A 72,089-nucleotide genomic window follows, 5' to 3' on the forward strand; every position below is an offset into this window, starting at 1 on the left:
AGATAAAGATCCTACATGACAAGAAAGACAAGATAGAAGACGAGCTAGAAACGGCCAAGGATGAGGTAGTGGAGCTAAAAGACAAATTAGCACTCCAAGATTTCACCATCCAAATACTTAGAGCAACCCAAGGGTTACAAGAGCAACCAAAAAGAGCTAAAGTTGGAACAACGACAAAGAGTGCACATGGCAGAAGGATCTTTGGTAGCAGAAGAAAGATTAAGAAAATAACAGCTTGAGCTCCAGAATGAGAATGATGAGCTAAAGAAGCAACTAGAGATAATGCACGAGCTATTGGTCAATCAAGCAGAAGAGGCTACGAGAAGAGATGAGCTGGTACAACAACAACTATTGAAGCTCTGGCAAGAAGTAGAGAAAGCAAGGTTACAGGAGACGGAGCTAGGGCTTAGTGACCTGGGTGTCAATGCACAAAATGAGCCCATGGAAATCCCTAAAGGTGCAAAAGATCCACAACACCTCGAGGAATAGGTACACATGCAAGAAGAGAAGGAACAAACCTTAACAGCAAAGGACAAGGCACTCCCTCCAAACTCTGATTGAACATGCCACAATAGAAGTACATAAGGCAGCCTTGGAGTGAGAAAAGCGGATGATCCACTCAGTTGAAGTCCAACGGCTAGCCTCATATGTTCTTTGGGAAGAGTGGATGCAACCGTCACTCTCCTACCCTCTCTTATAGTACGAAGTCCTTATAATAAAGAAAAGAATTGAAGTTGAAGGAACGGAGCCAATGCACAAGGGGGATGTCAAAGACCCAAAGCTACAAAGAAGATTGTGGACTCCCAGCCAAAATGGAGAAAAGGGTGGCTCCTCAAGTACCTCATATTCTGATGTACTTGGTGGAAGCCCCCAAAAACATAAGGGATGACACTTTGTTTTGTCTAGTCCTTGAGTACGCTCATGGGCAAACCACGACAGGCTTCTGAAGCGGCATCCTACCTGGCTCTATTACCCATCAATGCCACCTTGGAATGGATCCCAAGGAGGGAGAGAGAATAAGTGTCTCTTATATGGGGAAAACCCTAAAGGGCATCATTAAGATTTTCACTGGCTCTTCTGATCTGACGTGTGTGATGATAAAAAAATATGCAGAACCCCCTAGCTTGCCTTGAAGTGTTTTCACCGTCCAAAGACACAGACTCAAGGCTACTATCAACAGGCGACACCGTCACCAAAATGATATATGATCTGTCAAAGCAACCATCCTCGGAGGTGTTACGTCTACTCTATCAAAGACTAATGTTCTTGCCGAGCTACCACGTGCATGATTTTGAAGAAGCATTTTACACTGGATTCTTCACTTACAACAACAGGATTTTTGGCCCAATGGTGAGCATCGACAACATAAGATATGAGTCATATCTAAAGCTGTTTAAGCCACCAATTCCATTGGGCAAGGGATCATCCTGAAGACCCAACAAAGACAAAGACCCGTCATGTCAAGGACGACATGGACGTGGAGGGGGTGGAGTGTTGATTGCACAACACAAGAAAACCCATTTTTGTATCATTTAATTTGACAAAATCAATGTAATTATTTTTTGAGAGTCAATCAAATTTCTAGATTGTAACTTAGTAAATATGAAGATCAGTCAAAGACAGTAGGAGGTAATTTTGATAATTTAGAACCTCCAAGGCTGAGGTTTAAAAGGCCATTTTTCAAACCCTAAGAACAAAGTTTGAATTAATCATCTTTTGAGCTCAGCTAAGTGTTCCATGGCTGTGTGTTTTGGGTCAGAGAGTGAGTGAGGTCTTCTTCTACTCTTTATGTGCACTACGGAAGCTACATTGTGAAGGTGACTACAATATCACATTAGCAACAGCAAGAGCTATGCTTCAATGCCAAGCTTGCACGATTTTGGTGCATTCACGACGAGTCAAACTACTTTTTAGGCCTAAACACACTGATAATTGGTGACCTATAATTTTTGGCATGTCTTCATATGCGTTTTCCGCACCAAGTGTTTGAAGGTAGTAGGTTGGCTTAGAGACTTTAGGCTCTAGGGGTGTAGAGGCTACTCCTTGAGTTTCGTGACAATTTGACAACGTTAGGTCATGTTTCGGAGAGTGTAGCCATCGAAGGTAAGGTAGTGGTTGTGCATACATATTGTGCTTTGAGTTGATTTCCCTTGGTAGTGATTGTCTCTAAAAGGTCAAGTAGGTGATTTACACCCATCTATTTGTTTCCTTGTGCCTACTGGTCAAGCTCCATCCTTGGTTGACATCTTGTTTGTTGGCCTAGTTCTCACTTTGCTAGCAATTGCGAGCAGTGTATCTGCCCGAAAACAGGGGGAACAAATATGAGTTGGAGCTTCTCAAATACAAACTTCATTAAAGTTTCTGTGAACTGGTAATAATGATTCGGAGGTGAAGGGTTTAGGTAGTGACAAAGCTCGGCCTCTGACATGTGGTGAAAGTGGCACACTATAACCTCAAAGATGAACTTTTGCTGATGTTTTTCCACTTTGGTGTCCGCCATATTTGCAAGACATAATTTCAAAGTATAAACATTATTGTATGAATGAAAACTATCAAAATCATATCATGATTGTGAACCATAAACACTACGACATAATTTGTAGCGAAAAACACTATGTTATGATTGCAAACCATACATTATTTTAAGGATTGACAAAGCGCGCGCACACACACACACACACACACACACACACACACACACACACACACACACACACAGGTGAACATAATGCCAAGGGCAACCCTGAGAGGTCACAAACCTAGGCCAAGGGCCGACTCCCTAGGTGGATAGGGAATTGTAGAAGACCAAAGACTTATAAATAGGGCGGTAGGAAGGAGGATTCTCATGGAAATTCCCAGGGTCCTTTCATCGGTATTAGAGAATTGGATATTTTTGGGGCAAAGGCATGATCTTCCACTGCATGTTTATGCATTCATGCACTTCTTGGAATAGCCAAAGAAGGAGAACATGAAGGCGGCCGTGTGCCCGACCGCTAGTGCCGAGGAGCCAAGCAAGGTCAAGCCGTTTAGAATCGGGCAAGGTTGGGGCTTGCTGAGATTGCATGGGGGAGAGCAGTAGATCACGTCATTGGAGCCAACATCGGGGAGCATTGTAGTGGGCTCCACCTCCCTCTCTCTCTTTTGCTATGCTGCCTACTCATCTGTAGCCCTTTACAACTTCTTTTTCACACCAACCAACACCCAAGGCCTTGTGACCTTAGGGCATTTCAATTAATCCCTAGGGAGGGTACTCACATGCCAACCCCCCCTTCAACCTCTCTTCCTGGTGAGCACCCATTACCGGGGTGAGCAGACAAAGTTCCTCCAAGTTGATGAATTTTCTTATATTTCAAAAATTTACAAAAATTTCCGAGAAAGTGAGTATTCAATAATTCAAGTTAATGAACCTTGACATAGCCAATAATTCTAAGCAAGCTCTACACAATGGGAAGGCTTTCAAAGAAAATTTAAGCTGTAGCATCCGCTCCATCAGTAGCAAGCTCGAAGGGAGGTTTAACGGCAACAGAATTTTACAAGTTTTCCAGTTTTAAATGCTCAAAATTGACACGGTCTTTTTTGACAAGCGTTTACGAATTGATGAAGTATTTAGCAAGGATAATTAGTGGCAACTACCATGTTTTTTGAGAATATGATTGAATTTCATCGGACATCTGTAAATAAGGTATTCTTTCTTTTCTTGCTAGCACATCACAGTCGCCATGGATTTAGATGTCAACATGAATCACACCTTTATTTTTTAGCAGAACACACCTAAACCTCCCAGTGATGCCCACGATCAAATACTCTCATGGAGGGTACATGCATGGCTACAAGAGTGGACGATAGTTATGAATTGTTTGATATTCAAGAATTTAGAGCACTTCAATCATGCATGTTTGTCATAGAGAATAATTTTGCACAATTTAATGCAAACGTCACAAAGTTGTCTGATATGTTTGTGCAATTTATGCAACACCTTTGCCAAGGGCTCAGACCATGGATAGGCTAGGGTTACTACCACCCCTGTTGGGGGTGGACCTGCTCTGTCAGAGCAAAGCTCCAATTTGGAGAGGGTACCCCTTCTCTCCCAAAAAGAGATGGATGATTTGATGAAAAATACTAAGCCATCGATTTTAAGGGGGAGGAGAGGGAGCACAATAAAGATTCAGTGAATATATTCCTTAGTAAGTGGGATGGGATTCACAATCTTAAGCACACTCTAAATGTAGTCAAGGCACTGCAAACGAGTCTGACACTAGAGGGAAAGGCGTACAAGTGGTGGGTGTCACTCAAGGAGAAGGGCAGAATACCACACTCATGGGAAACCTTCCAAAAAGTGTTCAAAAAGGACTTTCTATCCACTAATGAAAAGGACAAAAATTGGTCTGCTTGGGATAAGTGTTCTATGCGTTTGCATAAAACATTGTTAGGATATATCTCTCACTATTGGGATGTCATCCTCAAGCTGAATAGTTTAGATGATTCCAGCAAGTGCGTGGGTTTATTCTTGAGCTTCAAAAGCATCTCAAAACCTAGGATCCCACGACGCTTGAGGAGGCCATAGTGCAAGATCATATTCACAATGATCCTAATCATAAAGCACAGTACTCATGTGCCTTGCATTGCACATGGTAATACACACACACACACACACACACACACACACACACAACATGGGCACAATAAAAGAAAGTTTATAGTAGTCAATTCAGAGGCATCGAAGAAACCCAAGGGGTCTAGAGGGCCTCTCTTTATAGAAGAGTTTGAGAAGGGAAAATAAAAATTATAATTATGCTATCAATGTTTAGGAAGCGGCCATGGCAAAAAGGATTGTCCCAAGGGGACATATGCTACCCAAGGCAAAGAGAGAGTGGTGCACATGGTGTACGTATTGCCTCTTGAGTCTTCCTCTTGTTTCTCCATTGTGGAGGTAACACACACCGAGGTGGTGCATGCATGAATGCTGTATAATGGCTTCCATGTGGTAGTAGACCTTCGGTTCATATGAGCTAGTGCATATGCACAGGTCTATCCAAGGGCACATGTGTGTATCTTGATAGAAGATGGTGCTTCACACAATTTCATTAACTAAATGTTAGTGAAATTGCTCAAGTTGCCTCCAATTTCTGAGTTCCCATTGTTACAAGGTAGCAATGATGAATGGCTATGATGCCAAGGTGTGGGACACTCAAGTAAGAGATGTACCATTGGAAATTCAAGAGTATAACATGTCCTTGGATTTCCAAATCATGAATATGGAACAGTCAGATGTGGTACTTGGTCGACAATGGTTCCATCTCCTAGGATCATCACTTAAATGTAGCTATGAGCACAACAGTCTGAAGTTTGAATCCCATGGTTCACAAGTGATGCTATTGCGAGAGAAGGATGTGCCTTCCTCCCCACTCATATGTATACCATAGCTTATGAAGCTCACTTCTGTCACTCATTTCTTGTGTTACTCGTTGTGTCATTTTCTTTTGAATGTTGATTTTGTTTCTGTTGACAATTCATCAACGCCGCATGCTTCTCTCTCTTCTCTCCCAGCAATGGCTACTACTCTCTCTCCTTAACAAGTAAATTTTTCTAATAAATTAAAAAATTTGTTAATGGAATATCAAGATGTATTTCCCAATGATTTACCACCAGGGTTACCACTGACACGGGCTGTGCAACATGGCATAGACGTGGTTGTAGGCAGTAAAACCGATTAGTAAACCACCCTATAGAACTCGGGGGGGGGGGGGGGGGGGGGGGGGGGGGGGGGTTCACTATGTGTAAATTGCGTATATCATGTGCGCTCAAGGACTATTTGTTAAACTCCTTATCTATGAATTTTTGACAAATAAAATATACCCTTTTCCTATTCAATCTGTAAAAAAAATTCCAATTACATTTTATGGTAACCTTCTGTATGTGAAAATGTGAGAAAAAATAAAAATTAATAACCCCTTTTGCGGCACTCACGTGATAGTCACATAATTATTAAGTGACCCCCCCTCCCAACCTTATAGAATGAGCTACTCTGAGGCTGTTAAGGTGGAGCATCAACTTGCTGACTACTTAGTAGAGGTCTCATTCAACCCAGTTCTTCATCATGGGCTTCTCCCATCTTATTCATGAAGAAAAAGGACGGTAGTGAGAGGCGGAGGTGCAAAACAGATCCGGTGGCCGCTACACCAAGACTATGCACGATGGCCTCATCATGGGAGGTCCACAATAGGGGCACCACTTGACTTGGAATGCGGCTAGGATGCATGGTAAGGGGTTGGCACATAACACAACAAAAATGTGAGAGAAGAAGAGAGAGGGAGAGGAAGAGATCATTAGAGCTTCATTAACGTAGGCTTTATAAACACCATACAAACATTCACGAGGGGAATTTCACATAATCCACATTTCACAAACTCATGTGTGCATGGTAACTCAAACCTCTTAGCCATTAAGAAACATATACACACACAAACACCAAAATAAATAACCATAGCCAATACTATGCCATAGTAGAATTATTTGTGCCTAGAGGTGCATACACAAGGATATACATATGAGAGTGTGAGTTCTAGAGATTGATTGTGTGTGTTTACAAAAGAGGAGGCATCTTTTTATAGGGTAAGAGAGTGATTAGAGGAGAGATTATGAGCAAGAGGGTTATTATAAAGTAGCCTCAATTAGGGGCATTCCCCCAATGAGAAAGCTCCATGTACCCTACTTATTGACCAATTTCCTCCTAATCACCTTCATCATGATGAGCTTTGTCTCCGTGCCACCTTCCATAGCTTGACTCCAAGAGATTCCTTATAATATTTGAGAGAATCTTGATAAAATAAGAGAAAATCTAGCAATAATGGAGAGAAAACTACAAGAAATTACGAATTTTGATGGGAATTAAGCATAGATAAGGAGTGACTATGAGAGAGGTCTTAGGGTTTTTTATGAGCTTGGGAGAGAGGAGATAGAAGAAGAGAAAATGCAGAGGCTAATGGCATTAGGGGCATTCCCCCAATGAGAAAGATCCATGTACCCTGCTTATTGACCAATTTCCTCCTAATCGCCTTCATCATGACGAGCTTTGTCTCTGTGCCACTTTCCATAGCTTGACTCCAAGAGATTCCTTATAATATTTGAGAGAATCTTGATAAAATAAGAGAAAATCTAGCAATAATATAGAGAAACCTATAAGAAATTACGAACTTTGATGGGAATTAAGCATAGATAAGGAGTGATTATGAGAGAGGTCTTAGGGTTTTTTAAGAGCTTGGGAGAGAGGAGATAGAAGAAGAGAAAATGCAGAGGTTAATGGCTGATTTGATATGGATGATCAATGTGAAAGGGTGTGTGCGTGTGTGTGTGGAGTTGGATAATCATGACTTCTTCCACATGTGGATATATAGACTCCACCATTTCAGCCATATCTCCCAAACAGTAGCTCCAAAAATTATTTAAAAAAATAAGAAAAAATTCTAGCTTGACGCCTACAACTTTACTGTTGAAAACTTTTTTAAAATTCAAAAATAAAAAAAATAGAGAAAAAACCCACAAAAATATGTGTTTGTCTTTTCCTTCCCAAAGATCTTCCTGGTGGTTCCCTCTTGACCCCATGTGCAAGCCTTGTGTTTACAAGTGAAGTATGCTTTTGTTTGATAATATTATGTTGACTCCAACTCCATGATGCATAAGATTCTCCTCCCTTTCACTATTGAATCTTATTCTTCACCTGTAGTGATGGTCAGGTAGAATCAACATCGAGTGGAATTTTTTTTGTTTTCATAGGGTTTGTTCATACCTCTCCTTATTTCCAAGATCCAAATGTGTCAAAACCATAGATATGTATAAAATATATACATATATTTTTTGTGATTTTCATGCATCAGGTCCCTCCTCCTTCGTGAAGCCTTACCATCAAGTGCATACCAAGGGAGAGGTGGACCAAAATTTGAAAAGCGGCCCTCATTAGCCCTCCCCTTGAAGTTAGAGGCATTTATGCCTCTAGCTCTATACTTGATTCTTCTTCATTTGAGGTAGAGGAGTCTCCCTCAGGAATATCCATCATAGGTGCTTGATCAAACCCTCATGAAACCTCAAAAAGTAATGCTCTAGCCCCCAAACATTGACATGTGTTTTGGGAAGCCTACCATCTACATCCATGAGTCAGTAACCACAATTGTTGTAGCGCTTCATAAATGACGAACGGCCCCTCCATTTGGGTGAAAACTTCTTATCCTTCCTAGGGTTGAACCTGTTATCATACCTTAGAGCCAACATACCTTTCTTGAGACCTTTTTCCTTCAGCCCCTTGTTGAAGGTAAGTCGACGTTGCTCTACCTGTGCTGCATAATAGTTGATAACATCTTCTCTGTCTAGTTGAAGCCTCTCTAGATCAAGAATATATCTGTGAAGATGAGCATTAGAGCGTTCCATCTGCCTAGCTAGCATAACTGACTTTGATAGGTAAAATGGCCTCTTTATTATACACCAAGTGATATGGGGTGAATCCAAAAGATGTGAAAATTGAAGTGCAATCAGCCCAAAGTGCAACCATAATATGCTTGTCCCAATCAATTTTGTGATTGTTTACCTATTTAGTGATGATCTTGTAGATCATACCATTTACCTTTTCCACCAAACCGTTGCATTGTGGGTAGTAAGGAATTGAGTGTCATCGCTAGATGCCTAGATTCTCCATCAACTCTCCTACTAGATCTCCTCTATAACTTGGTACCCTATCAAAAAATATTTCAAGAGGAGTGCAAAAACGAAAAATGTTTTCAAATACAAACTTAGCCACTTCCTTAGCTATAATACAGGTGGTAGCAACTGCTTCGGTCCACCTGGTCATGTAGTCCACACCCATGATGATATACAATTTACTTGATTGGGTCCTTGGCAAAGACCCAATGGCATTAATTACCCATTTTTCAAATGGTCCATAAGAGATAATAGGAGTTTGTGGCTGGTATGTGAGTCTCCTATCACCATCCTTCTTACACTCTTTGCATGTTTTGCACCAGTGATGCACATCTCTCTGTAAACTAGGCCACACAAACCCAGCTTGTAGACTCTTCCTACTGGTGATGTCAAGTGCAAGTGCCCTCCACAAACACCATCATGGCAACTTGAAAGTATTTTTGTGATCACTCTAGAGAGAGGTACTTGCCTAAGGATTTGATCCTTACCCTTGTAGTATAGGTCGTCATTTATAAGGTGGTATTTTGTTGCCTTGCGCACAAGCCACTACTTTTGGCACTTGGTAAGATCTTTAGGAAACTCTCTTGTGTCCAAGAAACTCATGATGTCAGGCATAGCATCGCTAAGGCTTGGAAGAGAGGTAGCTATAACTTGATAGCTCCCGCTGGAACATCTTGTAGCCTTTCTTTAGCTAAAGCATCTGCCTCTTCATTTTTTGCTCTAAGTACATGATATGATCGCACAGATTGAAATTTTCCTAGAAGCTATGATTTTTACAAGACCAAATTCCTTGTATTTATTCTATTAAAAGCATGGTACTACCTAATACATTTAACCATTGAATACCTTGTGTCACACACCACTCTAACCCAAGAGTTAGGGCTGCATATTCTGCTTCATTGTTGGAGTGGAAATCCAAGAGATGCCCAATGGAGAATACCTTTTCCCTTCGCTCATTGAAGATGACAATGCCCACTACAGCTTTGTCCAGTCCTCTTATAGGCTACTTCAAAGAAAAGAGAGTGAGATCTCTCTATCTTAGGGACTTCCAACATAGGTGTTACTTCTTTGTCACTTGTCTCGATCTTTAGCTTCTTTTCATAGTGGCAATGAGGGAGAATGCCACCTAGACTGGCTCTTGTGGAGCTCTCCACTTGCATAGTGTAGTCAAACTCTTGCAACCTTGTGAGCCATTTGGAAATAGTAAAATAAACATTCATATGTTGCATTACATAAGGAAATATTTCTTCCACGGTTAAAATTATGAATGGTCTAGATAGTAAATAAGAGTGAAACTTGGTAGTAGCAAACATTAATGCAAGCACCATGTGCTCTACTATGTGTATCCCTTTTCTGATGGAGGCATCATGCGACTAGGGAAGTAGATAGGATACATGAAAGAAGTTTGAGGATCCTTTTGCATCAATACCACCCCAAGTGTGTCATTTCCCACACTAGGGTTTACATGAAATGGCTCTTCCCACTTTGGAGGTGCAATGGTGGGAAGTGAGGCTAGAATTTGTTTTACCTCATTGAGCTGTTGTTCATTTTCTTCACTCCAAGTGAAGATCTCTTGATGGGTAACTTGTTGTTTGTATAGGGAGAAGCACTTGAGAGAGCATGTGAATGAACCTACTCAAATACCTCACATTTTGAATAAAAGAGACCATTTGCTTTGTTGTGGTGGGAGAGGGCAAAGCCACCAAGGCTCGAACCTTGCTTGGGTCAGCTTCAATGCCCTTGGCAGAGATCACATGGCCAAGAAGAGTAACCTTGCTTTCACCAATGTGGAATTTCTCCACGTTGAGTGTTTGAGGATTGATCGAACGGGCGCCCACCTGGATGGACACGTAGCCGGACACCACATTTGTAATCTATTATTTTGCTGAGCTAGAGTAGTGATACTCTATGTAAATCCTGATTCTAAAGTAGCAGGTCAATTCCCTGAGTTGTAATTCTATCATGACAATTGAAAAGATCCATGTGAATTGGCCACTAGCCATTTAGAAAGATCAAGTCCAAAAGTGGGGGTCCATGGATCGCAATCCATGTACCCCAGAGAATTTTTTGGATAGAAACTTTTCCAGCCTATACTGTGTGCCAAGTTTCATTACTGTCTGACATAGAAGTACATGGATCACGATCCATGTTCCTTTGTCACAGACTGATACTAAACTTGTACCATAGCTAGAGCACATCATAGGGAGTCTAGTGGTCTTTTCAAAACTGAACTTGGATATAAAAAACCAACACAAGATCCCAGAACTGCCAAGTACTCTGAGAAAGTGTGATAATTGACCTAGTTTTCAATCCAAAGGTCCAGTTTCAAGAATTTTGATACCATAGGACCTACTAGTCATGCTGATTCTAATGGTACCAAGAGAAGTCAATTTGGGCTTCAAACATGGATCGGGATCCATGTACCCATAGTGACAGCTTAACCTAAAACTTTCCAGATCAGTAGTCCATACACAAGGAAACATATCTCCAAGCTTAGTTGTGAAAAATAAAATAAAAATAATAGAGTAAAATTTGGGTCAAAAGGGAGAAAAACAGGTGATAGATAGAAAACTACATTGCAAACCAAGTAATGAGCATTTGACCTATCAAAACAAGTCCAAATTCAAAAAGATTTAAAATTTAGCTTGTAGATATATTCAGGAACAAACTCCTAAGAGATCAAGTCTAGATGTGGTTGAACATGGATCGCAATCTATGTATCTCAACCTCAGAATTTGATGAAAATTGGTATAGAGCCTGCATATGACCTTGTCTACATGTATACTGTCAAAATTTGGAGAAAAAATTTGATAGAGGAACATCTAAGTTGCATTGTACATTATACGGTGTACGTATGATAGGCTTTAAATGACACCTATCTTTATTCGGCCGTATTATACGGTGCCGCATCAACAAAACCACCGTATCCTATATTTTCTTAGAATTTTGATTGAAATATTATTTCAATCGAAATATTATTTTGATCAAAATAAAGCTCTTTATATACCGTGAAAATGGACTGCTTGGCTCATTCTATTGATCTCTCTTCCCTTATCTCATCTATAGGTGAGCTTTACAACATCAAGAAAAATATAAAAAAATTAGTTAAAATTTAGTCATATATAGCTTTTAGTAAAAATTTAGAGCTTTGGATTAAAAAAAAAGGCTTTGGAGTTTTGAGTTATCTGCTCTGTGTGAAGTATATCTTACACTGGAGGTCAATTAAGTAAGATAGTTAATGATTACTTGCCTTGTGTAGAGGAAACTCACACTTGGAGGTGATTTAAGATAGTTAAAGTTAGCAGTTATTTGCTTTGTGTTGAACTATGTTCACACTTAGAAGTAACTTTTGTTACATAGTTAAAGTTAAGAGTTACTTGTTGTGTGTGGAACTATGTTTACACTTGGAAGTAACTTAGGTTAGATTTATCTAATAATTGTCTGTCATGTGCAGAGTAATGCTCACACTAAATTTTTTTTAGGTAGATTAACTAATAGGTATTCTCACACCTAGAGCAGATTTAGAGAAGTAGTGAATTTTGATTTCTTGCCATGTGTAGAGTTACACTCACACTTGGAGGTAATTTAGATAGGTTTTTAAAGATATCTTGCTTTGTGTAGAGTTTACTCACACTTGGAAGTTATTGAGATAGATTAAACGATTTATTTATCATGATTTAGGTGTAAAGTGAAAGCTCACACTTGAAAAAATTTATTTTTGGTATTTATAATTTAAAGAGTTTGAAAACATTGACAAATAAAGTAATGTAAATGGTATTAGAGTTCAGTTTTAGATGTGTATTTAGTAACTAGTTCTGTTTGAGTTTGCAGATCTTAAGAAGATGGTGAAAGGATACGAGTGGAACTACGTAGATGAATTGGTCAATGGGAAGACTACATCAAAGTTGATGTGTAAGACCTGCGGCCATAATTTTAGTGGAAATGTTCACAGGATAAAAGAACATGTGTTCAAAATTTTTGGAAACAGTTTAGCTTGCAAATACCCCCCAAGAGGTATTGAAGAAAAATTTCCCGAGTGGGCGCTCAAGGCAAAGAGATCACATCTTGAGGGCAAAAAAAAGGGAGGTCCCAAAATGATGGCTCCATCTATGGCTAGGAACATTGAGATGTCACTTGAGAATCATCAAAACCCTCACTCAACCCCTGCTTCAGGTCAAGGAGGGTGTCATTCATCTTTGCTGGGGATTTTAGCTCTAATCCTACCGGAAGCTCTGCTAACATAAGCCAAAGTGAAGCATGGACTGGAGGAGAACCTGCACCAAGTGATCCTACTTTGCAACAGGCATTTGGGAAACAATGGCTGCTTGAAGTCCATCTTAAGTGGACGCAAGCATTTGTTGCATGTGGAATTCCTTTTAATGTCATTCAAAATCCTGTCTTCAAAGATGCTTTAATGAGCACAATGAAGAAGGGTTTTGTGGTTCTTGATTATAATAAGATGCGTACATAATATTTAGATAAAGTGAAAACTATATCAGAGAATATTTTGAAGCACGCAACTCTTAATTATGTGCCGGCGTATGGATGCACAATTTCTCTAGATGGTTGGAAAAATTATCAAAAGAAACCATTGATTAATGTGATGTTGATTTGTCCAAGAGGTTCCATCTTTCTTGAAGCAATTGATACATCCTTGAAAGAGAAAACTAGTGGATATCTTGCTGGTGTATATGAGCGTTCGATCAAAAGATTAGGGGGACCTAAAATGGTGACTACCATTGTCACAGATAATGCATCTAACTACAAAGCAGCTGGAAAAGCAATGGAAGCAAAGTATCCAGAGATTACATGGGTTCCATGTGCTACTCACACTTTGAATTTTCTCTTAAAGGACTTTGGGAAAGTTCCTTCTATTAAGCAAAATCTTCTAGATGCAAACCACTTGGTGAAGTTTATAAGAGAGCATTCATTTTCTTACACTTTGTTTAGAACAAAGTCCCCAACCAAAAATTTACAGATTTTTTGTGTGACCCGTTTTGCGACAGTATATTACGTTCTCTCTACAGCAGGTAAAAGCAGCCCTTGTTGAAACAATGGTAGATAGAAGATGGGACATTTGGCTTGATAAATATCCCAACTATGAACCTGCTACTACCAAATGCTATCAGCTTGTAAACTCTCCTCTTTTTTGGAGAAATGTAGATAAAATTGTTACTATCACAGAACCCTTTACTCATTTGATACGATTAGTGGACAAAGAAGCCTCTATCTTTGGACGGGTTTACTGGTACATGCATAAAGCCACTTGCAAGTTAAAAGACTGTACATCTTATGCAGGAAAAGAGAAAGCCATGATGATGTCATTTGTCAAAAGACGATGGGAGCAGCTACATACTCCTTTACATGGAGCAGGTTTTGTCTTGGATGCCAAGTTCCAGATGCACAAGCAATCTTCAAACAATGAAGTGATCAATGATCAAGAAAGTGTGTGCTCAACTATTAGGCAATGTGGATGGATAGGGGGTATACACACAGAAGACGGCATATACTAGCAGTGAAGGAATGTTTGGAAATCCTTGGCATATAGATGCTATCAAGACGATGAGCGCACCAGTTTGGTGGAAAGAGTACGATGGAGAAAAAGTGGAACTTCAACATGTGGCTGTGAGAGTATTATCTGTTGCCGCCTCAAGTGGTAGTTGTGAAAGAAATTGCTCTTCGTTTGCTTTTGTGCATACTAAAAAAACAAAATTGATTAAGTTCTAAACGAGCTATGGACTTGGTGTATGTCTTTTGTAACATGCGACTTATGCATAAGCCAACAAAGTTAGCCACATCAGCCACAGAAGAAAGCTTCGAGCACTTTCAAACACATGAAGTAATTGCAAATGAGCTCAACTCTGATGATGGAATGGAACTCGAAAGATATTGATCCAAAATGTTCAGATGTCGAAGAAATTGATGACGTGGTGCCTATGATTGAGGGGATGGATGAGCTATAAATTTTGTAATATTTTCTCAATTAATTTTGCAATGGAAAATTTATGTGGATTTTAGCTTAACAATCCATACCTTGTCTCTCTCTCTCTCTCTCTCTCATTGTCTATCTCTGCATCTGCTCTCTATCATTGTCAAAAAGAGGTAAGAAGAGAGAACATAACTTACACAATTGCAACAACATTTGTCACGTCCATTTGTTCTAACAAATAGATATTTACATACCAAAAATATCTTTTAGTTACAAATCTTGAGATTTAAGATATAAAAAGAGCTTAGTATTTTTTGGGAGTTTTAATTTAAATCATGGGCTTGTTCACCAAAGAGATTAGATACACAAAATTTTGAATTGCCAACTGAATCACTTGGACCCGCATTGCCTATTTCTTCTTTGTTAACAGGTCCATACCTTGCCTTGTACCATGCCAACTTCCTTTCTAGCTTTGCTATACGAGTGTGCAACATGGCTGGGGTCTCTCCTTGACTTGCCAAATCCACACCTTGGGTTGCAAGTTGATCAATGACTGTGGTTTCTTTGGGCAAATATGTGTAGCCTCTCTTGCAAGGAGGATCTTCTTGATTAGCTTCCTGTGCATGATCTTCTCAGTTGGGCAGCCTTTGCCAACGCCTCCTGTAGTGGGACAATCGTTCCAATCTACTTTGAGCTGCAATACATAATAACAATAGCATTGTTGCACAAATTAAATTGTCACTTGATTATTATTTGGTGGTGATCTGTACATGTGGATAAATCTTGAAAGGATATTTCTTGCGAGGATAGTGTGTTGCAAATCTGAAGCCTTCAAGGGAGCAGAAGCCTTAGCATTAATTTCCACTGACTCAAAATAGGGTATTGTGCAGTAAGTGATTTTGGCATAGCTGTCTGCATTGCCTGTAATTCAGTGGCTCCCCTTGAAGTTCTGATTTGTCTTCTTGGGACGTAGCCAAAGCCCTGAAATCTCCTTGAGCCACCCGAATCTCTTCCTCTTTGTAAATTTGTTGAGCCAATGCATGATTAAGCAAAGAATCATTAGGACGGGGTGCATTCTGATCGAGAGCAATATCTTCCATACCTAAAATGAAAAATAATAAACTTTAATGAGACAGTCTTAGCACTTAGAAAAGACAGATGATTTAGAGGATTTCAATGATCCAACTTGAAATACTTTAAAACCTTAACTTGAAGAACTTTATAAAAGACGTAACTGAAAATACGATTAAAGATGTAGTTTGAAATATCACCACACATTGCACACCATTAATAACAAAAAATTTTGTTTGCTCTAATCATCAACATGCTTCAAGCTAGATTTGGTTACGATATGATAGCCAACATTATGGGCTCCATTCAAACAAAGGCTTAAATCCCATATTTTAGGTCTATCTAAGGGTTTGAAGAATTTTCCACTCGCAAGATGTTTGTTTACATTTTGCAAAAAAATTGTCCTTGAGAACCTCGGATGGCTCTGGAATACACGCAACCAAGCGTTAAAGAATATGTGAGAGACTATATATATCAGATGCTTTGGTGAAAGGAGGAGGATTGGTGCTAATATTTTTAGGAGGAGTCCATGGATAATCTCGCTCAAATTGAGCTCTAGTTTGAGGAGTGAGATTTGGCAACTTGGAAAATGTTTCCAAAGTGTTTGCTGGTGTACTTTGTCTCCAGTCCACAATGCCGCCATACACTCCTCGCTCGCCAAAATGTAGTAGAATATTTCTAGTGTGTAAATCATTGTGAATGAAGTCATGACTATGGCACGAGCTTCATTGTCTACAAAAGAGCATTGGAGATGGGCAAAATGTTGTTTGTGACTGCTGTACAATTCCAGATATGTGTTGAAACTCTCCGATTGCAAGCTTGCTTCCATCATGATGAGATGCATGAATCCACTACTCAAGGTGACCTCCATTCCAAAGCTTGAAGATCAACATAGGCCTTTTGCTATTACAAACAAAAGCACGGGGAAATATCATGCCACAATGCTGAACAGTTGTAGCGGTTGCCTCCTCTAGCACAATTTGTAATGTCGACTTGCTTCCTACGTGGTCCTTGTAGATCTTTGCCGCATAGAGAAGATCTTTAAAGAGAGCATGGGCCACTAAAACTTGTTTCACATTTGCAAAACGTCCCTCACCTAATTGAGGTGCTTGCAAGAGAAAGATATAATGCTCCCCAAGTAAGTGTAAGGACAGGAGGACATGTAGCATCATCTAGGTGTACAGCTAAGGGCTCAGCACCTGAAGGAGGAGGTACATCCTATTCTTTCCTAGGACGTTTTGAAGAGCCTTCGATCTTATCCTTGCTCTTTGATTCTGAATGTAGCTATGCCACAAGCTGCATTCACTCTTTGATTCTAGGTTTGGTTTTGATTTCTGTGTGAACCATACTCTCAAAGCTTCTTGTCACCTGACCTAATAATTGCTTTACTGTGTTATGCATCACTCCATTAGTGCACAGAGCTGGATCAAATGAAACAGGAAATACACTACACAGCTTCAGCCAACACTGTTTCACAAATTCAATCACAATATCATCGAACTTCGCCTGTAGTGGATCAAATGCCCGTCGCAAATGATCGTTTGAAGCTCCATATAGGGACAAAACTAGAGCATCACAAATGATTTTGCGATGCTGACGTGTTAACTTTGTTTGTACCATGACTGAGCCTAAAAATACATGAAACAAATATAAGTAAGGTAAATCTAGAATAGATATATATTTGACATATATGATTATAAATAGTTCTAAACAAAAACATTTCATAGACAATAATAACAACCAGTAACAAAGATCTAAACAGTTGTCAAGGACAAAGGATTAATACTATCTAACCTCTCTCTATAGAGTGCGACACGATGGTCAACAACAACTAGAGACGAGAAATTTATTAAATCCAATTAACCTGTAGTGCGATGCAATGGTCAAAGCATCAAAGATTGAATGATGTAAAATATATATTCCCTCCCTGCAGTGCGACACAGTGGTCAACAACAACCAGAGACGAAGAACCCATTAAATCCAATCTCCCTACAGTGCGACGTGATGGTCAACAAAAACCAAGAACGATGGATTTAAAAACCCTAAACCCCTCCCTGCAGTGCGACACGGTGGTCAGCAACAATCAAAGATGAGGAATCTATTAAATCCAATATTCTAGCACTACGACATGATGGTCAACAACATGCAAGAATGAAGGATTTGACAACCCTAAACCCCTCCATGCAATGCGACACGATGGTCAACAACAATCCGAGACGAGGAATCTATTAAATCCAATCTTCTTGCGGTGCAACACGACGGTCAGCAATATGCAAGAACGAAGGATTTGAAAATCTTAAACCCCTCCTTGCAGTGCGACACGGGGGTCAACAACAAACAGAGACAAAGAATCTATTAAATCCAATCTTCTTGCGGTGTGACGCGATGGTCAGCAATAGTCAAGAACAAAGGATTAGGCAATCCTAAACTCTTCTCTGTAGTGCGACACAATGGTCAGCAACAACAGACAAAGATGACGAAACTATTTTTTTAAATCCGATCTTCTAGCAGTGCGACGCAATGGTCAGGAACACCTAGGAAGAAAAGATATAAGATAGCTAACTTCTCCCTGCAGCGCTGTCAAGAAGTAGGCGGTCTTGCCAGGAAGGCATCGGGCCTCTTGCTGTGAGATTTTGTGAGGAAGCTCAAGGGTTATGAGAAGGAGCTAAGATGTAGATAACATAGCTTCTAGAGCTAAAGAAGAAATGTAGCCAAAGAAGCCACTCACTTTCCCTTACAAACACATATGTGATGGAGAGAACTCATGAAAGATAGTCAAAACAAAACAAAAATGAAAACATCGAGATTACGATCATATCGTATCATGGGTAGGATAAAAGGGTTAATGGAGGAGTTAATGATATTTAATCTTTGTTGTCCAAATAAGGTACGGATTGCTCTTTGGAACTGTAGCTTTGTGCTTACTATAATGTATACGTTTTGTCTAGCGATGGGGATTAGTTGTGAGTACAAATCCTCTTGATTCATAATAAAATAACCACACTCACATCAAAAGAGAAGTTATAGTCAATAATAGGTAGTATGATGGGATCTGGTGAGAGAAGTATTTCGTTGAGCCTTTCAGGACCAAATAGAAACACTATGCGTTGCTGAAAGTGAATCTTTCGACTAATCCAAATGTTGACCCTAATAGATTTCACAGAATGGAAATGAAAGAAATCGCCTCTATGTGGATTATGGTTATTCATCGATGATATACTTAGTATGTTCAAAGATAAAGGTGTGAAAGAAGTGAAAGGAGAAGAAGAAGAGAGTTTCTCTCCCAAGCCCTATTGTTGCCCTTAAGCAATAAGGATACTGCGGGGAGAGAAGTACCTGTAGCAAGGAGATTCTAGAGTTTGTGGAAGAGAATGAGAACCTTAAGAGAGAGAGATGCTTGTGGAAGATGAAGATATGGTTGCTAACCTTGTGCACATAATTGTTTCTCGCAAGAAGGTTGTACCCATTACATTGACAAGGTTGCTGCTTGAATACCTTCCAATGAAACAATTAGGACACAACAAGAGAGATCAAAGGGGAAGTAAGATAGAATTAGAGATAGATCTAAGTGTGGTGGTGGTATTAAAGATAGATAATGAGAGATAGAGATAGAGTTAGACACAAGTATTGGACTAGATATGAAAATGAAAGTAAAACTAGCAACATATATCTTACGTGAGAGCAATCGCCACCACCTTAATGGAGAGAGAAGATGAGGCAAGACTTTAGCCTTTCTTCAAGAGAAAGTGTGGCACTAAGATGAGTGTGTCACTATGGAATGGAGCTATTCTCACTCACTCATAACTTGCCCCAATGAAGAGAAGGTTGCCCTTTTTATAGGTGAGGGAGCCATGTTTTACATAATCACTTGATTAAGCTAAAGAGTTAGCCCAAATCAAATGTTCTTTGGATATTTCTAAAAATGGGCAATATTAGGACTCAAAATATCATGAAATTCAGCATTTTTGGTCATTGAGGCTCCATGTGGGTGCATGATGTATGTGGGCCCCATTTAGGAATCTTCTGTGTGGCTCCAGCAGGGGGTCCCAACTTGTGTGTCTTGTCCTTCAAGGCATCTTTGAGGTGTCACATTCACATGCTTATGTCTTTTATCCTCCAAATATCTTATTTTATGGAAAAAGACCAAGATTACCTCTTTTCACTTGATTCACCTGTTTACCATCTCTTCTTGCAGTGTAGTTGTGAGAGGATTTTTCATTGGTTTCCCTGTAACTTTTGACCTGTAGCTCGGATTGACATGCTTAAAAAGGCAAAATTGGCCTACTAAAAGAGCTTGACTTGGTTTTGGCCTTTTCTCCACGCCCTTAGGTTGGAATTTTCAAATTGGGATGGTCCAAGAAGCTTTGGATCTTCCTTTTCATAATGTCTTCTAGTAGGTCCTTCCCTCTTGTATGTATCCAAGAAGGTATGCATTATAGAAGGGTTATATTATTAGATAAATGTGAAAAGAAGAAAATAATTTATATATGGTAGGGTATAGCTGAGATATTAGAAGAAATATACAAATTCATTTCCCCCAGAAAAAAAGAGGCACAATCATTGATAGTTTTCTTGCAGTACTTTCTAATAGTAATGTACATTTATATTACTTCAAAGGTAAATACTAAGGTATGGTAGAAATATTTTATTTATGCATATGAGTATTATATGAAGTATACTTATGCGTCAAAAAGTCACAAGATAAATCGTTTAATGCCCGCTCCCACTATATACGTGCCACAACACGACATCCACCCCCTCTAAACCTGCACATCCTCCAGTATGTGCCATATTGTCTCTTTGTAAGATTAGCCCTCTTGTACATCTTCCTTGCTTTCTTCTTCACTGGATGATTCTAGAGCTTCATGTTCACTTTGATCTTCACCTGTGTTTTGCTCTTCTTCCTCATCAACATCTTCTAGATCATTGTCTCCTCTTCTCTTAAACATTTTGATCCTTTTTCTTGCAATGGTAATCTTTACTTCTGTACCATCTAGTTCAGACAAGCTGTAAGTAGCATTTTCATGCACATGCTTTACAACATACGGTCCAAACCATCTTTTTGAGAACTTACGCATGACTGTGTGCTGGTTATCAAGGCTACTATCATACACTAAAACCCAGTCACCTTTGTCAATTACTTTGCTCCTGAGTCGATGTCGCTTATCAAAGTAGTCCTTGTTTTTCAACCTTGCATTTTTGAGTCGTTCTTTTGCAGATTCAATGTCTCCAGGTCTTCTCTCTAGTTGCCTTATATGCAGTGCAAGGAGATCTTCCCTGCTAAGCCCCTCTTGCCAAGGTAGTACATTCCATGTGGGAACTGTATCTTCAATCGGCATTACTGGCTTTTGACCATACATTAGCTCGGCAAGCATGTAGCCTGTTACTGAGCTATGTGTTGTACGATCAGCCCATAAATCATATGGTAACAGTTTTGGCCACTCACCAACTCTTCCTTCACAAGCCTTGGCTGATGATAGGAGGATGCCCTCTTTCACTCTTTCCATTGCCTTCAGGGTTGTAAGTTGTAGTAAGAGAAAGCTTGATTCTTAATCTAGAAAAGAACTCCCTTGATTCTTTGGCATCCAGTTCACCTCTATCTGTAGTGATTTTTCCCACACAACCATAATGGCAAATCACCTCTTCAAGAAGGAATTTGCACACAACTTCTGTGGTTTTAGCTCTTAATGCTATTCCTTCAACTTGGTTAGTTAGGTCCTCTCGTGTAAGAACCAAGTATCTCATGTGCCAGAGTCCTAAAGGCATTGTGACTAGATCCACAACCCATTTATAGTGCATGGGTAGTGGATATGTAGGGTGCAATCCATCACGATGTCGGACATTTGAATACATTTGACAAGTTGCACATGACTCTACAAATTGAGATACATCTTTATACATACCCTTCCACCAGTATTTTTCTTTCAACTTGGAGAAGGTTGCCCACACACCCCTCTCTCCAACCCATAGACTCACATGAAACTCTTGCATGAGCTTTACTTGAGTCTCTTTTTTACATATAACCCGTTGTGGTGTAGCACCCTTTTGTTTAGGACGCTTCCACAAGTAACCATCCCTCAAAAAGTACCCATATGCTTTCCTGCGTATCCTCCTGAATTCTTGTTCAGACCAATCATCCTGTTTTGCTAGAGTACTCAAATAGCTTCCAATAAGAAGCCAATCACCTTCATAAAGATCTTTCAAGAACAATTCAAGTGTATTAGTCATGCAGACATAGTTACCTTTGACATGAGAGATGGAATAGAACTTTGTGCCCACATCATCTCCCTCATCAATCATCTGTGACTTATCTTCATACCTTGCCCTTGATAGCATATCTGCCACTGTATTGTCTTTACCTACAATGTGCTTGAACTCGGGATTTAAGGACTTAATGTAGGCAATCCACCGCAACATAGCAATGTCTGGCGTTGAGCAGCTTGTAATCATCCCAAGACGTGGTAGAAAATTTGTTTCTACAACCACACATGCACCAATTAGGTACTCTTTCCCACTTTTCAAGGCTGTAACCATACCCCATAACTCTCTCTTCATCTGTGGATAGTTTATTTGGCGAGCGCTTAGTACCTTTGCTCCAAATCTTACCACATACCTGTGTCCTTCTTTGTCATCTTGCCCTATTGCCCTTCCAATCCATGTAGGACTGGTGTCTATTGTCACAATTACTGGCCTTTGACACTCATAGTCTACCTTTTTCAAAGTCGTTGCTGACTGGAGCAACTCCTTTAGCTTTTTCATGGATTTTATATGTGCTTCTGTCCATTTAAACTTTTGATTCTTTCTAAGCAGCTGATAAAGAGGATCAGCTACATGTGCATAATGTGGAATCCAAATAACATAGAAGACACATGCTCCCAGAAACCTTCTAACCTCAGTGATGCTAGTGCATGTTTCTTTCATTCTTTGGATGGCATCTACCTTTGTTGGACAAGGTTTCCTACCATATGGCCCGCACATGTGCCCCACAATGAGCACTTCATTGACACCAAACATAGAATTTTTCCCTGACAATGTAAGATTCACTTCTTCCAGCCTAGACAAAATTTTATCACAATCATTTATGTGATTTACCACAAACGTGCGACATCCCTTGAGATTCAAAGCTTCATCTTTGTCACTTTATTCACATCCTTTGATAGGCAAATCATCAATGAAAGGCATTGTGATTTGAGGAATAAAGTCACGTAAGACCTTATTCATCCCATTCATCATATGTGCAACCGAGTTGGTTGCTCCCTGTGGCAAGGTACACAACCTTACCAAACCCAAAGGTGTCCTCATGGTTGTCAAGTCTCTGCTTTCGATTGCAAGCTGAAATTGATCATACCCTGAGTAGAGATCCCCCATTGAGTAGATTGCCCTCCCTGCAAACGCCTCTTCAAACTCATCCACAGTTGGACCTGTACCTACATTTCTAATTGTCACCTTATTCACTGGTTGTATATCTTGGATGAAGCGTAGAGAACCATTCTTCTTTGAAACTGTGAACCACCTGTTTGATTATGGAGCACAAGAAGGCTCCAAGATTCCCATTTTGATTTTCTCATTCAGTAGCTCTACTAATTTTGGCAAATGAGCCTTTGGAATCGGAATAGGCCGCAGATTCCAAGGCACATGAGGTATTGTGAAAATTACCATTAGAGCTACAATAGAAGGATCAACACATCCTATCTCATGTGGCTCAAATGCAAAATCCTTACCATGCTTTGAAAGCATTTCTTTGAAGCACTTTGTCTCCTCCTGTGTTAGAAACTCCTCGCAACCAATCTGCAACTCTTGAAAAGACTCCTTTGTGAAGGTATGCCCAATCTTTTTAGGATTCCTCAAACTTGGTTGTAAAGAAGCCTGCTCAATCTTTTCCATTTTGTTGGGTGGTAAGGGTGAAGCTACTGGTTTCACCTTCTTTGATACACTCTTGTATTTAGTTTCAACATGGACTTCTGGGCCAACTGTTTGGCTTTCTTTAAAGGCTTCTATTACTTGATACATTTCCATAGATCAAACTTCCACAAATTCATTTTCAAGATGCAAATTAGACCTCATTATAGCATCAAGCTCACCCATAGTATCTACAAAAGAAACTTGTTCACACAAACCCAAAACATTTTCAGTAGGCTCTAGAAACACTACAAGAGGTTATGTGCTCTTGTGACGCTCTTAGCGACGGAAATACATTGGGTTTTTATAACCCCCGGCGTCGCTATAAGCGTCGCTAAAAGCGTCGCTACGAGAGCGTCGCTATATGCGTCGCTATAGCCGTCGCTATAAGCGTCGCTATAGGCGTCGCTATATAGCGACGCTTATAGCGACGCCTATAGCGACGCTTATAGCGACGCTCTCACAGAAGAGTATAGCGACGCATATAGCGACGCTACAGAGCCATAAATAGCGACGCTTATAGCGACGCCTGAGAGAATATTTTTTTGGTGGCAGGGCATTGAATGCCCTGCCACCCATCAACCATATTGTACTTGATTCACTTTTTAAAAAAAGTGCAAAGGTAAATAATAGACCCAAAATAGTCACCCACAAGACGCATTGTTTGCAAAATTGACAATTGTACACATCATAGACAAACTGAATTGATTGGCAAATGTAATAATGACAATTGTACAACATCATAGGCATAAAGAATTGATTGGCAAAAGGAATTGCGGTGACAAATGTAATAATATACATGGTTCAAAAAGACGTATAAAATCCGTCTCATGATACATAAGCTATGAGAAACCCTAAACTAATGCTATCTAGCTACGGCTAAACTGACGTCGTCTAATCAGACGTCTCATCGCGTCCAAGCGGCGTATCTGTCGGATTCTGCAAAAAAAGACAATAAGACAGTTTTCAGTAAGTATAAACATATAACGACATTTATAAAACAATACAAAAAATAAAAAAGAGTAAACCCTAATACTAACCATGCCGCCGCGAGAACTGAGAATGTCCATCAGGGCGTTTAAGCCCTTCCTGCCTGCGTACTCGCGCTCGTACAGTGTGGGATCACGTCCTGTCATCGACCACTGTCAAAACATACAAAGATTTCATTATGTTAGAACTAAAAAACTCATAAACCCTAAACTATCGAACATGCATAAAGAGCAATGTGAAAAGACTTACAAAATCGGCCTCAAATGATGCCCATCCACCGCTCCCCAAGTGGTGCGAGCTCCCTGCCTCTACTCGCGCTCTGGCTGCATCCTTTTGTTGCTTCCACTTGTCGGGATTCTCGCGCGCTGCTTTCTTCGCATTCTTCCAATCTTCTTTGGCCAGCCAATCTGGCCTATTCCACCCATTCTTGATTGCTTTTTGCACTTCGGAACGCTTGTGTTTGCAGTATTCGCGCATTCGAATCTTCATCAGGTCTTCATTGAAGCGCTGATCCCGTGTTGGAACGGGAAACTCATCATGAAGTATGCTGATGACTCTGTTTTTTAAATCACTTGGTACTTCACTCCATTTGTTTAGTATATAGTGTCTAAACAGCTGAGAGCAAAGACCACGCATGCGCGAGATCACCTTCTTGCCGTCATCATCCATGATGATGCCGCCGCTGATGTCGACGGAGTAAGGCAAGCCCTCTGGCCGGTGACGCGTGAACCTGGGTGTCCCGGCAGGGGTCTCTAGCGGCGTGTCGATGGGGGTACGGACGTCAGGTGTCTCCACCGGCGTCTGGGCCCCGAAGCGAGGAGTGTCGAGTGGGGTGGCTCCTGGCGGAGTAGGTAGAGGTGTGTAGCTTCTAGGAACAGTCAGCCGTGCAAAACCTGGCGTAGACGGCGATGCTGTGGCTGGTGTGGGGGCGGGCAAAGAAGGGGAGGGTAAAGAGCCTCGTCGAACACGAGGCGGTGTGGAGGCATCGGTGGCGGAATCCCCACAACAACCGCCACCGCCACCACTAGAGCGCCGGTGTCTAGAAGAGTGTGACGCTCGTCTCGTCGACGCCGAAGCTTCGGAGCGCGCCGAATGCTCCGAAAGAGAGGGAGATGCGGATGGTGTAGGAACGCGCGATGATGCGCCAGAGCGATGACGCTCCACGTACCACTGTCTCTGCTGCGGTGACAAAGAAGAAAGAAACTCCTCATCATCCATACCTGCATTAAACACACGAATATTTAAACTTAATATTAAATGAATAGAGTAGACAATGACGCAAAGACCATTAAATACAATGACGTAATGACGCATATAAATACAATGACGCAATGAATCGAGTGGTAGAAGAGGCAAGTCGAAAACTCAGAATTTTCAATCAAAAGATGTGAGCGCGAGTAGAAAAGAGCGTTACACACCATGGAAGCTACTTAGAGAGCTAGAGCTTTTACAGCATGGAGCAAAATTGTTCAAATACAATATTTGTGGCTTTAAGAGATCTCTCTCTCATCCTCGCATAACTCAGCATAACTTCCTATATCTATATAGAGCTCTCCGTTTAAACACATATCCTCTGTTTCATTTTGTAGCTCCTCTGCATGCACCCCATATAGAGTAGTAGCATCTTGATGCTCGTCTGGCACCACCGCAGCGGCTTCTGATTGAGCATCTTCTCTGATCTCCTCCATTGATGTCGTTGTGATTGGCACATGGTAGCCTTCATACGTCCTTGCACTACGAGGGGCTAACTCTATGACGTACCACCAGTTTGATGTAGACTTTGTAGGATGAAATACTACCTGCCAGAGCCACATAACTTACATGAGAGCTTTCAAGCACATAACTTGTAAAAGGGGGATGTTAACTATTTATATACTTACTTGTTCACAATGCTCGGGTAGTACGAAAGTGTCTCTTAGGTCAGTCCATTTCTTAGTAGAATCCACCTCAAGAAAACCAGACTCTCCTCTACGCACAGTAGCGTTTCGACCCTCCATGATTATCTTGAACCATTGCACGTCGAACAAGTCGACAAAAAATCCTCTGTAATCGATCCTCAAAATCTCTTGCAGCGTGCCGAAGTAAGTGAGTTCCGCCACCACGGGATCTGCATCAGAGGAACGTCGTCGACTAGACTGTTCAAATTTTGCCATGATTCCACAATCTTGAGTAAAACGCTTTTTGTCGATTCGTTCCACCCTAAAATGTCGACCTTTACACCATGCTGCTGTGTATGACTTATACTACAACGAACAAAGATTATGAGTGGCCGTTCAAACGTTTATAAATAAAGTCACTTGCTAGTCGTACATTGCAAACTTACCTTGGTCGCGCAACCCCGAGAGTACTCCCACTCTTCTTCAGTCACTTCGTCACCGCATTGTTGTGCGCTTTTCAATTGGTTGTGCAACCATCTTAAGCTCATGAAGGTTGGTAGGCTCTCCAGAACCGCTGGATAGTGCATCGGTGGTCGTCTTCCCCGTCTCCACTCGATTCGTGCCCTTTGTCGCTCTTGCTTTGCATCCTCATATTGTGAAATCCACTTTTGCATCACTGGATTGTGAAGCATGCAAAATCGGTTGATTTTAGCCTCTAGATCTTCCGTCATCTTCTTCTCAACACCGAGATTGCACATGACAATCCCAGATATGCGCTCATCATCTATGGTTCGCCATAGCGTGTCCCGGGATTTATCAAATCCGTCTAGCCACTCTCCAATGTACACTAGGGACTCTGATACCAACCAACCTTCTGCCATGCTACCCTCCGGACGTGCCTTTTGACGCACATATCCCTTAAGCGTTTTCATGAAACGCTCTAAGAAGAACATCCATCTGGAATGAACTGTGCCAGCTATTTCCACCTCATCAACTATGTGAATAAGAAGATGCACCTGAATGGTTAGCATTGTAGTAGGAAAATGTTTCTCAAACATGCACACAAGCTCCGCAGCATTTAGTTTGGCGAATGGTATGGAGTCTACGTCGATCTCCTTTTGTGAGATCCATTGCACCAGCTTTGCAAGTTTGTAGATTGTGTTACGGATGTCGAGAGACAAACATCCCTCAATGGCAACCGGTAAAATAAACTGTAAAGTATGTGCAGCAATGATATTAAAGTCCACATTTTATGCAATGATATTAAAGTCCACTATGAACGTACCTGACACATTTTATGCCAATCGTGTGACTTCAAACCGGTAAGCTTTCCTTCTTTAGTAAAACACGTTCGGAGCGAGTGCATTACGCCAGTGGGGGTCCGCAAAGATCGAATGGCCTCTTTTACTTTGCATTCTTGGGCTCCTGTGAAAATCCATGGTGCTTTAGGAAGTTTTATCGATCCATCAGACGCTGTTTGCGGCCAATATTGCTCCATACGATCCACATTTCTAAGGTCAACTCTGGCTCCCAAAGTATCTTTCTTGCCGGTCAAATGGTCCCATAGTAGATTACCCACATTCTTGAATATGTGCATTGGATCGAGCAAGTGATTGATCACGAGTCGAGGCCAGTATGGTAACTCGTACCATAGAGATAGTCTCTTCATCCCTGGAGGCAATCCGTCATCGCACATCTCCTTCTGCTCTAACCATGCTTGTGCAGACATCCTTGGTGGCTCTCTTCCCAAAAAGCCGTCGCGTAACACATGATTCTCCGGAAGATACGCTTGATGACCTTCGTAGATTTGCTTCTTCAGTGAGGGTGCCCTACGTGGATTCAGTCTAGGTCCACATGTGACACATGCTCTGTATCCGCTTGTTTGAAGCCCTGCATGTATACACATGATAATAGATCAACTATGGGGAAAAACAAGATTTACAGTGTCTGAGAGAGGAGTGTCAATAGATCACCTGAGCATTCTGTTAGCCCGGGATAGTCATGCATGGTCCACATTAGAATACCTCTGATCAAAGCATTCCGTCGTCCTGTGTGTCGGCTCATATCCACCACCTCTATGCCAATCCACAATTGTTGTAGCTCTTCCAATAGTGGACGAAGATACACATCCATATTCCCCACTTTATATCGCCCTGGCACAATCAAGCTTAGCCATAGGTGCCCCTTCTTCGTAGTCAACCACGGGGGAATGTTGTAGTTGACGATGACAACGGGCCATACACTGTAAGATGTTGATCTTTGACCAAATGGATTTACGCCATCCATAGCCAGGCCTAAGCGCAAATTTCGAGCTTCCCTGGCAAAATCCGACCATGTTCCATCTATATGTTTCCAGGCTGCGCAATCTGCAGGAATTCGTAGCACACCATCCGAAGATTTATTCTCCTCATGCCATGATGCTAGGGCGGCCATGGACTTACATTCGAAGAAATGCTTGATGCGAGGAAGCAAAGGAAAATGTCGCAAAACCTTTTGTGGAATTTTTGTCCCGTGGAGATCTACTCGATATCTTTCGGAATCACATTTCGGACACTTCTCCATGTCTGTGTATTCCCCTCTGAAAAGAATGCAGTCATTAGGACAAGCGTGGATAGAATTGTAATCCATCCCCAAGTTTCGCAAAATCTTTCTTGCTTCATCTCGGGAATCTGGCATCACATTGTCAGCTGGTAGAATGTGCTCTTTCAGCAATCTACACAACATAAAAATATGATACAGTCGTGTAAAAATCTATCAGATCATTATACACCATGAGTTCTATTAAAGTAAACTAATTGTAATAGATCACCTGAAAAGCGCTGTGACGCTAGTGTCACTCCATCCAAACTTTGCCTGCATGTTGAGAAGAACCAGGAGTGCTTTCAATCTAGACATACGTGCTCCATTATACAATGATGTATCGGCTTCACTTTTCATATCATCATAGATAAGCCTTTCTGAATCCATGATCGTCTCGATCATTTCATCAATCTCGGGCTCAAACATTGCCTCGTTGGGAATGTGCTCTGCATGATCATCCCCCGAGCTGTCAGAGGCTACATCTTGTGGCCTCACATATGCTGCTTGACCAAAGCGCCTGCGAATACGTCTATTGGGTTGCAAGATTGCTGCTTGTTGGCCAGCGTCAGAGTCCGACGAGTTATAATTGGCAACAACTCGATCTATAATAGATGGATCGAACTCGCCAAATTCACGAACGTGCTGCAAAGAAACACGTCTTGTCCGTCGCACAGCATGCTTGCATTGATTACAAGGACATAAGACCCTCGTTGAGAGATAGGTGTTTCGGTTGGACGGTCCCACATCCTCGTCGCTACTCATAATGAGGATAAAAAACTTATAACCTAGACAACAAATTTAATATTCTATTGGCATTCTTCGTCTTATCTCTCTCTCTCTCTCTCTCTCTCTCTCTCTCTCTCTCTCTCTCTCTCTCTCTCTCTTACCTCACATTCTCTAGTCATGTCCAATCCCCGCACACCTCGGTCTAGAGGTGCACGGAGATCAGAACCACCGGGTTATAATCTCGTCTTTATTGGTCAATACCTATATTTGTGGGTACAAGAAATCTAGACACCCACGTCTACATGATACTGCATGTAGTGGACAAAATCCCTTTGCCTCTTCTCTAGCTGTAGCACTTCACTTCATCTTAACATCTTTTCACAGTAGATCTTTTCACTGTTCGTCTAACTCTAAACCCTAAACCGTAAGTAATTCTTGCGTGGACTCGATCTAACGTAAATAAGCGTAAATCTAAATAAACGTAAATCTAACTAAAAATAAAGCTAAATCTAATTTAACGTAAGTCTAATGACTAGAGGTTGTCTAGATGGTCATTGTGTCGGGGATGTAGTGACTCTTGCCGCCCTGAAGATCCACCTTCTTCCCTATCTTCTGAAGACATTTCACCAGTACTTTTGGATCGACGGAGCCCACTATGAGTGAAGGCAGCAATACCCTATATTCCATTGAGGGCTTTCTTCACTCGCTTCATGCAGGCATCGCAGTCTATGGAGACCCGCATCTAATCTAATATAACATAAATCTAAATCTAGCTTAAATAAATGTAAATCTAGTTAAAAATAAACCTAAATCTAATTTAATGTAAGTCTACATATAACCTAATCTTTAACGTCTTTTAAAATAGTTTCCTACGACGTTATAACTCTCTTCTTCGTGTGTGTGTGCGCGTGTGTGGATGTGTGTGCCAATAAAAAGAGATAAATGGTATAACCTTTCTATCACCCATGCCAAGTATGATAGATTGATTATGCCATTTCTCTCTTGAATAATAGGTCTTCAGTTCAACTCCTCGTCGGCTAGATCTTTAGGTCTTTTAATTTTAATTAGTTTCCTACGACGCTCCCTTAGTTTCTCTTTCTTTCTCTCTCAATGTGTGTGCGTTTTTTTGGATCATATGCATGTTTTCTTTCTCTTTTCCTCTCTCAATGTGTGCGTTTTTTGTTTATGCATGTTCTCTCTCTCTTTTCCTCTCTCAATGCGTGCGTTTTTTGTTTATGCATGCTCTCTCTCTCTTTTTCTCTCTCAATGTGTGTGTGCATTCTTTGTTTATGTATGTGTGTGCGTTTTTGCACTCTCTCTCTCTCTCTCTCTCTCTCTCTCTCTCTCTCTCTCAAAAACACTATATGTGTGTGTGTATGTGTGTGTGTGTGAGAGAGAGCGCGATGGAGAGAGAAAGAGGGGAAGGGAACATGAGAATGAGGAGAGGGAAGGAGCATACCTGGCTCTCCTTCCTCTCCTCGTGTGTGTGTGTGTGTGTGTGTGTGTGTGTGTGTGTGTGTGTGTGTGTGTAAAAGAAAAAGAGAGAGAGAGAGAGAGAGAGAGAGAGAGAGTGAGGGAGAGCGTTACCTGCTCTTTGCTTGAGGGCGCCGAAAAACTCAGATCTGAGATCTGAGTTTTTGGGCGCGCTCGGTTATTTTTTTTACCCCAGCCGGCGTCGCTATGAGCGTCGCAAATTTACAAAGAAATTTGCGACGCTCATAGCGACGCTTATAGCGACGCTCATAGCGACGCTTATAGCGACGCTCATAGCGACGCCGGGATTTTTTTTTTTGAGCGTCGCTGTGTGAGCGTCGCTAATGTGAAGAGCCTCTTGTAGTGAAACCCACTCTTTTTCATGCCTATTTGTACATTATGCACATATTGCTTCTCACATCTCTTCAAATCTTCAAGTTTTGTAAAACATACTGATCCATTCCTTGTTACCAAGGAGCCCGTTGAAAAAGTTTCACCTATTTTTGGATCAGGCGAGAACCTTTTTCTTTCTGTATCACTGCAATCTCGCTTTACAATGGTACTTGGCCAAAACCCATTATTTCTCTATGATCATGAAACTCTTTTCTCACCTTTGGTAGAGGATGTTATCTGAGGTTGTCATGATTTCTTTCATGGTTTACACAAACTGTGAGAAATTGGACCGCTCGTTTACCATCTTTGCTACGTATCCTAGCATATGCTGAACCATCATCCATTACCTTTGTTTCCATTCAAACTCCCACAATGTAGGGTTGTCCAAGGATGAGATTATATGAAGACGTATCCTGTACAAAGAAGTTTTGGTCAATCTTTACATCACCTATTGTCACCTTCACACCTGGACATGCTGCATATAATTCACCAGATGAATTGTTTCAACTTTTACCATCCAGCCATGATCTGTGTCCATCGGCAATTTGCACTTGTTGTAGAGACTCTTTGACATTATATTTATTTCTGAACCATGGTCAATCAAGGCAACAAATGGCTCTTCAAGATCACCTACCTTGACCAAAGTTTCTGTAGTAGCCCTTGCCCAGTGACTTCGTGAATAGTAGCTCCTAGGAATATCTTCAACTTCTTCATCATCATTTGAGAAACGCACTTGCTTCACTCTCCCACTAGATTGGTAGCATCCTACCACAACTCCATCATCCTCCTTATTTTGCAGCTGCATCCCTTGTCTCTTCGAGGTTTCCCCTTCAACCTGGTGGACGAGAAACTTCAGCAAGGGTTTGCCTCTTCCTCTTGATGATGTCAATGATCTCCTCATGGAATTCACGCTTTGCAATGCCAAGAACTTCTCCCAGAGTAAACTCAATCTTGCTATTCAAGATTCTTTCCTCCAAGACTTTCTTTAAATCTGTAGCAACCTCAATATCAGATTGTAGTTTATAAGTTGGGCCTTTTGTCTTACCTTTTATTGGCTCTTTCTTCTTTCCTGTTGTAGACTCCTCCATGAGTACTTCAGGTGGAGACGCTCCTTGTGTTGAGGGTGTTTGGGAAGGCATTGAGTCACTTCTTCCCCCACTTATGGAAGCTCTTTTTGATGGTCCTTCATCAACATTCTCACGTCTGCGCTTCTCTTCTACAATCGCCTCATTTTGTTGGCATTTTGTAATGTAGGCATGCACTAACAATGAGTCCACTGGATCATTCCATCCTGTCTCTAGACGTATGAAATCACCTGCTTCATGTAGAATCTCTTTTGTAAGCTTTCCCTTTTTAGCTAATTGCATGACATTTGGCCAAATTTGACCATGATGGTCACTCGCCTCTTCATCATTAAGGTGCTCAATTTTTACTCCATAAGTAGCTGCCTCAACTGAAGAGCTGGGACCGTTAGTTGCCATATCTTCAACTAAGGTTTGCATTCCCCCCTTCCCAATGTTAGTTCTCAAGGGTAGATCTGTCTCTCTTAAGTGGATTTTACCATCCTTAAAAAAGACAACATCTTTTGACAAAGCATCAATAAAATCATCACAATCCCTTCTTACATGGTATGTACTATCACACCAAATACATCTATTAAAAAACCCTTCTTTGGGCTGTTGTCTTTGCCTAGGAAGTGGCCCTGATGGTTGGCCTTTTTCTTCAAGCTTTGCAAGCTTCACCTTCAAGTCACGCATTCCCTTCACAAGCTAATCTAGCATGGAATCATCAAACTTAGGAGTGATAAAAGTAGGCTTTACCATTTTGTCAGAAGTTGAGGTGGAAGGACTTGTAGTGTTTACTACCATCTTGTCCCTTCTTCTTTGTCGTTTGGCAAGTAGTGAGACAGCACCTTCAACTTCATTCCAGTCGGTCTTTAGTCCTTGCTCAGCATCTTTATCTTCAAGAAGAAGCTCCAAATTTTCTTGAAACTCTTTACCTGCAGCTTGTAAGAAAAGATCTGTCTTCTCTGCATCTAGTGTGGCCCTTTCTGTCCTTGTGAGTTGTGCATAGCACCGCTCAAATTCCCTAAGTAGCTCTGTTATTGATAGTCCTTGCTTTGGCTTGACTACCCATTCTAAGAATGTCCTTTTGGTCACTCTCTCCGAGTCCTCCATGAAATATTCCTCCTTTAAAGCTACTTTGAGCTCTTCCCAATTTCTCCCATGCCCATCTTTAATTGCCCTAACATGCTCCCTAATTTCTGGAGCAACAACTAGCTCAAAGCTTTGAATCATCTCACCTTCTGACACGCGATGCAACTCCATCTCTTTCACATACTCGCGTAAGTACTTGGTTACATCTTTGCCATTGAACTGATCCATTCTGTTGACGACCGCTTGTATGGCCTTAGTTGCTGAAATCTCCCTTCTTTCAGAAGCATGTTGTTGTTGCATGAACATTGCAAATGCTTGATTGCATTGTTGCTGGGTCAAAATGCATACCCTGTTGCTCAACATGATCACCCATGGTTACGCAAAAACTCTCACCCTGGTAGTTTCACGTTGGGTTCACCAAAAATATGTCAAGAAGTAGGCGGTCTTGCCAGGAAGGCATCGGGCCTGTTGCTGTGAGAGTTTGTGAGGAAGCTCAAGGGTTATGAAAAGGAGCTAAGATGTAGATAACATAGTTTCTAGAGCTAAAGAAGAAATGTAGCCAAAGAAGCCGCTCACTTTCCCTTACAAACACATACGCGACGGAGAGAACTCATGAAAGATAGTCAAAACAAAACAAAAATGAAAACATCGAGATTACGATCATATCGTAAAAGGGTTAATGGATGAGTTAATGATATTTAATCTTTGTTGTCCAAATAAGCTACGGATTGCTCTTTGGAACTGTAGCTTTGTGCTTACTATAATGTATACGTTTTGTCTAGCGATGGGGATTAGTTGTGAGTACAAATCCTCTTGATTCATAATAAAATAACCACACTCACATCAAAAGAGAAGTTATAGTCAATAATAGGTAGTATGATGGGATCTGGTGAGAGAAGTATTTCGTTGAGCCTTTCAGGGCCAAATAGAAACACTATGCGTTGCTGAAAGTGAATCTTTTGACTAATCCAAATGTTGACCCTAATAGATTTCACAGAATGGAAATGAAAGAAATCGCCTCTATGTGGATTATGGTTATTCATCGATGATATACTTAGTATGTTCAAGATAAAGGTGTGAAAGAAGTGAAAGGAGGAGAAGAAGAGAGTTTCTCTCCCAAGCCCTATTGTTGCCCTTAGGCAATAAGGATACTGTGGGGAGAGAAGTACCTGTAGCAAGGAGATTCTAGAGTTTGTGGAAGAGAATGAGAACCTTAAGAGAGAGAGATGCTTGTGGAAGATGAAGATATGGTTACTAACCTTGTGCACATAATTGTTTCTCGCAAGAAGGTTGTACCCATTACATTGACAAGGTTGCTGCTTGAATACCTTCCAATGAAACAATTAGGACACAACAAGAGAGATCAAAGGGGAAGTAAGATAGTATTAGAGATAGATCTAAGTGTGGTGGTGGTAATAAAGATAGATAATGAGAGATACAGATAGAGTTAGAGACAAGTATTGGACTAGATATGAAAATGAAAGTAAAACTAGCAACATATATCTTACGTGAGAGCAATCGCCACCACCTTAATGGAGAGAGAAGATGAGGCAAGACTTTAGCCTTTCTTCAAGAGAAAGTGTGGCACTAAGATGAGTGTGCCACTATGGAATGGAGCTATTCTCACTCACTCATAACTTGCCCCAATGAAGAGAAGGTTGCCCTTTTTATAGGTGAGGGAGCCATGTTTTACATAATCACTTGATTAAGCTAAAGAGTTAGCCCAAATCAAATGTTCTTTGGATATTTCTTAAAATGGGCAATATTAGGACTCAAAATATCATGAAATTCAGAATTTTAGGTCATTGAGGCTCCATGTGGGTGCATGATGTATGTGGGCCCCACCTAGGCATCTTCTGTGTGGCTCCAGCAGGGGGTCCCAACTTGTGTGTCTTGTCCTTCAAGGCATCTTTGAGGTGTCACATTCACATGCTTATGTATTTTATCCTCCAAATATCTTATTTTATGGAAAAAGACCAAGATTACCTCTTTTCACTTGATTCACCTGTTTACCATCTCTTCTTGTAGTGTAGTTGTGAGAGGGTTTTTCACTGGTTTCCCTGTAACTTTTGACATGTAACTCGGATTTACATGCTTAAAAAGGCAAAATTGGCCCACTAAAAGAGCTTGACTTGGTTTTGGCCTTTTCTCCACGCCCTTAGGTCGGAATTTTCAAATTGGGATGGTCCAAGAAGCTTTGGATCTTCCTTTTCATAAAGTCTTCTAGTAGGTCCTTCCCTCTTGTATGTATCCAAGAAGGTATGCATTATAGAAGGGTTATATTATTAGATAAATGTGAAAAGAAGAAAATAATTTATATATGGTAGGGTATAGCTGAGATATTAGAAGAAATATAAAAATTCATTTCCCTTAGACAAAAAGAGGCACAATCATTGATAGTTTTCTTGCAGTACTTTCTAATAGTAATGTACATTTATATTACTTCAAAGGTAAATACTAAGGTATGGTAGAAATATTTTATTTATGGATATGAGTATTATATGAAGTATACTTATGCGTCAAAAAGTCACAAGATAAATCGTTTCATGCCCGTTCCCAGTATATACGTACCACAGCACGACAGCGCGACTCGGAAATTCTGATTGTACAACCTAAGCTACTCACTATAGTGCGACAGGGCGGTCAACAACAGTTAAGAACAAAGCGTTTAAAGTCTAACCCCCCTTGCAGTGTGTCACGAGGATCAACACAGTCAAGGACGGATGTCTAAACCTGCAGACTAAGACTGAGGTGTGAGCAAAGCTCCACAACAACAATGTTAGCAAAAAACAAGATGTAAACTAACACTAAGGTGCAAGCAAAGCTCCACAACAACATTAGCAAATAAAATTCACAAAAAAAACATTAAAAATTACAAAAAAAATTACCTGCTCGGCTGGGCTCCATCACTGCTCTCTCTCTCTCTAGTGGTTCTCTCTCTAGTGCAATAGTTCAAATGAACTGTCGTGGTGCCTTTTTTTATAAGGCAAATAGTATTTCAATCAAATTGTATTTTGATTGAAATAAGGTTTATTCAGAAATACGTGTATAATACAAATATATAGTGTATATAACCAAAATATATGTACAATTTTTGATATACAGGCATGTAGATGCAACTTAGAGGAACATGGATCATGATCCATGTATCTCAGCATAGTGGGGGCATTTGACTTGATGATCTTGTAGACATACTTGAGGACATCCCAGATCTCAAGTATGAGCTAAAACTACCTTTGGGAGACCAATATACAAGCCAAGTTCTTGTGTTCTGGTCTTGAAACTGTTTTGAGTGTTGTTTCAAGTGCAGTTTAGTAAAATTTCTCTAACTTTTGATAGACAACTCTAAATGAGTCAGGTATAGCTAGGAAGAAAGCTTGCGAGCAATAGGACACACATGGTTTTGGTTTTGAAGCTCATTTTTTTAGGTTTCCTAATTCCAAACTTTTAGGGTACCCAGAATTAGTTTCTAGAGACCAAAGGATCCCAAAGACTCGACTTCTGCACCTTTTATTATGACGAATCATCCATCACCAGGGTTTTCTGCTCCACTCAGAGACATGAAAAATGCAAGAAACGCTACCATGCCTTCAACATTGGGATTGGGAGAATGCCTAGAGTAGAGGCATCCTTTGATAAATAAACCAAACATAAGATTCATCAAAACCAATGAAGCCATGAGAGTTCTAACGCTTTATGCTCATGATGGCTTATACAGATTCACAAACGGGGAGCCATATACCTTCTACCAGTGTGTAGAACACTATGCTGGAGAAATACCATTCCATAAGAATCTCTTTACATTCACGTATATAGATGCCCATGAAGTTCAAATTTTGATGGTAGATAAGTATGGAAGAGAGTACAAACTTGTCAATTCAATTGACTTAGAATGATACACATACAAGGGTACTCCAATCTTTACTTATTTTCAGCTATAACAATGCTAGAGCACATATATGAGAGGATTCCACCGGGATTTTCTCCAAGACTAGAGGAGAGGATGAGAGATGTCTTTCCAAGAGACGACAAATTGGCTAGATTGGTGACTGAACCACAACAATTAAGACCATATCAGGTGGCTCAATGTGTCAAGACAAAGTACAACGGGTTAGGGGATCCATATAATGCTCATGTCTCACTCTCAAACAAGTTTTGAGGGCTAAACAGATTGTAGATTTCCATACTCAGTATGAGGGATTTGCGTTGACATTGGAAGGAACGGCCTTGACTTGGTTTCAACCACTAAATAGAGATGATTTTCTCAACATAGCACAACTCTCACAAGAATTTGTAGAGGAGTTCTCAAAAAGGGGGATCAAACACAACATAGCGTCGCAAATCTACGCTTTCAAATAGAAAAAGAATGAGAGAGTGAAGGAAGCTTTGCTTCACTTCAAACAATACATTGAGAGATGTCCTGTGAGAGAGCTACCACAAGATGAGAGATTATTAGTTCTCTTCATAGAGGGCTTGAGAAACAAGACTCTAAAAAAAGACCTACATCTAAAAGGATGTACAACGTTTGAGCAAGTCACTAGAGAAGCTCTTTATTTAGTTGACAATTGTAAGGCCTATGGAGAGGTGACCAAAGATACTAATAATGTGACTAGTAGTGCTCCTTCTCCAAAGAGTGAACCTGTTCTAAACAAGATTTTCAAACTTCTATGATGGTGCTTTGACCAAGTGGCGGAGGAGGTGATTAGAAGAGTTAATCAAGCTTACATACAGAACCGATTGTACGACAACCACATTTGAGGAGATGTAATACTTGTGGAGGGGATCACCCCACTCCATGGTGTAACACTCAGCCAAATCCACAACGTGTGCTAGGGCAACAACCACCTCTTCAGAATGATGGTAGAGTAGTAGTCAACTACGTTCATCCAATGTATGTGCCACAACCTGTGAAAAACTAGAACTCCATGGATGCGAATACGCTCATGTTCATAGCCAATCAAGAGTGTGGTTCAAAGAACATCCTCATAAGGCAAGAACAACCATTGGTTGAATCACTAGCTATGAAACAAGGACCATGCTATGAATATGGAGGGGACCATTGGGGTCGAGGTTGTCCAAACAAGGGTCCACAAATAGAAATCTTTTTATTCTGTTATGGTTGTGGGAGAGACCATCTACTCCAGCAATGTGCTAAGAATTCAGACTACAAGGGAAAATCAACAATGAATGTTGTAGGCATGATGCCTCCTTCAAGCGAATCCAAGGTAGAACCCGCAATTCCTTTAAAGGTGATGACTCGAGCCCAAGCTCATGAAGCAGCAAAAAACGCAATCATTGAGGAAGAACCCACATTACCACCTCAAACAAAAAATGAAAACTTATCAATGAGAATTGCAAGAAAATCATGGAAAGCCAAACAAGATAAAATGAAAGCAAAGAGAATGCAGGAGAAAGCTGCTTTAGAAACTGAATTGAACCAAACCAAAGAATATCTTAAACAAGAGCAAGTAAGCAAGAAAAATGCAAAGAGACCTAAAGAGTAAAAGACTGACTCAGGTGGTTCAATCTTGGTGGACAAAGTCTTTGAACCCTTAAATGTAATTTTGAAGGCCTATGAAGCTAGGCTAAAACCCAGTCAAACCCAAGATCATAGATGGTTGACGTATCCTCATCCAAGGTATGAAAGAGAGAGGTTGCAAATGTGCAAGGAGATCATCGAGAAGACCCAAGCTCTTATGGAACCACATATTCCAAATGCTCCAGAAATGGAGGTGCTAATCCGCGAAAAAATCCAAGAAATGGAGAGCCATGGTATTGTAAACAGAGACCAGGAAGAGCCAGGAGTTGAGGCACCTTTAGATACAAGGGAAGTAGCCAATACCACAGATGGGGTGAGCTCACAATTATTGATGCCTATTATAGAGGTAGAAGAACCGTAGCCACAATCCTTATGGGAATCGATCAGAAACCAAAAAGATGGTAGTGCTACTTTACAGTCAGCACCTATCCTTGAGATAACCATGGATCACAAATTTTTCCCAAGGGTTATAAGATCTTTATATGGGGATGTCGAGTATGTAGCATCTAAAGATAGCAAACCACACTCTCTACAGGCGTTGCCATCTTTCATAGGAGAACTCCAAACAAAATTGGAGGTTAAAATGGTACCTTCTCACAATGGAAAGCCACACCAAAAATGATGGATACCAAGAGCTTGCATGAATTGATGTCTTCTCCTATACAATGCACACTTTATCTCTTAGAGTTGCTGAAAATTAGACCGCATCTATGGGCCAAATGGGCAAGCACACATGACCAACTTGTATATGAAAACATGGATGACACCTTGCTTAAGAAACCACAAGCAAAACTGGTACCAATAAATCACTACAACAAAAAAGGTGTCATTGATGCAGATATCGACGCACTGCGTCGATATCTGCGTCCCTGTAAAACTGTCGCTATTTGCGTCGATATCTGCGTGGAAAGGCTTTATTTGCGACGCAGATATCGACGCAGATAGCAGCGCAGTTATAGACGCAGATATGGACGGATATATAGACGCATATATCGACGACCATAACAGAAATTTTTTTTCTTGGGCAGAGGGCATGTAGCCTGGCCTGTGCCCAGTGAAAAGATGGACACAGGCATAGCCAGACTTCCTGCCCTTTGCCCAAGAAAGCGAGTAGCACCAAAATCAACCGTGCTCCCGCGCACATAAATTTAGGCAGAGTTCCCTTTTTTTTTACATAAACTTTAAAAAAAAAAACATATCATGTATACGCCTCCTACATGCTATCCATGTAGGATCTCACATGAGATTTAAGGCCAATGAAAGAAATGAAATGAACTTTGTGCAAAACCATAACCGTACCAACTTAAAACCATAACCATAACGAACTTAATTTGTGCAAAACCATAACCAAATTAAAACCATAACCGGCCATAACCATATTGATCAAAACCATAATGCAAATAACCATAACCACAAACAAAACAATAACCATAAGCATAACCAGAAAGTTAAACATAACTATAAACAAGCCATCCTTCTGCCATGCTACCCTCAGGACGAGCTCTTTGACGAACGAACCCCTTTAAAGTCTTCATGAATCTCTCCAAGAAGAACATCCATCTGCTGTTGATGGTTCCAGCAACTGCAACTTCATCGACCACAAGCACAAGCAAATGCATTTGGATAGTAAGAATGTTCGTTGGAAAATACTTCTCCACCATACACACTGCTTCGATTGCATTCAAGTGAGCTGCATCTATGCTGTCTTTTCTTATCTCTTTTGATGAGATCCAACGCACTAGCTCACTAATTTTATAAATGGTACATTTGATATCATCTGTCAGACAATATTTTATGGAAATTGGTAAGATAAACTGTAAAAATTTGTGCCAATCATGCGACTTAAGACCACTAAGATTGTCATCTCTAGTAAAGGCCGTTTTCAAACATCTCATGCACCCAGTAGGAGTCTGGAAAGAAGATATGGTCTTCTTCACTTGTTGCTCTTCAGTACGACTCAAAACCCATGGACCTTTTGGAATAGCATACGCTCCATTGGACTTTAGTCGAGGCCACATCTTTGGCATTCGACCCACAGCCTGTAGGTCATCTCTCTGAGCTTTGCTCTCCCTTTTTTCAGTAATGGTCTTCCATATGATCTCTCCCACATTCTTAAAAATGTGCATTGGGTCAAGCAGATGATTAATAAGCAAATCACTCCAGTACAACAGTTCGTGAGAAATAGACAATCTCTTCATGCCAGGTGGGTTAAAATCTCCACTTTGTCTAGAGGTGCACAAAGATCAAGACCATCGGGTAAATCATGTATTTATTGGTCAAATTAAAGCCTATATTTGTGGGTGCAACATACGTACACACACACACAGACGTGCTCTTCAGACAATCCATTTAAACGGTCTTAAGAGTTCTCGTTTTATCTTCGGATCCGGATTTGATCTACGACTTGTGTATTTGGCGTTTTTTCTGTCCGTTTGACCTACGGCTTGCCATACGTGCTCTTGACATTGCCTAAAGACTACCTAATCGACTACGGATGGTTTCGATAACCGTAGAATCAGTTTTCGAAGTCCGTTTGCGTATGTGATCAATCCCTTGTGTATTTGGCGTTTCTTCTGTCCGTTTGACCTACGGCTTGCCATACACGCTCTTGACATTGCTTTAAGACTACCTAATGGACTACGGATGGTTTCAGTAGGCATAGAAGTCATTCTGGAAATCCGTTTGCGTTTTTCCGTAGAAAAATGCAATCGGATTTGACCTACGGCTTGCGTATTTGGTGTTAATTCAAACCCATTGACCTACGGCTTGCCATACACGCTCTTGAAATTGCTTTAAGACTACTTAATGGACTACGAATGGTTTCGGCAGGCATAGAAGCCATTTCCGAAGTCCGTTTGTATTTTTCCATAGAAAAATGCAACCAGATTTGACCTACGGCTTGTGTATTTGGCGTTTCCTCTATCCGTTTGACCTACGGCTTGCTATACGTGCTCTTGACATTGTCTAAAAACTACCTAATGGACTACGGATGGTTTCAGTAGGAATAGAATCCATTTCCGAAGTCCGTTTGCGTTTTTTCGTAGAAAAACGCAACCGGATTTGACCTACGGCTTGTGTATTTGACGTTTCTTCTGTCCGTTTAACCTATGGCTTGCTATACATGGTTTTGACATTGCCTTAAGACTACTTAATAGACTACGGATGGTTTCGGTAGGCATAGAATCAGTTTTCGAAGTCCGTCTGCGGTTTTCCGTAGAAAAACGCAATCGAATTTGACCTACGGCTTGTGTATTTGGCATTTCTTCTATCCGTTTGACCTACGGATTGCCATATGTCCTCTTGACATTGCTTTAAGACCACCTAATGGACTACGAATGGTTTTAGTAGGCATAGAAGTCATTTTCGAAATCCGTTTGCGTTTTTTCGTAGAAAAACGCAACCGGATTTGACCTACGACTTGTGTATTTGGCGTTAATTCAAACCCATTGACCTATGGCTTGCTATACACGCTCTTGACATTTCTTTAAGACTACTTAATGAACTACAGATGGTTTCGGTAGGCATAGAAGCCATTTTCGAAATCCGATTGCGTTTTTCCATAGAAAAACGCAACTGGATTTGACCTACGGCTTGTGTATTTGGCGTTTCTTCTATCTGTTTGACCTACGGCTTGCCATACGTGCTCTTGAAATTGCCTAAAAACTACCTAATCGTCTACGAATGGTTTCAGTAGGCATAGAAGCCATTTCCGAAGTCCGTTTGCGTTTTTCCGTAGAAAAACGCAACCGGATTTGATCTACGGCTTGTGTATTTGACGTTTCTTCTATCCGTTTAACCTACGGCTTGCCATACACGGTCTTGACATTGCCTTAAGAATACTTAATGGACTACGGATGGTTTCGGTAGACATAGAATTGGTTTTCGAAGACCGTCTGCGTTTTTTCGTAGAAAAAAGCAACCGGATTTGACCTACGGCTTGTGTATTTGACGTTTCTTCTATCCGTTTGACCTACGGCTTGCCATACATACTCTTGACATTGCCTTAAGACTACCTAATGGACTACGGATGGTTTTGGTAGGCATAGAAGCCATTTTCGAAGTCCGTTTGCGTTTTTCCATAGAAAAACGCAACCGGATTTGACCTACGGCATAGAAGCCGTTTATGAAGTCCGTTTCCGTTTTTTCGTAGAAAAACCCAACCGGACTTAAAAAACGGCTTGTATTTTGGGCGTTTCTTCTATCCGCTTGACCTACGGCTTGTTATACGCCCCCGCCCAACCTTTTTTGAGGAGGAAGCTTGTCTCTAAGAGCAACGATGGCGCTGTTGTTGCTCCCTAGAGGCCTTTCATGTGTAAAGGTGAGAGTTGAGCTTCGAATGTATTTTGAGCTGGTCCAATGAAGTCAAAGAAGCTCAAGAGGAGTGTCACATGTCGGCTGGTTATTAAAAATGCTAGAGGAGAGTAAGAGAGAATATCTATGGAGCGCTGTGATGGTTTTTTGAGCAAGCAATGAGCCACCCTCTTTGCCTTTTGTGTTTTGTCGCTCCTCCCTTCCCCTTTTCTTCTTCTATTCTGCTCTCGTACTAGCCGCGGCACCGATGGAGCGTGTGTACGTCTGGGCCGCTGGTTCTTTGCACACACACACAAAACCCTAAAACTAATTAACTTTAACCCTAAAATACAATTAACAATAACAAATTTGAATATAAAATTAAATAACAATAACAAATTAAAATTAAACAACAATAACAATTTGAATTTTAAAATTAAATAACAAATTTAAATATAAAATTAAACCAAAATTAAAATTAATGTGTGTGTGTGTGTGTGAGAGAGAGAGTAATGAGATTGTGCACTCACATACACTCATATGTGTGCACAAAGCTTCCGGAGTAGCTTCCACATCTGCAAAAAAAAAAAAAAAACACACACACACACACACACACACACACATTGTGTTACACACACACACACACACACAAAAATAACCAAACAACAAGGACAAAAGGCTTACCTGCAAAGCAGAAAGTAGAGAAGATGTGATGGTGTTAGCCCAAGCCCGTAGTAGTCCAAAGGTGTAGATCTGGCCGCGAGTTCAGCGAAGCGAGAGAGAGAATGAGTTTTTGGAAACGCGTAGAAAATAAGCCCGCGGTTTCGTTTTTAACAGTCGGCGTCGGCATATGCTGCTGTATACGCGTCGATATACACTGTGTATACGTGTCAATATATGCTACTGTATACGCGTCGATATCTGCATCGATATACGCGACAAAAATTGAAAATTGATTTTTTTAAAAATCTGAGCTCCCTCCAGTATTGCCGATGCACATCCCGATGCGCGTCAATGATGTCGGTAAGTTGATGTCGGTATTCAAGTGATCTCTAGTAGTGTCTCTCTCTCTCTATATATATATCACTCTCTATCTCTCTATTTCTCTCTCTCTGTCTATGTACCCTATCTCTCTCTCTCTCTCTCTCTCTCTCTCTCTCTCTCTCTCGATCTCGCTCTCGCTATCTCTCTTCCTCTCTCTATTTCCCTATTTCCCTATCTCTCTCTCTGTATCGCTCTCCACTTCCCTATCTCTCTCTCTCTCTATCTATCTATATATATATATATATATATATATATATATATATAAATAAATAAATCTCTTTCTCTCTCTCTCGCTCTCTCTATTGCCTATCTCTTTCTCTCTCTCTCTCTCTCTCTCTCTCTCTCTCTCTCTCTCTAGTTCCCTATCTCTCTACTGATCGAACGAGCGACCGAGCTAGGGAGATCCAGATGCCCACGACTGCGGAGAACTACACAACATCGACAGAGGCTGCATCAGAGGATCCAAGTCACTTTGGCTCGACATGCACAACGCCCGGTCAGGCTACTGACCATGGAGGAGATTGATGAGATCCGCCAACGACAGATGCTGGATCTCCTATGATCTATCTATCCCAGCTAGCTGTTTTAGCCGTTTAGTCCACACCTAACAGTTTAGGATTCCATAATATTTTATTTTGTCATTTTGTCATCTTTTTACTCTGACTTTGTATCAGATCCACCACATTGTAACTTTCTTGTCTCATAGGTCACTTTGGCCTTTCGAAGATGTTAATATAACATTTCATTTCATTTCTCTCTTTAATTTTTCTTTCTTTAATTTTAATTTCCTACGCATACATCAATTCTCTCTCTCTCTCTCTCTCTCTCTTTCCTACACACACACACACACAATGTAGAGAGAGAGAGGGGTTGGGGGGGGGGGGGGGGGGGGGAGAGTGACATAATACCTGCGCAGCAGGTTTTGGCCAAGATTTGAGCAGGCCAAAATGGCCCCTGCGCGCGGGTTTTCCTTTTTTCCCCCAATTTTTTTTGCGTCGCAAATTATGTTGATATACCCGTGGGAATTTGCGTCGATATACGCGTGGCAAAAATTGCCTTTCCACGCGTATATTGATGCATATATCGACGTGCTCTAATTACGTCGATATACGTGTGGAAAGGCATGGCCGTCGATATATGATGCGTCGATATCTTCTAGTATGTTGTAGTACAAAGGAGTAAATTAAAGATAATTGCTATATTAGATAGTGGGGCAGGAATTGCCATTGCAACCAAAGAATATGGGAAATATGGGGAAAGCTTGCTCTTAGAAAAACTTGAATAAAACTGCTATTAGCAGATGGATACATGAAGAAAGCCAATAGGAATGTTAGAAAAAATCATTGTATCCTTGTGTGGCATTGAGTATGAGCACACCTTTTCCATAATGAATTTTGACAAGAGCAACAACTTTTATATCATATTGGGTAGACCATCAATGCGTCAACTCAAAATGGTACAAGATTGGGGCTATGACTATATCCCAGGGAGGTCATCTAATAAAAATGTAACCTATCACGTGAGTTCAACAGAAGGGTATTTTTAATTCTTGAAACTTACATAAATATATATACAGAAAGGCATTATTTTTTTAAATGTGAAAAAAACTTATAGATTTTAAAAGAAAAGGATACATTATATTCTTAACAAAATTCACAGATAAGGGGTTTTACAAACATGTCTTGAACGCACGTGATATGGTAGTTTTACACATAGTGAACCCCCCGAGGACTATATCTACTTGAGACACAAAGAGGTCACTACAAAAGTTAGTGTCAAAAATCATAGTTATAGAGATGTAGAGTGAACCGCAGGGGAAGAATTACACTCCACAACTGAACAAGAAAACGAGGTACCTGCTTGGTTACAAAGCAAAGCGCATATTTGCATGTACAGAGCTCCTAAGAGTGTAAGTCTGAGGAAGGAGGATTGTATTCTCGATCAACCTATGGAAAACATAGACTATATTCTAGAACCTTTTCATGAAGAGATGTTTGAACCATTTGGATGGCAGCAAATTCTTGCCACTCTTGATGTCTGCATAAATGAGGTAACCAACACCAAATTTTGCGATGAAGATGTCTATGATGTAACTCCCTTATTTACGATAAAGGTATTGAAGGAAGCTAACGAGGGTTGTGAGTGTGAAAGAAAAAAAATTCAAATAGATGGCTACATCTTGGAACATGATACCAAAGTGCAAATGAAGGAAGTATAGTAACCACGAGAATATGTCATCATTGACATACAAGAAGAATCGAAAAAATCTATTTCAAACAAGCCGACTACAGAAAAAACGCAAATAAAAGTGGATAAAGGAGAAAATTTTTCAAATTCAATGTCAAATGTTCAACAAATGCAAGGTCAAAAGAAGAACAGGGATAAGGAAGAAGATCGATTGTCTCCTACGATGATCAAATTCAACATATGCGAAAAAACAGGAATCAAAATCACATGTTGAACTGTGATAGATCTAGAAGCGACAAAGGATTTAATGTCTTATGGAATGTGGATAATGGTGGAAAATCCATCAATCATTGATCTAGAGGAGATAGTCTATACAAGCTAAAAAACGATGGTTCCTAACTTTGGCATGGCAGAAGCCGTACGATACTTTCCACATAATTGAATCCCATCATATCAAGGAGAGTCTAGTAGACTTGATAGAAAGCTGGAGGAACATCTTCTTTCAACAACAATCAAAAGCTTCAACAACGAAAATGATAGGAGTCCATGAAGCTTCTCAAATCCATACAGAGAAGAAATCGCCAACCATCATGGAAAAGGGTAAAGCTAAGGTAAAAAATGAAGTATATCAACCTCGCAAGACAACTTTACCCTCAACGAGCTTCCATCAAACTTCCCTCGAAGCCTCTACATCAAGAGCCACACCATAAAAAATGCAATGAAGACCAAACAAAAAAGGCTATCAATCAAAGTTTCCATCACAAAAAAACCATCAAGAAGAAGCTAAAGGAAATCAACCTAGTGTTAGTATTCGAAGAGCACATCCAAGTCAAAGATCCAGCTTGGATACATGAAGCACAAGTTAAATTATAACAACAGAAGGTGACAGGGTGGGTAGCATCCAATGAGTCAATCATTGCTCATGGCTACTTCCAAGGAAGCACCAATGTTTGGGCCAAAAAGCCTAAAGTAATAGCCTAAACCTACCCATCTCAACCAACGAGTTCTACAAAGAACAAGACTCGCTATCAACACAAGACAAACAAATCAAGCAGGAGAAATAACAACAAAAATAGGTTCAAAGAAACAAGCAATGCGACAAATATGGGTGCTGAAGTCAAACTTCAATGGAGCTACCCAACACAAACAAATGTAGTAGTGGTTGATTCTAGTCAAGCTACTAAAAGCACAAGGATTTTACAAAGGTAACACTCGAATATGGTTACCAAAATTTGTAGCTCAATTTGGAACAACTGAGAGAAATCATGCAGCACAAGCTTATGCCCAAAAGCAACCAAAGACAACCAGCAACCAACAAAAGCCAATTGTAAACAAGGCTGCTACAATCTCTAGATGGATGATTCTACAAAGGAAATAACTAGTGATGGCCACCGAAGCCTAATGTCCATCAAATTATAGAAGAAGATAAAATGCCAAAGACGGTCACACAAGGACAAAAAGCAAGATGGGTTCCAAAATTGCTAGTGGTAACTCAATCATCAAAAACCCACACATCTCGACAATCGCTTCTCATGGAAATCAACGCAAAGGCTACATCAATCCCTACAAGAATTGAAGAACTTGTTTCACAAAGCAGTTTGAACATACAACAAGCAAGGGAAGAGGAGTAAAAATATTCCAACCTACTCGACAAAACGGTGGCATCCAAACACCAACACAAGGGAAGAGGCCTAAATTTCTAGAACTTATGGAATTGGGTTTCTGGCCTTGAACAGGTAAGTACAAGTCGACATTAAATATACATGGAATAAAAGTCAGAGTCGATAAACTAAGCCACTAAATGAGCAAGACGTTAGTCCCAAACCTTCACACAGTGCTTCAACATTGGCTACCTATTGTGAAAAACTCAAATTGCAGTGGACCTTGAAAGCAAATCCATCATAAAGTCCACGCCACAAAGAGGATCAATTCTACAAGCTCAAACACATCAACATCCATCTTTATAACGGTTAAGATTGGCAACAAAGAGGCAAATGCACAACAAGAAGAAAAGTTGCCTCAACAATCAAAAGCACAAATCACGCATCAAAAAGAACACATCATATATGAAGAACTCAAAGAAGGGGGAGCGTCATCAACGACAAAGCACTTTTCAAACAAAAGACCAACCTTGAGGACAAAGCTGAAGACAACCCTATGACAAGACTCCACAAGGTCGTGTCAAGGGACAACACAAGCTATGAAGGGGGGAATGTTTGAGGATTGACCGAACAGGTGACCACCTGGCTGGATACGTAGCAGAACACCATATTTGTAGTCTATTATTTTTTCGGGGGGTGCACTATGTAATCATGTTAATGTATAACGTGAGTTTGAGAGGAGGGATTTTAAAATACAAAAAAATTTAGGCAATTTAATAGAGATACATTAAAATAAGGGGTTTTTATATTCAATTTTGGATTTTTAAAAACGTAACGGGTCATTTTATTCATTCAGACATGTTAAAAGAGGGGTTTTTTTAATACCCCGTAAATGCATGTTATAGGGTATTGAAAGGTGAACCCCCCGAGATTATTTTGCTCAGCTAGTGTAGTGATACCCTATGTAAATCCTGATTCTAGAGTAGCAGGTCAATTCCCTGAGTTGTAGTTCTATCATGACAATTGTAAAGGTCCATGTGAACCTACCACTGGCCATTTAGAAAGCCCTATGTATAAAGAATAACCTTAATGTGAAAAGGAGGCTTATCTTGAGAAAAAGAAAGAGCTATGTTGTACGTACACTCAAGCTATGAAGCTACTCCAGCTTGTAATCATCGCAACTAATGAATGGGTAATCAGATTTCAGTTTTGAAATTTGCATTGTGTTCCTCTCTCTTTGCTCTTTCATTCAAGTGTAAGCATTGTCAGTTTTGTTGAGGTTCACGACTATGCGTTAATGAGGCTAATCATCAAATTTAAGTGCTTAAATCATTTTTTAAAGTTGTTTTGACCATACGAGAGTGTTCTTAGACCATAGGGAGACATTTTTGGTATGTTCTGTTGTAGTTTTCATGACCGTTTTCATGATGGATCGTGATTTTGCTACCTTGATGGATTGCAACCAGAGTAGGTAGGATAGTGCCCCTAGGTGTCCTAGACCTCCTCCTAAGGTTTTGTTATATTTTGAGTCCATTCGAGTGCCAAAATGGCGTGATGACCCAGAGCTGTGAGAAAGGACATAGGCAGATTTCCTTGATTGACAACGGACGTCTGTAGCATAATGATTTGGCACTAACATAATGTCAATACTCAGGGAAGTGACTTGGATGGGGCAGGAGACTCTTTGAGATTGTCAATCTCAAGACATGAACCTTAACAAACAAACACACCAACTCAGCAAGCAAACCAACACTCAATGATCAAGGAAATATACCTATGTCCTTTCTCAAAGCTCTAGGTAATCACGTCATTTTGGCACTCGAATGGAATCAAAATGCAATGAAACTTTAGCAGGAGGTCTAGGACACCTAGGGGAAAATCCTACCAAGTCTCGTTGCCATCCGACAAGGTATCAAAATCACAATCCATCATGGAAAAGGTCCTAAAAACTGCAAAACAGATCAGCCCAATAATGTCACCCTACGGTCTAAGAATACTCTCCTATGGTCAAAACGTCATAAAACAGCGATTTAAGACAAATCTATAATTAAGTCTCACAAACGTGTAGTCACAAACCACAACAAAACTGACAATGCTTACACTTGAATGAAAGAGCAAAGAGAGAGGAACACAATGCAAGTTTCAAAAATAAATACTGATTAACCAATCGTTAGAAAAGTTGATTACAAGTTGGAGCAGCTTTGTAGCTTGAGTGTATGTTTTCAAAGCTCCTTTCTTCTTCTAAAGATGCTTAAGCCTCCCTCTCATATTAAGGTTATTGACATTTATACCTAGGGCTTTCTAAATGGCCAGTGGCTGGTTCACATGGACCTTTACAATTGTCATGATAGAATTACAACTCAAAGAATTGACTTGCTACTCTAGAAGCAGGATTTACATAGAGTATCACTATACTAGCTCAGCAAAATAATAGACCACAAATGTCATGTCCGGCTAAATGTTTGGCTAGGTGACGTCCATTCGGTCAATCCTCAAACATTGAGTTGGCCACCCAAAGCTTGTAGCCTAGCTAGACCTTCATAGACTTTCTCCAAATGAAGAGAGCGAGAACTATAGATACAAAAGTCATCAATAAAAATACGGATTGATTTTCCAAAGAATGGCTAAATAACAAATGTCACATAGCACTGAAAAGTGATTGGAGCATTGGTGCGACCAAAAGGCATAACTCTGTAAGCAAAACATACCCATGGTGTGATGAAGGTTGTATTCTTTTGATCTTCTTCAGTGATGCTAATTTGGAAGTAGCCCGAGTAGCCATCACATACCGTGTAGCGCTCATGTCCTGCTACCTCATTGAGAATTTTATCTTGGAAAGGAAGAGTAAAATGGCCCCTCTTTGTGGATGCATTAAGAGGCTTGTAATCAATACAAACCCTCCACTTACCCTCGCGGGGTTCACCGTTCAATACGTACCCCCTATATAACGTGCATTCGTGGGGTATTAAAATAATACCTCTTTTAACATGTTTGAATAAATAAAATGACCCCTTATTTTAGGATTTTTTTTCAAGATTGAATATAAAAACCCCTTATTTTAATGTATCTCTGTTAAATTGGCTAAATTTTTTGCATTTTAAAATCCTTCTTTTCAAACTCACATTATACCATGATTCCAAAACCATAACCATATCATGATTCCAAAATCATAAGTTCTAGGGATTTAGTGAAATTACGTGATCACATGAAATTTTGTGTGATTACCATGTGTTATTATCATATTCACATGATGACACTTTATGTGATCACATTTAAGTCGATGGATGGTGGTTTGATAACCCACCAAAATCTCACTAGGCCTTTTTTTATCGATGATCCCCCTAGGAAATGGCAAAAACTTGCCACTAGGCCTGCCACAATGGAAAAATCCAAGGGGGACTACCGACTTGGACGGTGTTTTGTAGATTAATAGGAAGCTCACATAAATATTTAACATGATCATATGTTTTAAAAAGAGATCACTCAACATTATTAGCAAGCTTGCGTATTTGTGATCACGTTAATAAAATTTGTGACTCTAACCAAAGAGCAATTCCATAACCATGACCATAACATGGCTCCAAAACCATAACCATAACCATAACCTTAAGCGGATCCCAAAACCATAACCACAACACCATTCCAAAACCATACACAAAGAGCAATTCCATAACTATGACCATACCATGACTCCAAAACCATAACCATTGTAGAGTGCGCAGGTGATGGAGAAGGTAGGAAAGAAGACTACACACACACACACCAACACACATCGAGACACACACACACAATCGTTACCCTGCAATAGCCATTCGACGAGATGCTCTTCTCTTCTTCTCTTTTGAACTATTATCCAAAGTATATTTACAACATAGTATAGTCAGTGTCCGGCCGCCCATAGCACAATGGACATATTGTTTAACATCGTATTCTTTAACACTCCCCCTCAAGCTCAGAGTGAGCTTGCATATGATGGATTCCCAATGCTTCACGAAAGTAACAAAACTTCTCCTTTCCAAGAGCTTTTGTGAATATATCCGCAACTTGATCATTTGTCTTCATATACACCAAATCAATCTCATTTGCCAAAACTTTTTCTCTAATGAAGTGATAATGTACCTCAATGTGTTTAGTGCGAGCATGGTAGACTGGATTCTTTGCCAACATGATGCTGCTAATATTGTCACAATATATAATGACACTGTCAAGATACTCAAAACCAAATTCTACCATAAGTACTCTCAACCATGACTCTTCACATGCTGCCAAAGCTGCTCCACGATATTCAGCTTCTGCACTTGATAATGCTACAACTGATTGCTTCTTGCTACTCCAACTTATCATACCATTGCCAATGGAAAATGCATAACCACTTGTAGATCTTCTATCCATAAAATCTCCTGCCCAGTCTGCATCTGTGTAACCATAAAGACAAAGCTTCCCATTCTTTTCATAAAACATTCCATAACTGACAGTGGCTTTCACATATCTCATAATCCGTCTCACTACATCAAGATGACTTTTACATGGATTTTGCATTAATTGACTCACAACACCCACTGCATAACTCAAATCTGGCCTTGTTATTGTCAAGTAAATAAGGCTTCCAACCATCTTGCGATACATAGTGACATCCTCAATGTAATGTCCATCATCAAACAACTTCACATTTTGATCAAGAGGTGTATCAACCGGTTTGCACGCTGTCATTCCATACTTCTCAAGCATATCCAATGCGTATTGTCTTTGTATCATCCAAATTCCTGATAAAGTATTGACAATTTCAATTCCCAAGAAATATCTCAACTCACCAAGGTCCTTCATGTTGAATTCTCTCAACAAACTCTTCTTGACATGCAAAATTTGCTCAGCATGACTTCCTGTGAGAATCAAGTCATCAACATAGATAACAATAACGACGATCTCTCCATTAACATGCTTCAAAAATAATGAGTGATCAGCAATAGGTTGTTTAAATCCAATCTTCTTCAAGAATCTGGTTATCTTTTCACACCAAGCTCTAGATGCTTGCTTCAAACCATACAATGCTTTCTTCAACTTACACACATAATATGGAAACTCTGGATGTTGATAACCCTCTGGCTGTATCATATAAACTTCTTCTTCCAAGTCACCATTCAAGAATGCATTATCCACATCCATTTGCCGTAACTTCCAACCGAACATACTTACCATTGCTATCACCAATCTGACTGTTGTCATCTTTGCAACTAGACTAAATGTCTCATCATAATCAAGACCTTTTGTTTGTGCATAACCTTTAGCAACAAGCCTCGCTTTGTATCTTTCCACACTACCATCTGACTTGCACTTGACTTTGTATACCCATTTTGAACCAATTGCTTTCTTTCCACTTGGCAAGCGAACCAAATCCCAAGTGTCATTCTTCACAAGAGCCTCCATCTCATCATCCATAGCTGACTCCCATTCTGATTTTCCAATTGCCTCTTGAAAACATGTAGGCTCTTTATGTTGCACACATGAAACCATGTATGCATAATGTGTACGCATGTAACCGTTGTATGTCAATCTATCAACTGGATAACGCACCCTCTCTGATCTTCTCAAGTGTGGTGCACTCTTCTCTTCAGCTCTTGCATATGGGGGTACATATTTCTCAATATGCTTACTGCCAGGTGTCCTCAAATGTGGTAAACCATGCTCTTCATCGAGGCTTTCATCTCCATAACTCTCTTCAACCACTTTCTTCTTGCCTTTCTCGTCTTGCTTCTTATCTCGCAAACGACCACTTCATGGGTTGACACTTCCTGTACTCTCCTCTGCCATATGTGGTCCTGAAATAGTTCTTGTTGATGGTCCTGGCTTATCAACAACATGACGCACATTCTCTTGCTCTTCATACTCATCTTCTATCATCACTGGCTTTGGTTTATACCATGGTTCATGCTCACAAAATCTGACATCTCTACTGACATAAACTTGTCTTGTGGTAGGATCATAGCACTTGTAATCTTTCTTTTCAACTGGGTAGCCCAAGAATATACACTTCACTGCCTTTGGCTCCATCTTCTTTCTTGATTCATTTGGCACATGAACATAGCAAACACATCCAAAAACTTTCATGTAGGAAACTGTTGGCTTGATCCCATAAAGTCTCTCATAAGGTGAAATTTCATGAATGGCAGCTGTTGGTGTTCGATTCATAATGTGTACAGCTGTATGAACTACTTCAGCCCAGTATGTTAATGGCATATTCATCTCATTCATCATGGCTCTTGCAATCTCTGCTATGACTCTATTCTTTCTCTCAGCAACTCCATTTTGTTGTGGTGTGTATCTGCAAGTAATCTGTCTTCTTATGCCTTGTTCACGTAAGTAATCATCAAAATTGTGTGACATGTACTCTCCCCCTCCATCTGTACGTAGGCATTTAATTTGACAACCATTCTCTTTCTCAACCATAACTTTGAACTCCAAGAATACTTCAAATGCATCTGACTTTGCCTTTAGAAAGTAAAACCATGTCATTCTGCTGTAATCATCCGTAAATGTGATAAAATATCGACAATCATTCGGTGTAGCATGATCACAAGGTCCCCAAATATCTGAATGAACACTTTCCAAAGGACTTTGGCTAATTCTCCCCCTCTTTGGAAATGGTAAACGAGATTGCTTTCCAAATTGACAAGCTTCACAAACATGATCAAAATTCAATCTGCCAAACTTTGGTAATCCACGTACAATTTGATTTGATTGCATATGCTTTAATCTTCTAAAATTGACATGACCAATCCTCTTATGCCATAACTCTGCCCAATCATCTTGAGTGGCTGATTTGTTTGCATACATACCACTGTGTAAACATGGATCTCCAGCTTCCAATGAGAACAAGCGACCTTTCTTTCTTCCACGTGCCAATATCTTGCCTGGTCTGCCTTTGTGAAACTCCTCTATGAAGCATCCATAACGATTAAAACGGACTTGCAACCCGTGATCTGTCATCTGTCCAACTGATGCTAAATTCTTTGTGATTGAAGGCACATATAGAACATCTCCCAATGTGTTGTATGTCCCGTCTTTTTCTAGCAATGGAACTGAACCAACATGTGTAATCCGATGCATAGTATCATCACCTGTAGCGACAAACTCATCCTCTTCTAACTTCTCTTGGAAGAGGTCAATGGCAAAACCAACAAAGTCAAAGTTACAACGATTATAGCCAAAGAGGCAGGGGGAGAGCCCGAACTCGTGGACGTGGAGGTAGACGATTTGTACATCCTCAAAGATATGGATATTGTAAGAGATGTGGCATTTATGGTCACTTTGAAAGAGAATGTTACACAAGGCTAAATCAAAATCGTGATCGTGGTGAAAGAGGCCGAGGTTATGGCAGACATGGAGGAAACTTTGCTGGATACAATCCTCATGATCAAAATATATATGACAATAGATCGAGTGGACATTTATTTCCTATGGAGCATGTTGTTGGAAGCATGGTGGAGCCACATCATACAGATGATTGGTATTTAGATAGTGGTGCCACAAATCATATGACAGATCATGGTGAATGGTTTGACAGAAACACACACACACACACACACACACACACACACTCATACACACTCTCCCCTCCCTCTCTCCCCAGCACCCACTCTCTCTCTCAGGCTCTCTCTCTCTATCTCTCTCTCTCTCTCTGTTTTCCTGCATAGTAAGCAGCTATATATATATATATATGTCCTTTTTTTCCCTCTCGTTCCCACACAGTCTCTCTCAACACACACACACACACATACACACCCACGACCCATATACATATGCACACACACTCACAAGTCATCTCGACACTCACACATCACACACACACACACACACACACACACACACACACACACACACACACACACACACACACACACACACACACACACACACGTGCATACACACTTATGAGAAAAAACAAATATAAACACACACATACACTCACGAGCATGCATACGCGCACATTCAAACAAGCACATGCACGTCATACGCACAACAAGAAGTAAAAAAAAAAAGGAAATTCGACATCGACGCCATCGACAAAGGAAGAAGAAACGCCAAAAGGAGGAGGAAATGATGCCGAATCAAGAAGTGACGTCGAAGGCACGCCCTGGCTAGCACCAAAAGAAAGTGACATGTAGCATCTCGGCATCACACAACAAAATACCAATTCTGGCAGCATTAAACCTCACACCGGTGACCCGAACCATCAACAAAACCCCTTATAAATGCCCCGATCCCCCACTCTTCTCAAATAACCTAGCCAGCGGCTAGTGGATTGTAAAAAAACTCCCCACTCCACTCTTACTTCCCTTCTCTCTATCTCTACCTTCTCTTTCCTTCTATCTCTCTCATTAGAGAGGCATCTAAACTCTCTACAACAACCAGTGCATTAGGTAAAGACCACCTCTCAAGCCTATATAAAGAGGCCTCGGCTAAGCACAAAGGACAAGAGGAAGAACACAGTTGCTCCATGCACTCTACATTTCATGCACCACTAAGCACATAATGCACCTCCCAAGCTAGGGATCTCATGGAATCATGTTTTGTTGCAAGCATGGGCATTTTAGCATTGGCAACATCACCATCATCCCAATCTCCACCACACCATGGTTGAGTTACTAGTCATGACCACCCCATGCATATAAGGAACTCACTATCACCCCCACCAGGAAACATGAGCATGCTAGGATTGAATGCACCAAAACCATGCTACCCCGGGCCACTCTCGATGTTGGTGATTGACGTCATCGGTGGCTGCATCGTCTTGATGTTTCCCTCAACTAGCCTCCCAGTAACGTGCTAACCTCCCACTAACTCCAAATTTTGCCATGCACCATATGGCGCTCGCATTCCATCATGCATGCCCAGTGCCAAGAGCAAGGTTGGTAATAGTCAAGACCACCATTTGTAAGTATCATCATCATCTATAAAAGTTTACAATGTTGTCTTGATCTTTGAGTCCATTCTCTGTTCTCCTTAGCTTTGTTTTCCCCACATTCGTGGGATGTTTAATCTCTTGTATATGACTCTGCTTGTGCTTCATCACGTGCGACCTCTCCAGTCAGTCAGTATGCTCCATTCCGACCTTGTCACATACCTCTCTCGTACACACACTCCTGACTGTTGACTAGGAATCTTCTACATCCGGACAATTTCTTTATCACCATTTCATGTTGGTTACCTAGAGGGCATCTCACTTTTGCTACCCTAGGTCATCTATGTCTGTGTCCAAGCCGGACTTATGCTAGGTGGTGCCCCTCTCTAGTTATAGGATAACTCCTACCTTGAGATGATGCTTGGGGATGTTTAGGCTATGTGTGGTGTAGAGGCCAACCCATATGGCATGTCATTTCCGGCTATCAACATTTCTTAAGGTTCAATTGACCCCCGCATTCATCACTCCTTGCAAAAGTCATTTCAAGTTTTTGAACATGCTCTTTCCTTGAACCGTAAACACAGAAATCATCTATGAATCCTTTGACAAACTTCCCAAGACACAGGGTAAGGACCCAATCCACTTTTCTTTCAAAAGCTCCAGGCCCATTTGCTAGCCCAAAAGGAAGGCATCAAAAGCAGAAACAACCCCATGGAGTGATAAAAGTAGTCTTTTTCCTGTATCCAAGAGCAAGAATAAGTTGGAAATAACCTGAATAGCCATCACAAACACTGTATCTTTCAAAGCAAGCAATGTTTTGAAAAGCATCCAAAGGTTGATCAATGAAAGGTAAGGGATAAGGATCTTTCTTGGTCACTGCATTTAATGCTCCGAATCCCATCCCATTCAGCATTATCAACTGGCACAATGAACCCTGCATCCAAAAGTTTATCCACTTCTTCTTTTAAAGCATTCATTTTCTCCTTACCCATCTTATTGGCTTTGCCCCTTCAACTAGTTCAATCTTCACAGGATCTCCAACAAAACCCCTTATTTCTTGATATGAAGTGATGAAAAGATTTGGAAATCTGTCCCACATTGTTAAGTACTCCTTTCTTTGTCCTTGTGTCAAATCACTACTCAGCATGTTTTGAATCAACCCCTTGCTCACTGGCAATTCCTATTCAGGATGCATTAACTCCTCAAGTTGCTCTAAACGGCTTGAAGCATTTGTATCTCTAGACACTTGCAATACTTCACCAATTTCTCTCTTCTCTTCGTCCAACAACAAGAATGACACTTCACCCTCATCATTGGAACTAGAAGCAGTGCTACTTTCTAAATCTTCAGAACTGTCTTCACTGGTAACTTCGGATTCATCACCCAGTCTCTCCACACATCACTGTGTGATCATACAAACTTGAGCACCTCCATCAATGTAGACCTCTCCCATGCCCACACCTTTGTGCCAAGCGTTCACCACATGACAAATGTCAGGTAACTCTCCCACAACCAAAACTCAAACTTGTCCATGCTTTGGCTCTTTTTCTGGATTCACTAATGACTTCCACTGCCTCTTAAGTTTGAGCACCATATTCATCAACTATCCAAAAGTACAATCTACTTTCCTCCCAATCAGGTATTCCTTTAAACTGTAAGCTATTTGGCCTTCTCCCAAAGGTAGATCTACTACTTCAAACCGTCTACAAGGTCTCCTCTTCATCTTAGCTTTTTCATCTTCACCCTCTTTTTCTTTCCCTTTCTTCTTATTGGGACCCAGAGGAGCATAGCCTTCCCTTTCTCTTTTGCCTATCGGCATCATATCTACTTCTTTATTTTCAACCCGCACAATACCCACATGACCACCAGAAGGGTTGAGGCCTTATTCTCCGGTTCAGTACCTTGATCTCCCCGTATATCTAATGCATAATCATTAGCCCTGTTAGGAATTTGCTGAGGAAGCGGAAACATATCACCTCCCATCCTTGTCGGCTTTGGAAAGTAAGTGATGATATGACCAAGTTCACCACAATTATATTATTTTGGGATGAACCTTCTTTGTGGCTGAAAGACACCCTGTCCAATTTCTAAAAGTCCATGCATTCTCATTAGGCAATCCATGAAACTGTGGGAACTCGTCCGCCATGTGCAATTGCCACAAAAACACTTACATGTGAGGTGGAAAGTTCAAGGGATGTTGATGGATCGCTCTAGTACCTAATCCACCTCACACTGGGTGGCTTCACAAAACCTCATGACCCTCCAAATGCTACAATGCAATTACATGACCGTCTTAAGTGTTGTCCACAATTTGCACATACATAGGCGGTTGTCCATAAGGAGCCACATCCCCTTTACATTCTCTGCTTGCAGAATAAACATATTTCACAAGAACTAGAGAACATGAACACTTGATCTTTGGGTGGAGGCACCAAAACAATGTTAGCATGAAAATGACAAGGAAAACAAGTGCCTCTATAGCCTTGCATGAGTCCCATCATCGAAAGGAAGAACTATTGCACTGCCAAAACCACCCGTGAATAAGCACTTGTAAATATTTATGAACAACCCTCCTAGCATGAAGCACACTTGGAATTAGGAGAAACCAAGGACACAATGGTGTATCTCGTCTTAAGTAGATTTCTGTAGAGTATACATAGACCAAAAACAAATAAAAGATGAGAGAGTTATGGCCACTCGAAGTTGGGGTGTACTCTCCCTTGCTAAAAAATGAGCTCTTTGGAAAATTTGTAGGTGTTGCAGAGAATTGTAGCTATAATAATGGGGGCATTTATTATATTTTATCCCCAAATATTTTCTCTCTTCTCAGCCAACAAGGCTCTCCTTGTAGGCCCCTTTCAATTGGTCCATTTTTTGCCTTTTTTGGGTAGGAAATGAGGTGTCAGTGACCTTTGACCCAAGGGAGGGGGGTGTGGCAAGTGTCTAGGGGACCAAAAATGGAGCCAGGCACTTGGGAAGGTAGCGGGAGCATAAAAATGGCCATCTTCCCCCGCCATGAAGCCCACGAGCCCCCATAGCCAAGCCTTGAGAGAGCTCCTCTCAGCTTTGATACACCCTTAATGGGCACCCCATCCTCCCATTATACCCCCCACTTTTCCCTTTCCTCTTCTCATGTGGGATAATCCTAGTGCCACATAGCACATTCCTCCCACTCTTCCCCAAGTCCCTTCTCTCCCCACAAAAAAATTACAGCTTGACCCCTTCTCAGGACCAACTCCCCGGGAGCATAGTGCACTGCTCCGGCCACCAAATGTGACGCCCTAAATCACGGTTCAAAGCCTATTACCTTGGCTATCTCCAAAAATTTAAAATCTCAAAATTTCTAATTTTAGATCATCAAGTTGGCCTAGTTGCCTTTGTCGCATGCATCTACAACCACTTTCTAAGCCGAGACCACCCACTTCGGACGCACATAATTCATGATGTACAAGTCTGATTCACAAGATATAAAGCATGGCTGAAAATACTCATTGAAAACCATGTTTATGAGTGGCTTCCTCTTCATCTTCATCTTCCAATTTAACATGCCTATTTTGTCGCATGCATCTACAACCACTTTCTAAGCCGATACCACCCACTTCGGACGCACATAATTCATGATGTACAAGTCTGATTCACAAGCTATAAAGCACGGCTCAAAATACTCATTGAAAACCATGTTTATGAGTGGCTTCCTCTTCATCTTCATCTTCCAATTTAGCATGCCTATTTTTGTTGCCCGAATACTGGTAGCAACTTATAACATTCTCATATTCATCATCCTGGTGCGCTTGGATCACATGCATCTTTGAAGTACTCCCTTCAGTTTGTGATTGGATAGACTCCATTAAAGCTTGTCATTTTCTTCTTATGATGTCAATGATTTCCTTGTGGAACTCTCTCTTTGCAATGCCAAGGATTTCTCCCAATGTAAACTCCACCTTTCTATTTAAGATTCTTTCCTCTAAAACTTTCTTCAAATCTATGGCAGCTTCAATATCGGATGTATGATGGGATTTTACCTTTTCTCTTTTTTTTATCTTGATTTTCCTTTGGTGCAACATCCCTCATTGGTATTTCTTGTGATGGAGGCTCCCTTGACACTAGCTAATGAGAGGGACCCGGATCCTTTCTTCCTCCACCTCTAGTAGCCCTCTTTGAGCGTCCTTCATCCCCATTTTCTCTCCTGTGTTTTTCTTCAACAAGTGCCTTGATGGATCGACACTTTGCAATATAGGCATGCATTGACAAGGCATCTATAGGTTCATTCCACCTAGTCTCAAGAAAAATACAACCTCTAGCTTCATGCAAGGTTTATTAACTTAACTTTCCCTTTGTAGCTAACTCCATCGTAGATGGCCATACATATTCACCATCCTCACTTATGTCTTCAATAAATTTAGACCCTTTGAGAATGACCTAAACAACCTTCATGCCAAATTCTACTACTTTAACCATTGAGATACTATGATTGGTTGCCATGTCCTCAACTAGCTTTTTCATCCCTCCTTTGCCGAAGTTGGTTGCGAAGGGATTTCCTGTTTTACTAAGATGTATCTTTCCCTCTTTGAAGAAGACGAGATCTTTGCCCAAGGAATCTTTGAATCTTTCACAGTACCTTCTTGGAGGGTCTGACCTATCACACCATATGCGCCTATTTACAAACCCCTCTCTATTTAGAGGTCTTTGACTTGTCGGTTGTCCAAATGTTTTCCCTTTTCCTTCAAGCCTTGCTAGCTTCAATTATAGCTCACGTATGCCCTTCACAAGCTCTTCAAGCATAGACCCATCATCCTTAGAAGTTGCAATAGCAGGTTTTGAATGGATTTCATAACTAGAAAAAATTGGAGTACCGTTGTTGTTCATGACCATCTTGTCTCTTCTACGTTGCCTTTTTGCCAATAGGGAGACTGCATCTTTTACATCATTCCACCCCGTCTTCAAAACTTGATCTGTATCTTTGTCTTTCATGAGAAGCTGTAATTTTTTCTTGATTTATTTACCTATTGCTTGTAGGACAAGAGTTCTATTATCTCTCTGTCCAAGGAAGCTTGTTCAGTTTGTGATAGTTGATCATAACGTTGTCAGGAGTCTTTTGGAGAAAGGGATTGCGCATATGTACATACCCATGCATGGTGCATCGAATAAAGGATTGCCCATTTTCCAGAGCCAGGTGGTTATGTGGGGCCCACATGTGTACAGGTAGGACATCATGTACATAGTGCAGCGATTTTCACTATTACCAGTACCAGTGTGTTTTTTCTACAATAAGGAGGAGTTGGTAGCGCGTAAAACTTCTCAAGGAAGCTATCCACGGGCCGACGACATGAGGTAAGCAGGTGCGTCAGATGGCATCTAGTGGCGTCAGGACGTCGAATGGGGTCAGTACTTGCACGCGGAGAAGTAGAGACACGACGTGGGTGTTTTCTTGTGATAATTATGCAGAAAGGTCATCATGAGGACCACTTTTTGGGGCCACTTCACATGGTTGTGGGATGCATTATTGGGAAAAGCTGAGTGCCAGGTGTGGGGATGATGCAAAAAGGTGACAACTATGCACTGCGAGGTCAGTTTTTGGCCTGTTCGGGGTCCGTTTGAGGTCATCTAAAAGGCCAAGGGTGCCCAAATAATAAATCTAAGTGTGGGAACTGAAAAAACTGAGAGAAGACCAGAGAAAACATGGAGAGAAGAGGAGGAACAGCCGCAGGTGTGTTTTTGGGGTTTTTGGAGCCTGTTTTGGCCGTAAACTGCTCATCTGAGGTCCGATTTGAGCATTTTGACATTGTAGACTTGGGTTTTGGGCCGTTCTGGACGTGATGGCACTGTCCATTTTGCCTAATTATTCACTCTTTTTCTACTTTTTTGGCTGTGTAAGTTTCTCCTATGAGCGAAGCTTCTCCTCCAATTTGTGATTGTATCTGGTACATTTTACCCATATTGTGTGAGCTATTTTCTCCATTGGTGTTGGCCTAAGCTCATTTGTATCTAAAGATCAGAAGTTCTCCTCTTTTGAGTTGTTTTTTTTGGGTATGTAAGATTGAGTTGGGACAATCTAAGGCATGGATTGGAAGTGGAGTTTGTGAAGATAGAAGATCCTGACAAAGTGTGGCAAGAAGTACAGGCTTTAGTGCAAAAGGAAGGTGAGCCAGTAGATGCGTACATACGTAATTTCTCATTGGCATGGGAGAGGATGTGCAAGGCTTTAGCACCACAGGTACCCCCGCCTGACATGATGAAGAAGGACAGGTTCTTGGCTGGTCTTTGGGAGAATATACGTTGGAGAGTGGAGCTAAAGAAGCCTAGGACATATGAAGATGCACTAGAGGTGGCAAGGAACAAAGAGTGGAAGTTGAGGAAAATGAGCCAGTTAGGGGTGGAGTCTTTGCCCATGAGGTCTGAATTTCAACCTATGGATTCTTTGCAACGTCGTATGCCAGGGGTTCATCATGAACCAGTGGTCTCTGTCACTCCTCAGGTTATGCCAGCAGTGGTCACTACAGTAGTGCAAGATGATGGGCTAAGGCAAGACATGAGGCAAGTGGTAGATTTAATGAAGAATCTCAGCCTAAACATGCTAGGTCAAGTGGGAAATAATCGAGGTCGAGGGAGGTTTGCAAATCAGCCAGGAGGTGAAGAAAGACCTAGGAATGGTGCTGGACAAAGCAATGGTAGGTTTTGGAGGCAGACGCCCACATGTTATAATTGTGGAGAGTTGGGCAACATCAGCCCGCAATGTGATAAGCCACCAAGGATGGGGGGAGACATGTATCCATTGCCAAGACAGGTGCTAACTAGGTCAAATGATTATGGCATCGAAATTAAGGGAGACGAAGGAACCAGTGGACTGACCCAGGAGGAAAAGGGAAAGACAAAAGTGCGAAGTGTAGTCACCTTGGAGAAGGCATCAAAGTTGGAGGATACATTAGTGATGCCTATTGGGAAGAGGACCATAGAGGATAAGGAAGGAAGAAGTGCCCCACGTCCTAGTAAGAAGAAGGTAAAGAGCCATGAAGGTGAGGATGTCAAGGCCAAGAGAAAAAGAAGGGCTCGTCGCAAGTTTCATGTTTCAGATTTTCCACTAGGGGATGGGCAATTAAGCTATGACTTGAAGGAGGATCTGACGAGCAGGAAGGCAGATGTTACTTTTGGGCAGCTTATAGAGATGGTGCCTAAGCTAAAGCGACAATGGAAGAGGATGGTTAACCCAATGGAGAATGAGCCAGAGAGAGGTTCAGTAAAGGTGTTGGCAATGGATGAGCTACCAGACATTTGTTCAGTAGTAGATGTGTGGTATAAAAGGAAAAATTTGGGACAAGGTTATGTGGATGGCGGAGCCCAAATATGTGTCATAACACACTCATGCGTTGAGAAGATGGGTTTCACAATGGCTGGGGTGTCAGGTTTTCGGATCAGATTGGCAAACCATCAGAAAGTAAAATGTTTGGGTGTTGTAAAGAGCTTAGAAGTGGAAGCATCTGATGCAAAGGAAGTGGTTGATTTTCATGTGATGCCAGCAGGGTTGGGAGCATATCCTATTATACTGGGCAGACCATGGTTACGTGCAGTGGGAGCTATTCAAGATTGACGACATGATACAATTAGCCTCTATGGAAAGACAGGTACCAAGAAGCTTTATAATATGGACACAAGGAAATGATTAGAGGAGATTTATGAAGATGAGGATGAGTCTAGTGATGAAGACTATTCCATGGTGACAGATGAGGATAGTGATAGCACTACCAGCAGTGATGAGGATGCTGATGTTGCATTTATTTTGATGGACAAAGGAATCCAGGAGTCTGGTTTAGTTGCATTTGCGAATGAAGTTGAAGATGAGAGTGAAGGGCCTTATGAAGTGATTGAAGGGCTGATGCAAATGAAGGTTGAATTGTCAAAGAAGCAGGAATTGATGACACAAATGATTAGTGGAGACCTCTCAACTATGGAGAAGGAGATATATTTGCACATGCTAGCTAGTTTTCCTGATTTGTTCATTACTTCATATGAAGAGATCAGAGGGTTCAAGGGCGAAGAGATGCATATAGAGCTGAAAGAAGGTGCTAAGCCAGTGCGGCAAAGGCTAAGAAGGATGGGTCAAGAGCAAATGGAAGCCTTGCGAGAAGAGGTGGACAAGTTATTGAAGGCAGGGTTTATAGTTCCAGTGGAGACCACAGAATGGGTGAGTCCAGTAGTGATCAGTCCAAAGAAGGATGGAAAGTGGACGATTTGTGTAGATTTTAAACCCTTAAATGCAGCCACTAAGAAGAACTCATATCCTCTTCCATTCATTGATTAGATCTTGGATTCAGTGGCAGGTTATGAGAGGTACAGTGTGTGTGATGGTTTTTCAGGCTATTTTCAATTGAAGATTGCTCATAAAGACCGCACAAAGACAACTTTTATTACGCCATGGGGCTGCTATTGCTACACAGTATTGCCGTTTGGGTTGTCAAATGGACCATCTTTCTATCAAGAGAGAGCAAATTGGGTATTGGAACCATTCATTGGTAGTTGTGTTAAAGCTTTCATGGATGACTTCTGTGTTTATAGCAGTAGGGTTGAACACCATGAGAAGTTGCAGATGGTATTGGCTTGATATGATGAATATGGAGGACAACTTTATCCAAAGAAATGTCATCTAGCACAGCCAAGGGTGAAACTATTGGGCCATATGGTATCAGAAAATGGCATGAGGTTGATCCAGACAAGGTGAAGTCTATTATTCTTCTCCCATCACCTACGAGTACTAAGCGATTGGCAACCTTTATACACAAAGTGAAGTACATGGCATGGTTTATTCCATTGTCTTTGCAGCTTCTTTATCCATTACAGGAAATGGCAAAGCATGATCCATTGCAATGGGATGACAAGTGTGAAGAAGTGTTTCAAGAGGTGAAAGAAGTGTTAGGGGGGTTGTCAGCCATGTAGGCTCCTGATTGGGAGAAAGTGTTTTATGTAAATCCATCAGTAGGGGATGATGCCATTGGAGCCATGCTATTGCAAAAGGGGAAGGGCAGCCAATATATGAGGCCAGTGTATTGTGCAAGCCGAGTGAAGTTGGTAGCGGAGAGAAAGTTCTTGGAAGTAGAGCTAGTGATGGCCAGTGTAATATTTGCTTGTCGACGATTTCGTCATTACTTGCTACCACGACCTTTTGTTTTCTTGACGAGTTATGACTTTTGCCACAGTAAAAAATCTTACCTTCTTGCAAGCAGCTATAACTAGCTATATTGGCTTCATCTAACCAAGAACTAGAAAGCATGCATCCAAGAGGCGAGGACGGAAAAAAATGCTTGTACATCTTGCTGGTAACAATTCTCCTATTATTGGCTTGGTTGCAATCATATTGTGTAATTAACAGTGGTGTCAGAAGTGCACTATGGCACTATTGATTGAGTGCTTTCCTGAGCTCGGCCATGCTCGCAATGTCCTTCTCTTTCCATCCACACCCGTCTTATGTTTCTCAACTGCTCCCTCCACTTGCAAAATGGCAGCGTTTGATTAGCGGGTAAAAGGCTGGTTGTCAGCACCTGCTGGAAAGGCCAAATTAATGCTGGTTTCCATCTTTGTGCACCCCTCTTGTTTCAATGGACCCTAGCTTGGACAAGTGGTGGACCTTTGTTTCTCTCTATGTTTCAATAGAGTTAGCTTGGACAAGTGGTGGACCTTGGAACCAAACCCCCATGTAAAACCTATCATGGTCACTCCAAGTGGTAATAAAGAATAACCTTTAAGATGTAGCCTTATAGGTTGGACAAGTGGTGGACCTTAACACGCGCATATTCTTAATATAATGACATAGAGTGGAAAAGTGGTGAATCTTGAGACCAAACCACTCAGGCTACTAGCAATAATAGCTTGGACAAGTGGTGGACCTTGAATGTACACCCCTCATCTATAACATATCGTGGGTTTCATGTTTTTCGATGGAGCCTAGCATCTTGGAGACATGGTGCACCTTGCTTCTCCTCATGTTTCAATGGAGCCTACCTTGGACAAATGGTGGAGCATCCTTCTCTCCATGTTTCAATGGACCCTAGCTTAGACAAGGGGTGGACCTTTGCTTCTGTCTATGTTTCAATAGAGTTAGCTTGGACAAGTGGTGGACCATGGAACCAAACCCCCATGTAAAACCTATCATGGTCACTCCAAGTAGTAAGAAAGAATAACCTTTAAGATGTAGCCTTATAGGTTGGACAAGTGGTGGACCTTAACACCCACATATTCTTAATAAAAGTGGTGAATCTTGAGACCAAACCACTCAGGCTACTAGCAATAATAGCTTGGACAAGTGGTGGACCTTGAATGTAAACCCCTCATCTACGAAATATCGTGGGTTTAATGTATTTGGATGGAGCCTAGCATCTTGGAGACATGGTGCAGCTTGCTTCTCGTCATGTTTCAATGGAGCCTATCTTGGACAAATGGTGGAGCATCCTTCTCTCCATGTTTCAATGGACCCTAGCTTGGACAAGTGGTGGACCTTTGTTTCTCTCTATGTTTCAATAGAGTTAGCTTGGACAAGTGGTGGACCTTGGAAGCAAACCCCCATGTAAAACCTATCATGGTCACTCCAAGTGGTAATAAAGAATAACCTTTAAGATGTAGCCTTATAGGTTGGACAAGTGGTGGACCTTAACACGCGCATATTCTTAATATAATGACATAGAGTGGAAAAGTGGTGAATCTTGAGACCAAACCACTCAGGCTACTAGCAATAATAGCTTGGACAGGTGGTGGACCTTGAATGTACACCCCTCATCTACGACATATCGTGGGTTTAATGTTTTTCGATGCAGCCTAGCATCTTGGAGACATGGTGCACCTTGCTTCTCCTCATGTTTCAATGGAGCCTACCTTGGACAAATGGTGGAGCATCCTTCTCTCCATGTTTCAATGGACCCTAGCTTAGACAAGGGGTGGACCTTTGCTTCTGTCTATGTTTCAATAGAGTTAGCTTGGACAAGTGGTGGACCTTGGAACCAAACCCCCATGTAAAACCTATCATGGTCACTCCAAGTAGTAAGAAAGAATAACCTTTAAGATGTAGCTTTATAGGTTGGACAAGTGGTGGACCTTAACACCCACATATTCTTAATAAACGTGGTGAATCTTGAGACCAAACCACTCAGGCTACTAGCAATAATAGCTTGGACAAGTGGTGGACCTTGAATGTAAACCCCTCATCTACGAAATATCGTGGGTTTAATGTATTTGGATGGAGCCTAGCATCTTGGAGACATGGTGCAGCTTGCTTCTCCTCATGTTTCAATGGAGCCTATCTTGGACAAATGGTGGAGCATCCTTCTCTCCATGTTTCAATGGACCCTAGCTTGGACAAGTGGTGGACCTTTGTTTCTCTCTATGTTTCAATAGAGTTAGCTTGGACAAGTGGTGGACCTTGGAAGCAAACCCCCATGTAAAACCTATCATGGTCACTCCAAGTGGTAATAAAGAATAACCTTTAAGATGTAGCCTTATAGGTTGGACAAGTGGTGGACCTTAACACGCGCATATTCTTAATATAATGACATAGAGTGGAAAAGTGGTGAATCTTGAGACCAAACCACTCAGGCTACTAGCAATAATAGCTTGGACAAGTGGTGGACCTTGAATGTACACCCCTCATCTACGACATATCGTGGGTTTAATGTTTTTCGATGGAGCCTAGCATCTTGGAGACATGGTGCACCTTGCTTCTCCTCATGTTTCAATGGAGCCTACCTTGGACAAATGGTGGAGCATCCTTCTCTCCATGTTTCAATGGACCCTAGCTTAGACAAGGGGTGGACCTTTGCTTCTCTCTATGTTTCAATAGAGTTAGCTTGGACAAGTGGTGGACCTTGGAACCAAACCCCCATGTAAAACCTATCATGGTCACTTCAAGTAGTAAGAAAGAATAACCTTTAAGATGTAGCCTTATAGGTTGGACAAGTGGTGGAGCTTAACACCCACATATTCTTAATAAAAGTGGTGAATCTTGAGACCAAACCACTCAGGCTACTAGCAATAATAGCTTGGACAAGTGGTGGACCTTGAATATAAACCCCTCATCTACGAAATAACGTGGGTTTAATGTATTTCGATGGAGCCTAGCATCTTGGAGACATGGTGCAGCTTGCTTCTCGTCATGTTTCAATGGAGCCTATCTTTGACAAATGGTGGAGCATCCTTCTCTCCATGTTTCAATGGACCCTAGCTTGGACAAGTGGTGGACCTTTGTTTCTCTCTATGTTTCAATAGAGTTAGCTTGGACAAGTGGTGGACCTTGGAAGCAAACCCCCATGTAAAACCTATCATGGTCACTCCAAGTGGTAATAAAGAATAACCTTTAAGATGTAGCCTTATAGGTTGGACAAGTGGTGGACCTTAACACGCGCATATTCTTAATATAATGACATAGAGTGGAAAAGTGGTGAATCTTGAGACCAAACCACTCAGGCTACTAGCAATAATAGCTTGGACAAGTGGTGGACCTTGAATGTACACCCCTCATCTACGACATATCGTGGGTTTAATGTTTTTCGATGGAGCCTAGCATCTTGGAGACATGGTGCACCTTGATTCTCCTCATGTTTCAATGGAGCCTACCTTGGACAAATGGTGGAGCATCCTTCTCTCCATGTTTCAATGGACCCTAGCTTAGACAAGGGGTGGACCTTTGCTTCTCTCTAAGTTTCAATAGAGTTAGCTTGGACAAGTGTTGGACCTTGGAACCAAACCCCCATGTAAAACCTATCATGGTCACTCCAAGTAGTAAGAAAGAATAACCTTTAAGATGTATCCTTATAGGTTGGACAAGCGGTGGACCTTAACACCCACATATTCTTAATAAAAGTGGTGAATCTTGAGACCAAACCACTCACGCTACTAGCAATAATAGCTTGGACAAGTGGTGGACCTTGAATGTAAACCCCTCATCTACGAAATATCGTGGGTTTAATGTATTTGGATGGAGCCTAGCATCTTGGAGACATGGTGCAGCTTGCTTCTCGTCATGTTTCAATGGAGCCTATCTTGGACAAATGGTGGAGCATCCTTCTCTCCATGTTTCAATGGACCATAGCTTGGACAAGTGGTGGACCTTTGTTTCTCTCTATGTTTCAATAGAGTTAGCTTGGACAAGTGGTGGACCTTGGAAGCAAACCCCCATGTAAAACCTATCATGGTCACTCCAAGTGGTAACAAAGAATAACCTTTAAGATGTAGCCTTATAGGTTGGACAAGTGGTGGACCTTAACACGCGCATATTCTTAATATAATGACATAGAGTGGAAAAGTGGTGAATCTTGAGACCAAACAACTCAGGCTACTAGCAATAATAGCTTGGACAAGTGGTGGACCTTGAATGTACACCCCTCATCTACGACATATCGTGGGTTTAATGTTTTTCGATGGAGCCTAGCATCTTGGAGACATGGTGCACCTTGCTTCTCCTCATGTTTCAATGGAGCCTATCTTGGACAAATGCTGGAGCATCCTTCTCTCCATGGTTCAATGGACCCTAGCTTGGACAAGTGGTGGACCTTTGATTCTCTCTATGTTTCAATAGAGTTAGCTTGGACAAGTGGTGGACCTTGGAACCAAACCCCCATGTAAAACCTATCATGGTCACCCCAAGTGGTAATAAAGAATAACCTTTAAGATGTAGCCTTATAGGTTGGACAAGTGGTGGACCTTAACACGCGCATATTCTTAATATAATGACATAGAGTGGAAAAGTGGTGAATCTTGAGACCAAACCACTCAGGCTACTACCAATAATAGCTTGGACAAGTGTTGGACCTTGAATGTAAACCCTTGATCTACGACATATCGTGGGTTTAATGTTTTTCGATGGAGCCTAGCATCTTGGAGACATGGTGCACCTTGATTCTCCTCATGTTTCAATGGAGCCTACCTTGGACAAATGGTGGAGCATCCTTCTCTCCATGTTTCAATGGACCCTAGTTTAGACAAGGGGTGGACCTTTGCTTCTCTCTATGTTTCAATAGAGTTAGCTTGGACAAGTGGTGGACCTTGGAACCAAACCCCCATGTAAAACCTATCATGGTCACTCCAAGTAGTAAGAAAGAATAACCTTTAAGATGTAGCCTTATAGGTTGGACAAGTGGTGGACCTTAACACCCACATATTCTTAATAAAAGTGGTGAATCTTGAGACCAAACCACTCAGGCTACTAGCAATAATAGCTTGGACAAGTGGTGGACCTTGAATGTAAACCCCTCATCTACGAAATATCGTGGGTTTAATGTATTTCGATGGAGCCTAGCATCTTGGAGACATGGTGCAGCTTGCTTCTCGTCATGTTTCAATGGAGCCTATCTTGGACAAATGCTGGAGCATCCTTCTCTCCATGTTTCCATGGACCCTAGCTTGGACAAGTGGTGGACCTTTGTTTCTCTCTATGTTTCAATAGAGTTAGCTTGGACAAGTGGTGGACCTTGGAAGCAAACCCCCATGTAAAACCTATCATGGTCACTCCAAGTGGTAATAAAGAATAACCTTTAAGATGTAGCCTTATAGGTTGGACAAGTGGTGGACCTTAACACGCGCATATTCTTAATATAATGACATAGAGTGGAAAAGTGGTGAATCTTGAGACCAAACCACTCAGGCTACTAGCAATAATAGCTTGGACAAGTGGTGGACCTTGAATGTACACCCCTCATCTACGACATATCGTGGGTTTAATGTTTTTCGATGGAGCCTAGCATCTTGGAGACATGGTGCACCTTGATTTTCCT

This window comes from Adiantum capillus-veneris, chromosome 19 (genome assembly GCF_014529385.1).
Source record: "Adiantum capillus-veneris isolate H3 chromosome 19, ASM1452938v2, whole genome shotgun sequence".
Taxonomy (NCBI): Eukaryota; Viridiplantae; Streptophyta; class Polypodiopsida; order Polypodiales; family Pteridaceae; genus Adiantum; species Adiantum capillus-veneris.